Genomic DNA, 72,089 nt, shown 5'->3' with positions numbered 1-72,089 from the left:
AATCAACTTGAATATAATGGTTCATGGATTCTCTTGCCCGCATACTTTAATATGTGTAGCGGATGAACATATGAACGAAGCCCTAATATATAGGTGTTCCTTGGATGAGAACCTACAAAGCAATCCAAGATTGGGATGCCAAAATTATGGAACTTACACTTAAAGGAGGACAACTAAAGATACCATTTGCATACAACAACTAAGATATGTAAAATGCATGATTTATTTGGAATGAAATAGAAGAGCATAAACAATTAGTAAGATTTACCGATTTTCACCATGTCCATCAAACGGAATGTTTTTTTTTACTATTCTACTAAAACATATACATTTTCATAATGAAAAGGAATTAATCTCAATTAGCAAAAAAGAAAAATCTTACTTTTTAGAATGTCAAATACGACAAATAATAAAGAATGAAGAAGACATGGAGAATCTAGTTGGAAATTATTCTCAATTACATCTATTATTTGATGAATGTCGACAAGAAATTACGAATCAAATACTTCAAATACATCCCATACATACTTTAGATTTTCAATACATATATATATTAAGAACGTGTTTTTGACTTGAAAGAAATCAACTTTGCCACAACCATCCATTGCATGCTGCATCAATACTTGAAGAATGCATGGGCATCATACTTTTTAAAGCAGATATGATCCCATTATACTTATCATAATTTACAACTATCACCACAAGCAAGGGAGATGTAAGGCCAAGCATCTCCAACATACTGCTTGCTGCCTACTAAAATCTTTCTCTGGTCTACGTTAGGCTTGCTCAAAGAGCCATAGCCAGTGCCACTTTTGGTTTATCTGGTCTTTAATGTCCATAGAACTACTATCATGAAATTGTTGGAAATAGGGTTGTAGGGACCACAACAAACGTCTATAGTATAGCTATCTAGCACTGACATACACTATATGTCAATACTCAAGAAATGACCTGGATGGGACACACATACATATTGAGTTTGTAAGGCTCAACAAAGTGAATGCACGTAGGAAGATTAAAAAGAGCAACCACGTATCGTCAATCAACAATCAATCTTGTTAGAAAAGTAGTCAATCCTCATGCCAATGCCAAACAATCACTTGATGGTTTCTCAATGAAGCGAGCTTGAAATCCTGCAAAACTCTAGGAGACCATAGAGAAGGGCTAATAGATAGAACACATCAGATACTAAAACTTGAAAAACCAGGTCTGAAAAAGTGAACAAAAGTGGTATAAGAGCATATTCTAAGGTTAGGTTTAGCCTCCTATCAAAATATTAGCATTTAACCTTCAATATATCACCAAAACAGCAAACAAAGGCTCACAAAGTGTAGCCACAAATCTTCACAAATTTGGCATTGGATACACTCAAATGAAAGAGCAAGAGAAGAGAAACACAATAAACTTAATGAAACTTGAATTCCGTTATTGGATTGCAAGATATGCCGATTACAAAGTAGCGTTGCTCTCTTTTCTACTCACACGTACAAGAGTTCTTCTAATCTTCAAAAACCATGTTTCTCACTTATATTTTGACCTTTATACCTAGGGATCCTTAATTTGGAGTGGCCAAAGCCAATTTTTTTATCGGTAGAATCTTTGAAGCAAAACATGGTATCAACTAGAATTTATTCTTTCTTCCCATGTTGTGCAACCACATGGCTCACTTCAGGGAAGAGTTTTAGGATAGACTTAGATTAGCAAGCATGCCTCTCCTCTCTCGAGATATTGAATGGAAGTGGCTTGTGGGGGCGTATGTGTATAAATTATCATCTACCCAAAGATTGACTTGAGTGTCTTCAGCAGTGCGACCTCACTATGGTGATCTTTTCTCACCCACACCTGTGGCTTTTGGTGCAAAATCCATGGACAATCAAATGTGCAAGCTAGTGGTGTGAGGAGTACACGATGGAGGGATAAGTTTTGTGATGTCTTTGAGCACCACGACACTTGATCCTATGGAAGAAAAGGAGAAAAGCAATGGAGAAAGAAAGAGGGAGGGGGAGGGGATATTGGAATATTATTTTGGGAGAAAAAAAACATCAAAACCATAGAGTTCTAGTAAGTGTAAGTCAGAAAATACTTTTTTAAAAATATGCATATAGGTTGCAAGAAAATATGCGTATAGGTTGCAAGAAAATTTTAAGCAAAAATAGGTAAAATAAATTTTTTTGAAGAAAATTTCATTTTTTGGCATGGGAAAGTGAAAGGGGAGACTTAGTTAATACCACACGGTCTTTTTCCCCTTCACTGCCAAAAGTTAGTTAGAGAAAAGGATTTCCTAGGTCCACGTAGCTTCATGAATGCGCTTGTCCCCTTAGCCCTGCACAAGATTAATTTTAATTCCTTAAAATTAGAGATTCTGATATGGCCCATGCAAAGCCCACACTTTTTCTAATTCCTCAACAAAAAATTGTATAAGTTGACTATGCTTCAAGGGGAAGAAGACATTGCCAACCTAGTGCATTGACTTAAAAGTTTCCTTAACTCACATACATCTAATGTGAGGTAGCTAAGGATGAAAAAGTTGCAATTCTCTTGAGTGCTTTTTTTAGTGTAATGGGAGTGTAACCATGGCGAAGGAGGTCAAAGGGAAGAATTGAAATGTAGAGAGAGAGAGAGAGAGAGAGAGAGAGAGAGAGAGAGAGAGAGAGAGAGAGAGTTGCATGTACTGCAATAATCAACCCAATTCAAGAGAGATTTAATTAACTCAAAAAGGTTACATATCTAAAAATAACATCATATTAGAGAGTTTGAAACTTTAGGGCCAATCTGGACCAATGTCTTAAAGATTTGGTCACATGGACAAATCTCAAACTATTTTTTAAGGTTTAATTATTCCTTAGGGAGTACTTGAAAAGCTCTTTCAAGCCATGATCTCAAAACTTTGGCTAAGATTTGTCCATGTGGTCAAATCTTAAGATCATAAACCCAAAGTGGTGCATGTAGCCGCACAAAAGTAGCTCACCATGCTCACATACAACCGTTGTCGAGCAGATTGATGATGTATCAAGCAGTGGTAATGCTTTAAATATGAATATAAACAAATATATATATATCATGCTTATAAAATATTTACAAGAGATCTTTGTGGCACTGTCGGGGTTGAGGATGATGCATATTCTGCTATCGTGGATAGGCAACAAATATTCACAAGGTGTGAGTACTCTTGTATTGGTGACATTCAATGTGTACAGTGATGATGATGAGGAGGAATGTATCAATGCTTTCCATAATCAACAATACATATATATACTACATAGATAATAGGCCAATCTTTGACATTGTTTGTAAAATAACCTACATAGGTTGATTGAATCTATGATTGTCCACCACACACCCACAACAAAGTTGCTTGGGCCGATGATGAATAATGGAGTAGTGGTGCTACCAAATCATCTGAGTGGACTTAGACTCTCTCCTACAACTTGGCAATATCTTGGCATGTTTGGCCTTGAGACACACAAGAGTTTTTTGTACCAATATAGTGCAAATCCCATGTTCTGACCTAGCGCTCGTTATTTAGGCTATTGCACAGAGGGTCACATGGTTGTTGTTGATGACCAATTTCCCCTTCCAAACAAGTGGAATCTTGCTAATGGTGCATAATACCGTCTCCACCATACAAGTACAAAATGTTTGGACACTATTGTCCAATTTTTGATTCCTTAATCACACTCATGGACTGGCATCCAATGTGAGGATTGTGTGGAGTCTCTTGATGGTACAAACTCTCTTCTCCCAACCAGTTGACACTTACATTCATGGGTTTCTATCCATGCTTAAGTGGTGAGGAGATTGAATTTTTGATGCAAACTAAACTAAGCCATAGAAGAAAAGTGAGAGGCTAAGAGAAGATTACACTGAATGAATTTATCATGAAGCTAGAGACAAAGATGAATCATGTCATAACTTTTCAAGGTGTCCTAAGTCATTGATATGCCATTTTTTAAGAGAACACACACTTCAATAATGTGGCATGCTTAAAGGAATCACAGGATAGAGGAGCCGCTTCAAAGACGCCAAGATCTCAACGCATCTAGCAAGAGATTCGGTTAGCCATTTTGAGCGGGGTGCAAAGGATGCATCATGAGCGCACGCATCTACAGCAAAAATCAGCAACTCGAATGGTGTTCGCCACCTCAAACGCGATGCGAAATACGATTTCATGTGTAACAAAAGTGGAGGTGAGTTGCAAACCCATCAAGGGGGTAATTAGGTACAAAACTACCAACAAGGCTTGAAAACATGATCCAACGGCCAAGATTCCACAAAAACATTCAAGCTTTCTTGTCTCTAATCTAGCGCATTTTGGTGATATTTTTTGGGGGTAGGACGGGTCCTAAAGAGGGGCTCGTACTTTTACTGGCACCTCTACCCTAGGTTTAGTTTTAATTGTCATGCAGTTGAAGATATGTCTTATGTACTCTTTATACGGTTTGGAGAGCTCTGTGCAACATAACTTCCATAGTACAAGCTATGAATGGAAATATGGGCTCATATGCAAGCTAAATACTCGCTTTATGAGTAGACCATACTCTCAAAGCACCCCATTCCATGAGAAGACGTGGCACTCTCTCAATTTAACTCCCATACTTGCACTGCTTATGGGAGTTAAAACGCGAGAGTTATTCCATACTTGGGGCACTCGTCCTTTGGCAATTAGCATACCATGCAAGGGAGTTATGGCATCAAGCAGATATGATACAAAGGAGAGAGTATGGACATACGATTCTTGCGTTGGGGGGGGAGAGAGTGAGAGGAGAGGAGAAGAAAAAGGACAAGTGGGATGCGGAGGAATTCACAACATCGTAGGGATAATCCACACACACACACACACACACACACACACACACACACACACACACACACACACACACACACACACACACACACACATAGATGAAATGATATATTAAGAGGCCAAAATGACCTATGAGACCAATCCGTTACAAACTAGTAAATATGATACCATGTCTGGGTACAACAAAAGAGGTACATAAAAGAGATACTACGATGAATCTCAAAGTGCTAGAGATACTAAGATGAATCTCAAACTACTAGCTGGACCCGTGTGGGGTATATGTGCGTGCCCAAAATAAGAGGGTGATATAATGGGTGGTGAATCCATCCTCATATGCACTTTGGATGCTGAGCCAATATGGCTTGAATCCTCTGTTGTACTCTCCGTCGATACTGTGAAGCTCCTCTCCTTAGTCGTGAGTGTCTCGATGTCCCTAGCTCCAATGCTCGGTCAATGAGAGTACCCCGGGTGTGAGTATGAGATGAGCTTTGCAGTGGTGGATGCTCCTCTATATGTCCGGTGTCTGGTGTGAAGAAATTAGTAATCTATCTCTGGGATTGTCTCTCTCAAGATCTCCTCAGTAAACTTTCTTTGTGTCTATGTAACTCAAGTAGATATATAGTCCAAGACATCTCTAGTCCTGATAGCTCATGACTCGGAAGAAGCCTTCTCTAAACAGACATTGAAGCGACCCTGTATCTTGTAATACACTGTGAACTGACATATATAATGCATCTCTATTTTCGGATGTGTATGGCATAGGTGGCATATCCTGCTGGTTGTTGGTATTCCTCTGAACCTACCACTCTCAATCTCAAGTTGGTGTGAGAATGTTTGTATCTGACCAACGGCACACCGTAACGTGTAAGAGACAGTGATGGTGCATCAAGGGAGTACTGGAAGGGAGGTAATTTGTCCATGTTGAAGCCATGTATCTGGAACAATGATGACATCTATGCATATGAGCATGATGTGTCCCCTCGTATAGCTAACTGTCTGGAGGACTCAAGGGCCAATCTGGCATATCTCTCTCTGGTAGTATCCCATAAGTTGTGCATAAAGAAAATTGATCTAATAAACGCCTCTTGTTGGGAATGTGATCCATCCTCACACCATGGACAAAGCCTAGCCCCACACATGGTAACACCCTCTACACTTGTCCCTAGCCTACACACATGATCAAATGGGCTCCCTCGATGACATCACTGATTATGTAATTACAAAGTTGCTCTCTCCACTCCTATATAAGAGCACACTTGTAGTTTCTTTGCTCTAAAGTAATGCAATAGAGTTATCTTTTCTATCCACCCAAACCTTTCATGTGGTATCAGAGCTTGATTAGGTTAATGTCGTTTTTAACCTAGCATTAGATCCTAATAGGGCATTGGATTATCTCATTTAGCCTTGCATTCATTTAGAGCTTTATCATCAAGATCATAATGAGCATGTGGAGATCAAGCTAATACTGGAAGTCATCTTGATAAAAATTCAATCAAGGAGGAGGTTTGAGTTTGGAAGAGTCGGCCACTTGAAGGCATACCAACATCTGTCAAGGGAAGCATCACTCGGCCAAGATTGGAGGAGTAACAGGGCTTTCGCAAGGTGACTTTGTTAACTCATCAAAAAATTTGAATAGCGCTTTCTCACACAGCCTATAAGTAGGTAGGGATACTTAAGTTTCTAATTTAAACTCTAGAAATGCCTATACTTTCCAAACTTTTGCAAAAATTTGTGGAACGCTCTCCTCCTTTATTCTCTCCTTACACGTTTTTATGGAGAGTGTGGGTTATGAAACCCACCGTGTGGAGACCCTCTAAGGTTTTTTTGGTCAAAGTGACATGGCCAACTCCTAAGATGTAGGAGATGTTCTCTCTACCAGCATCTTCTACAAACCCTTCTCCTCAGCAATGAGCATCATGTACCTTTCGCGCTACCCTCTACTTCAGCCTCCACTTGCTTTGCCCAGCTCATCATCAGCAAATCACCATATTACCCGGGAACTCCTGCAAAAGCTCCCCCCGCCATCTTCTGGAGTGCACAACTATCTTCACAGCTCGTCATTGAGCCCGCACCACTATCGTCTCCAGTCCTCGCCGCCAGGGTGTCTTCTCACGTCAAGCTCCTAAAATCACACCCTTTTGTAAGGAGCTTTCACCCCTGCAGTGAGCCGAAGCTCAAACAAGGGAGGCTTCTCACCGTAATGCCCTCATAGCCTACATCGGTGGCCATTGCTGCACATATTCCCTTTGCCAACAAAGGATTCTAAGCCAACCCCATCAAAGGTACAATTCCAAGAGCAATAGGATACAAAGAAGAGATTGTCCTCACAGCTTCTACAGAGCGTGCACATCAACCTCTCAATCTATTCGTTTGGCTACACCTTGCATTAGTTATTTTAGCACTGCATTTCTTGCATTTGCAACCTTTCGTATCATTGGGATAGACATTGCCGTCTTGGTAAGACCCCCCCCCCCCCCCCCCCCCCCCCCCCCCCCCCCCGAATTGGATCAAGCATTTATTTGAGCTTTTGCACTGTATCTACTACACCAAAAAGAGAAGAAGAACACTCCATAATTTTGAACGAAGCACCACAAAACTTTGACGAAGAAGTGCGGAAGAATGATTTGGATGAGGCAATCATGGCCTACCATTGCCAAAATATGCAGTGGGCGCCCTTGGAACAACTTTCCCAGCTTCAGATAGAAGACCTAGCAACAGCAATGTTATCTTTTGACACTCCAACATGGAAGACACATATGTGAAAGCACCATTTTTTTTATTTTGACCTAACCCCTAGTTGACCACTATTCTCTAGGGGAGGTGTTTTGTCCTACATTCTTGTTACATATGACTCTCAAGGGGAGGAGCCTGTCTATACCCTAGTTGACAATCTCTAGGGGAGGACATACTTTTGTAGCCATAATTCATTCCTGTGGGAGACACGGACCCTAAGGAAATGGCATCACACTTATGGTGCTCATCTGTCTCACATAGGGGAGGATTGTTGGGAATGTGAGCCATCCTCACACCATGGACAAAGCATAGCCCCACACATGGGAACACCCTCTACACTTGCCCCTAGACTACACATATGAATTAATCCCATTAAATTTGCAACTCAAAGTACTGAAGTCTGACCTTTTGTTCTATTTTATATTTCACAAAATCATGGTCAAAAGATACGAAATTTTTGCTTGAAGGCTCTAAAAAAAAGTTCATTAATGACAAATCATCTACTTTTTGCAAATGTCTACTTTTTTCACCTTCCTTCCATTTTGTGAGAGCTTTACTTCTTTTTGTCACTATGTTTTCATTTTTCTTCTCTGAGTTTCCATGGCGTCTTCTACACGTTGCCCGTCTCATAACATAACTTCTTATGACTTCATAACGTTAGACAGGATGATCTTTGTCAACCCATGCCTTTTCATGTGAATGACTAGGTAACAATGTTTTTTCTATTTCATGCAAAGGTGTACACAAGGTGAAGAGAACCAAGCAAGATAAAATAAAAAACCATTGGAAAGATTGTGTTCTTGTCTTCAAAGGGATCGATAATGGCTAGCTAGCTAAAGTTCAACATGTGTACATGGCCAAGGATATGGTGTTAAACTTGGATGAACATCCCACACTCCATTCTTACTGTAAGGAATACAAAATCGTATCTATATGATACAATAAATTTAACATTCTCCCATTGTTCTTTCTCATTTTTTTATTCCATTTCAGATATCTTTCCTGTTTCAGATATCTTTCCTTCACAACCTTCACAATACTTGTGGAGTGGCAGCCCATGGAGAGCCTAAGTGGGACATTCAAAGCAATGCATAAGGGGATTGCAGATGTTATATATGCTTACAAGCCACCTCTATTTACAAAACAATGGATTTGTTTATCTAATTTTCAAAATGCAGGGTTCCATCAAGAGAAGGTGTATATGGAGAACTACATCAGTTGCATGTTCCCACCATAAGATCACTTGATTGGGAAGCTCTAAATGCATGTACTATATCAAGCTTCAAATCCAAGATAAAACAGACATCCTTAAAACTATGTCTCCGGGTAGGATTTCAAGAAGGACTAAAGTTCAATGGTCCTTGCCTATACATGTCTTTGTGGCATGTTTCAAAACAATGGATTTGCAGAGGACCAAAGACGATGTGGCTTAATAGAAGACTTTCTATGACTAAACTGGATATTGTACATGGAGAAGGATAGGGTACCAAAGAAACTTTCCATATTGGCGATAATATCACTTGTAGAGTAAGCCGAAACTCTATGTCTATCTCATACCAACTAGGTCATCAGTCATTAGTTTTGGGCTATGCCTAAAGGAGACGGAGAAGCAAGTTAGGTAGTTGGGTTCCTCTTGACTCTAAGAAAATTTGTCCAGAGTTTGAACTAAAGGTCATAGTCCATCCATACACTACTAAGCATAGAAGCCTTATAGTAACAACAAATTGGAGACTACAAGATGTCAGAGAATCTCTTGAGTTTCTTGATGAAACATCTCCCTCGGTGACATCAATGATTATGTATCACAAAGATTCTCTCTCCACTCCTATATAAGAGCACACTTATAGTTTCTTTGCTCTGAAGGAATGTAATAGAGCTCTCTTTTCTCATATGGATTATTTTCATTTCTATCCACCGTAAACCTTTCACCTCTATCTCCAAAAGGGACTGCCAACTCCACTCTAATTATCTTGTGTGTACGGAGGCCTTGGCTCCAATCAACCGAGAGATCATAGATACCAAGGGCCTCTCCATCCCTCTCCATCCATCCTGACCTACAGAGGGTTCCCAAACCTGAATCCCATAGAGCATAGCTAAAGCTACCAATGTATCAAAGAGCCAGAGCTTTGTTCGGGGTTCCTGGAACTAAACCTACAAAGACACCCTCTCCAATCCTCCCAAGGCCGCATATGCTCTGGTCAGTCTCGTCTCTGCCGCTCCCATCAAAGAAGACTTTGGCCCAGTGAAGACTACCCCAAGATAAGTATATGCATATGTGTACTCCACAATCTCCTGACCATAAGTGAAACATATGTTGATCTCCTAACCCACTGTAGTGTGGTGTTAAACACCATAACCTTAATTTTACCCAGGTTTACAGACAATCCACTATCCTCCGCAAAGCTATGTAATGCATCCAAATGTCACCACATGCCCTCCATTGAATCAGAGATCAACACAATATCATCAGCATATAGCAACAATGGAATCCATGTCCCTGCTAGGTGGGCACCTTTGTCACCCTCTCTTTCAATGTAATCAAAAACCTTATCTATATACATAACAAATAGAGTAGGGGCCAATGGACAACCTTGTTTCACTCCAATAGCGAAGTGAACTAAATCATATATCCCCTCTGGGGTGCGCACATATCCCATCACTGATCTGTAGAGAGCCATGATCCCCCAAATCAACTACTTGGGCACTCTCATCTCCTGTAGTATGTGCATCAATCTAGTTGTGGGCACCATGTCAAGTGCTTTGCGAAAATCCACAAAGCTACAGTAAATCCATCTCCCATGTGCTCTACCCTCCTCAATGATGGCTCTGAGTGTCAAAATATAGTGGAGAAGCCTCTCCTAAAACCAGCTTGCCCCATTGCCCATATGCCCTCATTCTTTGCCCATCCGCTCGACTGCTACTCAAGGATAGATACATACAACTGTGCTAGTGTGTGTCCATCATAATAGTATGTAGTTTCCAAGCTTCAAAAGATAGGCACAATAGTAGACAGCCTCTAAGTCTCAAGTAGGACCCTCACACAAGAGATGATTGAGTAGACCTACAAAAAGCTACATCATGCAACGTCCCAGTCAGTAAAATGGTGATCTCTGTTGAGAGTCCTGGCTGGCTATTGCACATGGGCAACCATAGATCTCCTCTATATAGCCAGAGTCAGTCTCTCGTGTAAATGTAATGTATAGAGGGTATGTGTCCTCCGTCTTGACACCTGAGTTGTATTGTACTGGAAGGAGACTGAACGTGTCAAGAGAGCATGATCCACTACTACACCCACTTGTCTGGGTACTCCTGTGCAATACTGAATGCAGGAAATGAAGCTCAGTTGTGCCACGACATAGTCCACTCCTCCTGACCCTCTGTCCCTATGTTTTGATCTCGTCTATGCTCGACAAGTTGTCTCCCACCTATATCCAGTCACACGTGGCACAGGTTGTCCTCGTGCTTGGTGTGTCTCTGAGTGAAAGAAGATGTCTCTCTACGTAAATCTATCATCAAATGCCCCTACTTTAAGTTGAAGTGACCCATTACAATTCCATGTTGCCATCTTTTAGTGTGGTCCCATAGGTCTCGCACCGTGATGTGGAACGTCGCTAATATTACCACCCTTCCATCTTGGTAAAAAGCAATCTTAACTTTTTCCCTTGCCGCTCTAATATCCGGCATTACCTCCTACATATGACCAATATGCGAGACACATGAGGTCATCTCCAAGAAAGATGCACATCTTCTTAAGAGTTAGTCTCTACTTCGAAAAGACTTTTCTTCACTTTCATGGAAGGGAAACAAAGGATAAGTTCCCTTTCCTTTGAGGTTCCCCCTTGCTTCCACTTTTCTTATTGCCCACTCTTCAAGCCCTCTTATGCATCGGCTCATTAACCCACACCATAGTCATGAGTTCTTTTACCTCTTCATCAACATTATATCGGTCTTTGAGGCCACAAATCGTCACGAGCAAGGCACGCACACGCTTGCTTGCCCACTTTTTGTCGGGTCTTTGTAATAACATGCACCCACGACGTCATCATTTCTTTGTGCTGCTCCTCGCCTTCTTTGATGGCCCGTACTTGTTCTTTAATCGAGTTGAGTTCTTCAACTATTGAGGGTTGAAGCTCTCCCTCTCCAAGTGTGTTACGCGATTGCAACTCTGCAAGCTCCTTCTTAAGTAATACGATCTCCTCCTCTCAGACCGCCACGTGATCCTCAAACGTGTTTAGGCCAACTCACGTTCATTGAGTATCCATATTTGTGTCCTGCGGTTAATCTTGTTCATGTTCTTGCACATTTCTTCTTTGCATTTTTGAATTGCTTCCTCCAAAGGATTGTCCTTGCCATTTTACTTCTTCATGTTGGAGAACCGCAAAAGGAGAGGGAGAGGGAGAAAGTTAGAGAGAGAGAGAGAGACTATGAAAATTGGTGTTTCCACATTATGCATACATGTTTCTTGCGCATAGGTGTTCCCACATCAAGCATACATGTCTATTCCACCTAAAGCACAATCTCTGCAATTCTCAGTATTTCAGAATTGCTTCCCGCAATTCTGAAATGCTTCTGCACTCTAAAATGTTACTGCAATTTTGGATTTCCCATAAATTTTCCACTGTAGTCCCTCCTGCAATTCTAAATTTCCTAAAAAATTTCCTCCTGCAGTGGGATGCCAGCATGAGGGCTGGGAGCTGAGGTATGCTGTACATGGCAAGGGGGGGGGGGGGGGGGGGGGGGGGGGGGAGAGAGAGAGAGAGAGAGAGAGAGAGAGAGAGAGATTGCACTTGTCTGTATGTTTTTTGACACGCCAATATTGCTAACCGTTGTGCATACTGTAATTACAGAAGGCAACTGATGAAGATAGTGACTGAAATTTGAGATTCATAGAGTTGGATCCCATCATACTATGAGATGAGGTATGTCTTCATCATTAGAAGTATGCCCTACTTACCCTCTGAATGCAACATTCAATAACAGCCCAAAGCAGTATTTCTTATCTGTGTGATCTACTTAGCATTCAACAAAGTTACTCTCTGAATGCAGCTTTAGCAAACCACCCAAAACACCCTTCTTAAATCTGTGTAGCTGTTGTTTTTCTTGCACAAAAGGACATTGCAGAAAGCTCGGTTCTACTGAGGCACTCCACTTTAACACTTGGTTGTAAGCAAGCCCGGTTGAAGCGAGAGCGTAACCAATATTTTATCTCCAAAGCATCCTCGCTCAACTTCATATCAAACCACGGCCCTCAATGAGGCTCAAGCTGTTTTTACTCCATAAATGACAGTCTTTTAAGGAAGACATTATTCACCCAGAATAAGCATCGTGAATGTTGCAGCATAAGCATCGTATACAAAACCATGAATGTTTGTGGTGGATATGGTACAAGTAGAATTTTATTGAAGGCGTGTGACCACATGCCAACCATATATTGTGTACATAAACCCGAAACACAGCATCTTCACGTATACAAGTGATAAATTTCATGGGTATAGACAGAAAAACAAGCACACTTGTTTGATGATATTTTATATAGAAGTGAATAGGAGAGAGAGATGAGGCTTTGTGGTATTTCCCAACGATGACTGGGAGGGTCATTGAATTGTTTTTTGTTAGCACTTTGTTGCATGTGTTTTGATTATGGTTAGTATGGCTACAATGATTGCACTGCAAAAAGGTATCTGAAACTGAAATCATATGGCATCACCTCCGTTACCTCTGAGACGTGTCTACCAGCAAGACAGTTTTGGAGAGACTTGCCTATTGCACTTGGGAGCTGCTCAGAAACCCAATCAATCAACGATTCTGCATCCTTGGCGAAGTCCCTCATGTACCATTCTAACATCTTTGGTATGACGATTTTGGATGGTGTCACCCAAACAGCTGCCTGCAGGTACTCATTTTTTGCAATCTCCAGCTCATTTTCCACCTCTTGAGGTGTATAAACTCGAAGCTACAACCACATTTACACTTTAAAATGTGATTCAATAACCTTTAAATTAAAACGTAGTCGTGTGCAAGAGGCTTTACACCATGTCTGTCCAGTTGAAAAAATCATGAGCACTTGCTTCTAAAACCATGCATAACACCACCAAAAACGAGTCTGCAACTTACAGCAGGTGATGACCAGCTGCCACAGCAAAGAGCAAAGCTCACTAAAGGCTCTGGCCAATCCAACCCATATGTGCTCCGCATTAATCCCTCCATTGTTCTCTCTTTGCTCTTCACTTGGGCCTGGGAAGATTTGACACAACACATCAGACCAATGGCTGAGCGAAGTTAACCCAAGTGAAGATGAAGAAACTTACATTTCCAAAGTCACAAGGTAGCCTTAATATAAAGTGTTCTATAGCCAGAGCACTTAGATGGTGGCCTCCAACATTGATGACTGCCTACATGCACTCAGGACAACAAAGCAATTTTGAGAACAATTAAAAACTGCTCCAACCTTCAGGCTTTGCATGGAAGGTGGAGATTGCTGACCTTGCCCATCAGAGCAACAACCTTGTGAGGGCTATCTGGAATCCCATGCTCCAAGAATGCCTGCATGGAGACTAGTGATCAGGGAGCATGCTAGATACAATGACATTGAGCACCAAAAAGACACACCACGCTCTCGTCATACATGCATCATGCAAACATTGTAAATATTGATCCAAAATGACAGCTTCTGCTGGTGTGCAAGACCCCTCAGATCCACAGTTCTCAGCCTCTCCAACAGATTCCTGCCACCAGATATGCATAACATTCGCAACTATTAGACATTTAAGTATACAAAAAGAAGGTCAAGGGGAAAAAATTCTCTCCAATATTTCAGAGAAACTGAAATAACCTTATGTCAACTTTTTCAATAAAGCTTACATCAACTTTTTCAATAAAGCTGCAGCTCTTGGTATCTTGCTGTAGTCAAATGAGCTGTTTATAACTTCTTGATAATACTGATAAGGCCCTACATTTCTCCTTTCAGATTCCCCACTGATTTTGTATGGGTCTATAAGTTCAATCTCTCCAGTTACATCCCTGGAAGGATTACAGCTGACGCTATTTTTTGATGTAAAACTCCACATGCTTGATATTGTTGAGTGAGAAACGTTAGACGATGTCTCCCAATCTAAAGCTGCTGACTGTTTTGTGAGTCTTAGAAATATGCTGGACATGCACAACACCATTTCCTCTGAGAGCAGGTTTGGTTCAATTACGTCTCCACTTTCAATGTGTGAGCTGAACACCTTTGGTAAAGTTTCCAGGGCTTTCTTTGTAGTCTCAACCTGTTGCACAGACAATTGAGAATTAATTTTGCCTCACGTCATGTTTGGACCCACAATAATTTAGAAATTTAAAGGATTGTACCAAGAACTCTCCACTCTTTGGCTCTATTTTTCTGGTTATTCCAGCTTTCAGTTCGTTCTCCTTTTCTATGCCAGCCTTTTCATTTCCAGAGTTGGAATCAGAAAATAGCAATATGCTCCTCGGTGTGGCCACTGGTTCCATCGAAGTTGGCTGGGTAGTGCAGCTTTGTTGTGAAGCACAGCTATTGCATTGCCCATTACAAGGTTTCTCCTGAACATTTAAGTCAGCATCTGCTGAAACCTGTTGTTCTACCGGGCCTTCTTCCCTTTTATTTTCAAGGACAGGAGGAAGGAGTTTTGCAATAACACAGTTTCTTTTTGCCTTACAGCCATTTGGAATCTGCTGTAATTGTGGCAAGGGCTTTGAATAAAAAGGTCCCTCCTTGGCAATCATAGGCTCTACATCATGGCAAGCCCCTTTCTGCTGCTTAGAAGAAGAGAGAAAAACTGCCTCGTTGTATAATCCTTGTCGCAATGCCACAATGCACTCTTCCAAGTTTATAACCTCCTCCTCCAGTACAGCTACCTCCGCCAAAAGCTCCTGAACCTGGAGAAATATCGAGCCTATCTTGCATTAGTGCAATTTGCCAATCAGCTACCTAGCTCTAACACAGTAAGTTTATCAGAACTTTCAAAAAACAAACTGAAAAATAATCATCCGCCCAGTTTGGGGACCTTTGGAGTAAGACTGGGGGAGAATCGTGGAAGAACGCCCAGAGTCCGCCTGAAGGCTCTTTCTAAAGCTTTGTGTGTGTCGACTTCTTGCCGCAGTTTCTTTTGCAAACTTGAAATCTGGGAACATCAGAGCAATTTTATTGGACAGCAGCATTCTTGTTGAAAGCTCTTACAAGAAGATCATAGATGCACACTTTCAATCATTACTTTTGATCCACTTTTGCAAGCGCAATCAACAGTTAATGAAAAAAATAATAGCAACAACGAAATTTTTAGTGGAAGCACATCCATATAAGGCCTTTCATCTGTACAACGTGTACCTCTGCATACAAAAGTGCATTTGACTTCCATGAGAAATTTCCCATGTTTGACATGCATCGATTGTCGGCATTAGCACCAACACACCAAACACAAGTCGTGGATACTACATGCTACCAGATATGAAGACGTGAAGACCTGCATTCAGACACCTAGAATCAAAACTGCTGAGTGGAGATGCTTACATCCTTTTCCAGTGAGAGCCGATATTCTCGTCGCAGATAGCGCTGCCGTGCTCTTTCAGCTGCTGTTGATGTTGCATTTTTCTACATACATGATCCAGCAAAGACTTGGTTGAGATGCACAACAGAGATATCAAAAATGCAAGACATAAGGCATGAAACATCCCCAAGTATCAGCACCTTCTTCTCTGTTGCATGACCTTTGCAGGGCTGAGAAGGTCCACGTGCCCAGCCTTGCATTGGAATCTTTTCCACGGTGGCATGAGTTCGTGGGACCTGTTCAATGATCTCTCTCTCTCTCTCTCTCTCTCTCTCTCTCTCTCACACACACACACACACACACACACACACACACACACACACAAGAAAAAATCTTCTTATTGAAATAAACATCTCAAGGGCACGTTCTAAAGATAAATGTACAAAGCTGATCACCACAGAGGTGTGATCCCAAGATGTCCATAAAATATACAAGAATTGGCCAAGACTATTTCTTGTTTTCAAAAAAGTCGCTCAAATCTTCTAGCATGTACATTATTCTGTGATTCAAGAGGCAGCAAGCACTCCTCGTACTGTGTCATGAGCACGGTAAGGGGAACATCATCTTTGTCTGAACTGCATGAAAGAACAAAAGAATCCCCCGAAACCCCATCGGGCTCCGGACTTGGAAGAAGCACGTGGTATCTCTGTCAAAGGATAGCCTAAAGAGGTGAAGCACGTGGTATCTCTGTCGAAGAATAGCCTAAAGAGGTGGACCCCATGGAGGATCCCTACTTTGTAAACCTACGTAATTAAAGGAGCCTCTATCTACTTCTGACGCATTCTCCTCCTCTTCTTTGCTTCTTCTCTCCTCCAAGCTCTCTCAACCACAACCTAGTACTTTATGATACCTCTTTGTCTCTCCATAGACATTGTCTGCTGATTCTGCTCTAGACACTCTATCCTAGTGCACCCAATTACAATATGACCTGCTCTACCACAAAAAAAACAATGTCCTCGCAAAATACTCTCTGTGGCATAGTGAGTAGATAAAGATTTGTAAACAATAGGATTGACCGAAGAGGTTGATAGCATAGGATCTACAAACCACACTCTTCAACCTCGTAACATAAAATCTCATTTTTGTGCACCTACAACCCAAAAATCGCGCTTTTTGGGGTTCATTAACGGTGATTGCAAAGTAGATTTGATGTGTCCAAAAGTGATTTGGAGCGTGTCAGGTGCAACGAAATTGAAATAGTGAACATCTAGACTTTACACTTCCACAAGTCTTTACTTCTTTCCTTGCTTGAATGTATACTACTTAGCACAAATGATGGTTCCTTTTATTTTTTTGTAGAGAGAGAATGAGAGAGAAAGAGAAGGAGAATGACACCTGATGGGGTCTCAACGAACCCTCTCAAGGACCCCCCATACCATTGCTAATGTGGTATTTGCTTTTGATTGCGTAAATGGAATGTACGCACATACAATACCTCAATGCAAACTCTACTGACTCGAATGGGGAATGTCGCATTGTTAACTCTTCAAAATAAAGCACCTCCGGGGCTGATTTGATGCACCTTTAGATCCATCTGGATGAGGGGTTGTTGATGGCCACCAAGAAGAAGATCTCGGGCTGATTTGTGCTCCCAAGGTGAGAGGAATGAAGAGCTGAAAACGGAGATGATGATGGAGCCGATAATGGACAGCAACGGGAGCACTCGTTACGATGAGGGAATGGCCGAGAAGAGGTTCAATGGGCTGCAGCAGGGGGATTAGCATTAGCAATTTCATCGCACTTCCGGCGAGGGAATGGGCTGAAAAATGGAAACGCTGGCTGCTAGGGCTGATCCCGCACGGATGGCTCGCGATGATGAGCAAAAACGCCAATGGGTTGATGATGCAAAACACTGAGGCTGATTTGCAAAAACGCTAGGGCTGATTGTCACAAAGTGATGATGTGGCATGACCTAAAGGATAGACTCCAAACAGAGAGGGGTCAGGGCCCTATGGAAAGATGTAGAAGTGCTACCAACTTGCAAAGCTTAGTCGAGAGACTTGAAAATAAAGACCAAGGATTTTGAAGTTATGGGCTCTTGTCCAACAGGGCCTAAAGGGACACTAGAAGTTTAAAATAAAGCAGGAACCCCCAAATCGCATGGAGGTGCTGACGTGGTAGTGTTGTACAGACGTTACGTAAATCGCACTGGCTGCTGACGTGGCGCCTGTACGGATTTCTGCGATTTGCATTGGCTGCTCGAGCGCTAGCTTTTGGGACCCAGATGCTTTTAGACTTGAAGCTTTTGATGTACACTTCTTTGGAAGGCCCAAGGGCCTATAAATAAAGTGTTGGCCAAGGCCTCAGTCTTAGGCAAATACGCTTGGGAGCATTGCTGAGACGAGGACCCTCGGACATTGTACTTTGTGAAGCATTAATAATAAAGAAATACCGAAAGGGGCGCCAATATTTGAGGGCAATCTCTTTGGGCGCGGAACTACGCCGTGCCGTGTCGTCTCACTTTCAGTTTTGTTCAAATTTTTCAGTTTGCTCACGTGTGTTGTGGTAGATTCCCGATTTAGAGTGTCCAAGTCTATCACAGTGGTATCATAGCTCAGTTGATTCTTCTTCTACAACATTGCAAGTACTGATCCTCCTAGAATTCTAGACAGTCCTATCTAGAAATAGGTACAGAATTGGCTCTAGAAGTCGATGAAGCATGTCCATGTGGCACACAAACCATGTGGCACACAAAGCCATGTGCACATGACATCCCCTCCTGTTTAAGGTGAGATGCGGGTACCTATTGGGATAGGTATGTCCTTCTGTAACCATGGGAAACACCTCTACACTTGTATAGTATACTATATGGCATCTAGCCTATGTGTTGTAAGGTTTTCTAGTATGGCTATGTGTAAGCCAAAAAGATGAGGAGCTCCAGTCGGATATCTATTTCAAGCTTATAAATAAAGCCTTCTGTACATATTTTATGCTATGGTGTGTAGTTTAATATAATACCTTTTGAGTCAAAATCACGAGTATACTCTCTCTCTCTCTCTCTCTCTCTCTCTCTCTCTCTCTCTCTCTCTCTCTCTCTCTCTGTGTGTGTGTAAGCTATGTCTGCACACACACACAAACCTCCTTGAGCATGCACATACACACACACACACCAACCATCCCCAACAACTGGTATCAAAGCTAATTGGCACCACCATGAGCTTAGCAATCTTAGTACAATTACAGAGAACTCCAATCTTTTGATCTCTTATGTAATTAATCACTGATTAGAAGGCGATAAAGAAGCCTAAATCAGCCCCTTAATCGACGAGAATCGAGAGCATAGCTTCAAATTGCTTCAATCCGAGCTCACGGATGCTCTTCCCTCACTAGGGTGCTCTCTCCTACAACCTTCGATCGTGCAAAGCTGAGATTTTCACTCTATTGCCTTCAATCAACGGCTCCGGCTCCCCGCCTTTGGAATTTTGCCAATCGGCTCTTGAGGATGCAGTCACAACAATGCAGCTGCACACTTTAGCTCAGCAAGCCAACGGACGACTATTGCTCCTCTACAAGTTTCGCTGTAATGGAATTGGCCTATTTAACTTGAGAGTAGCGGAAATTAATGAGAGAACTTTTGAGAAATAACTTTGTGAGCATAACGGGTGAACATAATTGAAGATAGCAACATAATCATAGCAATTAGTTAACTTGGCATGAACAATACTTTTGCAAGAGAGAGAATTTAGAGAACATGACAACAGTTGAGGACCAGATTTATGTGGAGCCGGTCCCCCCTCCAATAGGGATTATTATTATGATTTCTCCCATTAAGAGAGACTTGTTACAATACAGTCTTTATGTTCCTTGTGACCTAGGTGATGCAATGAAGATGGAAAGCTTCATGCATCACAAACATAACATAAACTTGAAGAAAGCTTTAGCTATCCCAAGCCTCAGTCCCAAGACCTCAAACACCTTCGAAGGTGGAGAGCAGTGTTGCCAAGAAACGCGTTTCTTCACTCATGAAACGTACGAAACGTTTCTGTATGAGTTTGGACGTTTCAAAGGTAAAGTTAAGGCTCATGTTACATGTAAACCTTGAAGCCTCTTGTTCTTTGTTTCGGTCATGAAATCCTCAATGTCATGAATGTAGCTTCTGTCTTGCTTCTAATGATGAAAGTTAGTCCTATTCTCCCTCTTTTTCATGTCTAATTGTAAGGTCATACATGACGTACATTTCTTTAGTTTGCACGAAACTTCTGTTTTGGCGTTTCTTTCTCAGACGAAACCGTTTCGAAACTTCTGAAACTCGTTTCAAAAGAAACGTTTCGAAACTCTGTGGCAACTATGGTGGAGAGAGCTAGCAGGGAATGAGGGTAAGGAAGAGGAAGAAGAAACATTTCGTAGGAGAAAGAATTAGTTCCTCACTTATCATAACTCTTGTTGCTAGCATACATAATAGCATAGTAATGAAGAAGAAGGAGATGGCAAGCTTAAGCATTGAAGCATGGCTATTGGTTGGATTTGCACTCCATAGCCAAGAGTGTTGCTGTAGGCTCTCAACCTCTACTTGCTTGGAGAGGGAGCTCTTGCACTTTGCATAGCACACAATGAGAGTGTTTGTGAGTGTGTGTGGGTGAGTATACCCCCTAAGCAACCCCCTAGCTTGCTTGGGTCGACCCCCCCTTGTAGCTCATGCTTGAAGCTCATTGGACCCCTCCAGGCCTAGCCAATCATAAGCAAGAGGCATTACAAGCAGTAGGGGTAGCCTTGAGACAAGTGTCCCCCTTTCCCCTTTGAGAGAGAGGGCTAGATAAATGCTAAATCGATTAATTAAATCTCCTAAATTACTATTGGACCCCTTGGGTGGCCAACCAATAGGCTTCAGGCATCTCATGAAGGTAACATAGTTAGGGGCCTGACATGTGTCCCTGCTGCCTCTTCAAGCTTGGCCTTCCTTGTGTGTGTGAGTGTGTGTTCTCTCTCTATCCCCTAGGAAAAGGGCTCGCCCCCCCTCTTGTAGGGATACTTTTGACTTTTGGTGTTCAAGCACCTTAGTCATCAAGCATGACAATGCACTTGAACTAGGGGTGTTCCCACATGCATCTCAGGCAAGCATGTCAAAGCACCTGGAGCACCTTAATCAAGTAGCAAGTCAAGCACCTCAAGCATGTAGCAGGTCAAGCACCTCAAGCACCTTAATCAAGCACCTCAAGCATGACAAGCACGACAAGCACCTCAAGCACGACAAGCACCTCGAGCTTGGGCCGGGTTCCCGCCTCAAGCTCAGCCCTAGCTTACCTAAGGTCAAAGGACTTTTACACACATTATTGGAGGTCTTCAATGAAGCTAACCCTAAGGTCTTATGCTCCATTGGTTAGCCTTGCTCTTTGATAGACCATCTCTCATTTGGGCCCCTTTACCATTGGCCCCGTGTTGAGATAGATCTATAAGCACATATCTATATCTTAACACTTGTTCCCGTTTATTCTCCCACATTAAGTGATCAATTTAATATGAGAAAATCATTTGGGTTGATTAGATATTAGATTTTATGACATTACCTTTCTCTTGAAATCATAGTCGTCCTCGACTATGAGGTAGAAGAGATAAAGCCTTAGTCATTAGTCAATCTTACTTAGCGGGTAGAGGATCCCTTTTTACCCTACGACATCTTTCCAAGATGGATGACTAATCCATTTGGTGCTTGGGAGACATAGCTGCCGCAAGCATGTCTGCTCTTTAGGCCATTTCATTCTCCCTAAGTAGAGTGACAAATTCTACTTGGTGTTTGAGAGACGTCGTCATCACAAACATGATTCTAAGTATGCATACTAGTTAAATTTGTGCACAATTAAAAAGAGGACTAGTCTTATAAGACAAAAACATAAGTCATTTAAAAGAAATTTGTACATTTTCTTACTCTAATGTAGCATTGTAAGCATTGACAAGGTTCATACTGTCCTTAAGCTGTACTCCTTGCATCCATCTAGCATCTTCAAAAGGATAATTTTTGAAGATTAATAAGATACCGTCAGATAATCTTACCATGTCGTACTACCTTGTCTTCATGCCGAAGGACAGCTTCGGGTTGTAGCACCTCTTCTTGGTCTTCAACTTCGGGAGGGTCTTCAATGATTGGTTCAGTTGGTGGCTCTCCTTTGTAGGGCTTAAGTAGGCTTACATGAAAGGCATTGTGTATGAGCCAATGGTTGGGCAACTTGAGTTGATAAGACGTCTCATTGATGGGCTTCAAGATTTGGAAAGGACCATAGTATCTTTTTGCTAGTTTAGCTTAATACTTTTGATGGCCCGTCGGATTTTTGTCCGTCATTTGCCTTAATCGAGCCTTAGGAAACTTGAGTAAGACCCAATCATTTTCTTTGAACATTAAGGCTCTTTTGTGCTTATCAGCAGCAGCTTTTTGCCTTTGTTGAGAGATGCATATAGCCTCCCTAATCTTTTGAAAAGATTCTTGTAAGTCACGGCTATACTCATCGGCGGCGAAGATCTTCCCATGTACTTTGAGTAGCAAGGGACTTTTAGGTCTTCCCTCAATGATCTCAAAAGGTGCTTTTCCCGTTGAAGTATGTACAGTATTATTGTAGACATACTTTACAAGAGGTAAGTACTTTTCTCATTGTGAGCGTTGATCTACTTCGGTAACATAAGTCTTGAGTAGATCAAGTATCGTAAAATTGGCTATCTCACTTTGGCCATGTACTTTGAGCAGCAAGGGACTTTTAGGTCTTCCCTCAATGATCTCAAAAGGTGCTTTTCCCGTTGAAGTATGTACAGTATTATTGTAGACATACTTTACAAGAGGTAAGTACTTTTCTCATTGTGAGCGTTGATCTACTTCGGTAACATAAGTCTTGAGTAGATCAAGTATCGTAAGATTGGCTATCTCACTTTGGCCATCCGTTTGTGGGTGGTGGGCCGAAGAGAAATTCAATCTTGTTCCTAAATTTTCAAAGAGACCTTTCGAGAAATTACTGGTCATTCTAGGATCTCTATCTGACACGATGGATGTGGGTAATCCATGGAGCTTGAAAATCTGAGATATGAAGAGAGTTGCCATTTGATGTGCCTTAATAGTCTTTTTGACAGGAATAAAATGTGCTTGCTTGCTAAACCTGTCGACTATTGTCCATATTCCTGTATTCCCATGGATAGACTTGGGTAATCCAAAGATGAAATCCATGGATATACTCTTCCATGGTGAATTTGGAATAGGCAATGGCTGGAGTAATCCAAGTGGCTTCCCTCTATCATACTTGGTCTTTTGGCATACTACACATTTTAATACATACTCTTGTATGTCCACTTTCATGGTAGGCCAATAGAAGTACGTCTCTACTCCTCGGAGAGTAGGTTGAATACCTCTATGTCCCGCATATGGAGAAGCATGGGATTCATACATAACTTTCTCACGAAGGGAATGGGTAACACATAGCCTATTGCCATGGAGAAGATAACCATCCTGCAAGGTGAATGGTTCCTCTTTCTTCCCCAAAGCAAGGGCTGACATTATGTCTCTAAAGTCAGGGTCAGTAGCATACTCATCTATCATAGAGGATAGATCATTGTGAGTAGCTATAGACACCGCATTAACTTTTGGTCGTCGTGAAAGTGCATCGGCAACTTGATTGTGCTTACCAGCTATGTGAGCAATATGGAAATTAAATTGCGAAAGAAAATTTGCCCACCTCATTTGTTTGTCGGAAAGCTTGGTTTGCGTCATGAAATACTTGAGACTTTGGTGGTCGGTTCGTAGGATAAATGGAGTCCCCAATAGGTAGTGCTTCCATGTGTCTAGGGCATGTAGAACAGCTAAAAGCTCTTTCTCATAAATGCCCAAGACTCGTTCATCAACATTGAACCTTCGGCTCTCATATGCTATGGCATGTCCTTCTTGAAGCAAAATTGCTCCAAGGCAATCACCACAAGCATCACATTGGACCTTAAATGGCTTTGAGAGATCCGGAAGCACGAGGACTGGTTGGGAAGTAAGTTTCTCTTTTAGATTTTCAAAAGCATTTTGCTCCTTAGCAGTCCGTACAAACTTAACGTTCTTCTTAGTTAAGTCGTGTAGTGGTCCTGCTACTTGAGAGAATTTTGCTTGAAGCGTCTATAGTATGCGCACATACCAACAAAGCTTCTTAGCTCATGTAGATTTCTTGGGTTAGGCCATGCTTTTATTACCTCTAACTTTGATGGATCCATTTGGATACCATCTTTAGAGATAATATGACCTAGGTATTGAATCTCTTGAAGAAATTCGCTTTTCTTTTGGTCGAGATAAAGCTTGTTCTTCCTCAATGCTTGAAAAATCACTTGGAGATGTTGCTTATGTTCCTCCAAAGACTTGGAGTAGATGATGATATCATCAAAGAACACTCCGGTGAATTTACGATATGGTCTAAAAATTTTCTCCATCAAACGATTGAACGTAGCCGGTGCATTAATCAAGCCAAAAGGCATGACTAGATATTCATAAAGACCAAACGTTGTGCGAAACGCGGTCTTTAAGATATCTTCATCCACTATCCTTATTTGATGATAGCCACTCTTAAGGTCAATCCTACTAAAGTAGGTAGAGCCTTGTAGCTTATCAAACAGATCTTCTACCCGAGGTACGGGAAATCTGTTTTTGATAGTGATATGGTTTAGTGCTCGATAGTCAACACACATACGATATGTACCATCTTTCTTTTGCACTAAAAGGACTAGAGAACAAAAGGGAGAGGAACTAGGCCTCACCATCCCTTTGTCTACCAGTTCTTGTACTTGCCTCATGATCTCCTCTTGTTGAGCTTGTGAGACTCGATAAGGAGGCTTGTTAGGTGGTGAGCTTCCAGGAAGTAGCTCAATGCGATGGTCATCATCCCCTCGTTTTGGAGGTAAGTCCATAGGGATATCATCGATAAACACATCTTGGAATCCTTTTAGAAAATTAGACAAGTCTAACTCTTCTTGATTCCCATTATTTACATTTGATGAAACATTAGTATCTTTTAGAGACTCTTTGACAAAAATCATGTACGCAGAAACTGAGCTCTTCATTGACTTATCAAAAGCAAGAGGATTTACAAGTGAAATAGTGCGACCACGCTCACTAGCATCTATATACATGTTCTTTTCCTTGTAGGTGAAGTAGATTTTCCTTTCAGGGAACTTCATGTTGGCAGCCATGCGATCAAACCATGGTGCCCCTAGGATAACATCCTCATGTTGGAGAGGAGAGATGAAGAAGTCTTCTTTGTCGACATAGCTTTGGACATGAAGCCTCAACTTCCCAATCAAGGGAGTAACGGAGGCTTGTTGTCCCTTGAAAGCTGCATCAGCCACTACTATATCTCCCATCTCAAATGCTTGAATGCCCAACTTGGTGGCCAACTCTATTGATATGAAGTTGAGAGTAGAGCCAGGATCAAACAAGATAAAGGCATCATGCTCTCTTACCTTTCCCCAAGCATAGGAAAGTGATGATCCTTTGCAATGAGCATCCCCTTTTGGAGCTTCGATGGTAGAAGCCCTAGGAGCCTCATTGCGAGCATTCTTCTTGGGGCAAGAACGATAGCCATGTCCTTGCTCCCCACACTTAAAACACTTATGGTCCTTGCGAAAAGCTTCAAGCTCTTCAGGAGAGTTTGTTTTTACCTTTATAAACTCCCTTCTCCTTGGACCGATTGTTATTGTTGTTGGAATTGGCTTGGGAAGTATTTTGAACATTGGTTTTTCCCTTTGCATCATTTTTATCTTTATTTTCCATGGGCTTGACATTACGTCTAGCCCCTTGATGGAAATTGATGCGTGAAGCAACCATGGTGTGATGGATTACTTCGCTAATAGTACCAGGCCGTTGAGAGTTGATGTATTCGGCCATCTCTTCAGATAATCCCGCACAGAATTGCTGCCTTTGCTCGGCAAAGTCTATCTTTTGAAAGACGGTAGCCTTGAGATGTAAATCCCAAAACTTGTCTACATATTTGTGGATAGACTCATGGGAGAGGAGCTTCAAGCTACGCCATTCGGTAAGCACTTTGTCCTTTGCATCGCTTACAAGGAATTGCTTCATGATGGAAACTCGTAGAGTTTTCCATGTCTTTGGGGCTTCACCATTTCCACGAAGGCGACTGACGAGCTGATTTTTGGAAGTGCATAGCTACATGGCGTAGCTTGGAGGACGCCGCATCAAATTGCTGGATGAAGGCTAACACTTTATCGGTAGCACCGAACGTGCCACCCTCTTTCCTCCCTCCTTGAACTTCTTTAGCTTTTGTGACCTTCGCCATGCAGGAAATGATTTGCGATGTCCTCCTCTCTTGTATTCTCTAGGAGAATAGCCATAACTTTCATCGGAAGAGGAGGAAGGTGAAGAAGAAGGAGAAGAGGGTGACCTCTTCCTAACCCTTTTCTTCCTTTGTTTCCTCTCTTGCCTTTCAGAGTGATGAGGAGAAGGACTATGTGTTGATCTTTTCCTCTTGGGAGGAGTAGGCGATCGTCTAGACCGCCGTCTTCGTGGAGCCACATCTTCAGAGGAACTTAAACTTTCCTTGCTTTCTTGCTCTTTGGATTCCTCCTCTCGGATGGGAGAGAGTCTTCTTTTGGGGGTCTCTTCAAGAGGCCTCCTAAGCTCTCTCTCCTCTTGGAGAGGAAGGGAAATTCCATAAGCACGAAGTTGTTCAGTAACTTCGGCTTGCAAAGCAGGGTTGCCCATAGCTTGCTGCAACCTAGTGACGAGATAATTCACAAACATGGGAGCATCATCATTAGCACCTTCATGTGCAAAATCAAAGCTATCAATGTTCATTCTACTCTCTTGATTATTGTCAGCCATGTTAACAAAATTTATGTATGTACTTAGTATATGCTTTGGCAATTCAAAACCTTAGTTGCCACTCCTCTTAGCCTTTGAAAATCGGCTCTTAAGTATCTACACCCACGGCTCGAAGTGGTTAATTATAGAGAGTAGAGGAGTAGGTCTAACATAGCAGAGTTGCCAAGGGCTAGCTCCTTTCGGACTTCTTATGGCTCAATAATGGTAAAGCCGTAGGCAAGTCTAAAAAGACTCCATTATTAAGTCCAAAGCTCCCGAGGTGTGCACCATCCCCCACATAGTAGGCTCAACAAAACCGATAATAGATCCGAGTTCCACTTACCCTATTATAATTAACAACATCAACCATTTATAGCCTACTTAAGGACCTCTCTTCTTAAGCAAGAAAAGAGAAACCAAATGCTCTGATACCAATGTCATGGAATTGGCCTATTTAACTTGAGAGTAGCGGAAATTAATGAGAGTACTTTTGAGAAATAACTTTGTGAGCATAACGGGTGAACATAATTGAAGATAGCAACATAATCATACCAATTAGTTAACTTGGCATGAACAATACTTTTGCAAGAGAGAGAATTTAGAGAACATGACAAGAGTTGAGGACCGGATTTATGTGGAGCCGGTCCCCCCTCCAATAGGCATTTGTATTATGATTTCTCCCATTAAGAGAGACTTGTAACAATACAGTATTTATGTTCCTTGTGACCTAGGTGATGCAATGAAGATGGAAAGCTTCATGCATCACAAACATAACATAAACTTAAAAAAGCTTTAGCTATCCCAAGCCTCAGTCCCAAGACCTCAAACACCTTCGAAGGTGGAGAGAGCTAGCAGGGAATGAGGGTAAGGAAGAGGAAGAAGAAACATTTCGTAGGAGAAAGAATTAGTTCCTCACTTATCATAACTCTTGTTGCTAGCATACATAATAGCATAGTAATGAAGAAGAAGGAGATGGAAAGCTTAAGCATTGAAGCATGGCTCTTGGTTGGATTTGCACTCCATAGCCAAGAGTGTTGGTGTAAGATCTCAACCTCTACTTGCTTGGAGAGGAACCTCTTGCACTTTGCATAGCACACAATGAAAGTGTTTGTGAGTGTGTGTGGGTGAGTATACCCCCTAAGCAACCCCCTAGGCTTGCTTGGGTCGACCCCCCCTTGTAGCTCATGCTTGAAGCTCATTGGACCCCTCCAGGCCTAGCCAATCATAAGCAGGAGGCATTACAAGCAGTAGGGGTAGCCTTGAGACAAGTGTCCCCCTTTCCCCTTTGAGAGAGGGCTAGATAAATGCTAAATCGATTAATTAAATCTCCTAAATTACTATTGGACCCCTTGGGTGGCCAACCAATAGGCTTCAGGCATCTCATGAAGGTAACATAGTTAGGGGCCTGACATGTGTCCCTGCTGCCTCTTCAAGCTTGGGCCTTCCTTGTGTGTGTGAGTGTGTGTTCTCTCTCTATCCCCTAGGAAAAGGGCTCGCCCCCCCTCTTGTAGGGATACTTTTGACTTTTGGTGTTCAAGCACCTTAGTCATCAAGCATGACAATGCACTTGAACTAGGGGTGTTCCCACATGCATCTCAGGCAAGCATGTCAAAGCACCTCGAGCACCTTAATCAAGTAGCAAGTCAAGCACCTCAAGCATGTAGCAGGTCAAGCACCTCAAGCACCTTAATCAAGCACCTCAAGCATGACAAGCACGACAAGCACCTCAAGCACGACAAGCACCTCGAGCTTGGGCCGGGTTCCCGCCTCAAGCTCAGCCCTAGCTTACCTAAGGTCAAAGGACTTTTACACACATTATTGGAGGTCTTCAATGAAGCTAACCCTAAGGTCTTATGCTCCATTGGTTAGCCTTGCTCTTTGATAGACCATCTCTCATTTGGGCCCCTTTACCATTGGCCCCGTGTTGAGATAGATCTATAAGCACATATCTATATCTTAACACTTGTTCTCGTTTATTCTCCCACATTAAGTGATCAATTTAATATGAGAAAATCATTTGGGTTGGTTAGATATTAGATTTTCTGACATTCGCCATCTCTCAGCTTGGCTCGTTTTTTTGTTCTTCGTTTTCACTCACCTTTTGAGCTCACAAGGTGGCCATTCACACAAGTGAAGACGGCCTCATTATCAAAGTGAGAGAATTCAAATTCAATCCCTTCAAGGCTCACAGGGCACCCGTCCACACCAAGCAAACCGGCCCTTCAAAATTTTACACACACGGTAGCTCTTCATGCGAAGCAAGACGGAGCAAATCAAATCTACACACGAAGGCGAAGAAATTCGAATCTTCACACGAAGCAATGCAAAGCAACCGTAGTTTTTTTTTTTATTCTCTCAAGGTAGAATAATTATCAAAATTCTGTGAAGAGTGACTTCATGATCAGGGCATTGTTTTAATTTTGCACTCACGCCATCTATTGTAAAGAGGCATACACTGACCTTGACAAAGCGTCAAGCGTTAAGACCCCTCTATTGGCACTATGGGAGAAAAGGGAATTGAGAAATTTAATGGCGAAGGCTTCCACACCTGGCAAACCAAGCTGCAAGGATACCTTATGAAAAAACAACTATGGTCTGTTGTAAAACCGAGAGTAAGCGAACCATCCACTTCTGTTGAAGGCACTCTCACTAGGGCCCAAATCCCACAAGCACAAGCTAAAGATGAACAAGCTCTTAGCATAATTATCACATCACTCCACGATAATTATGTGCACTTTACAGATAGCTACACCACTGTAATCCACGCATGGGATATTCTGGAACATAATTTTGGTGCTAAACAAAAGTAAAGTAAGATTAGCTTAAAGAAAAAACTTTACAAACTTACTATGCTTCAAGGGGAGGATGTTTTAAGCCTCGTTAACAGACTAATGAGCATAATCACGTAGCTCACTTACATTTAGTGCTAAGTCCCAAAAGAAGATCAAGTCGCTGTGCTCCTAAGTGCTCTACCTGAAAGTTTTGACAACATAGTCACAGTCTTAGAGCAAAAGGAACCCATACCTTCTCTACAATATGTCACAGGGGCAATCAATGAAGAAGAAAAGAAAAATAAGAAGAAATCTGACAAATTTGAATCAGTGGGAGGAGCTTATGTTGCATCATCATCACTGTCATCTAGGGCATCATCATCATCACCTAGATTAAATAACAAGAAGTGTTATGAGTGGCAAGCCTGGACACTTCTCCAAGGAACTGCTACAAGAACAAGTATTGTAGCAACTGTGGCATCAAAGGTCATCCACCATCAAAATGCCAAGGAAGCAACAACAAAGACAAAGCTACAGTCAATCTTGCAGAGGAAGAGGATGAAGATTCAACTCAAGAATTGTCTCCATGTGTGTATCGCCCCCAACTACTTTTACGAGTATACTGATGTACTGTAGATATGGATGGTCTTCCACCTTCTTTGTTTAAGGGGAGGATTCTTTAGTCTGTGTGACACCATATGACGAGACCACTCAGTCTGCGTGACTACCTTGGTCTGTGTGACTATTAGCCTGTGTGGCTTTAGGTCTCGATCCAGCTTGATTCAGTATAGTCCATGCCTAAGGGGAGGATTGTTGGGATAGGCATGTCCTTCTGTAACCATGTGAAACACCTCTACACTTGTATAGCTTACTATATGGCATCTGACCTATGTGTTGTAAGGTTCTCTAGTATGGCTATGTGTAAGCCAAAAAGATGAGGAGCTCCAGCCGGATATCTACTCTATGCTTATAAATAAAGCCCTCTATGTACATATTTTATGTTATGGTGTGTACTTTAACATAATACCTTTTGAGTCAAAATCACGAGTACTCTCTCTCTCTCTCTCTCTCTCTCTCTCTCTCTCTCTCTCTCTCTCTCTCTCTCTCTCTAATTGTGTAAGCTATGTCTCCACACACACACAAACATCCTTGAGCACACATACACACGCACACACACCAACCATCCCAAACACTACCTAACTCCATGCAGGCCATAAGATGATCTCGAATGAATAGCCTTCTAGATGATGTCCTCCACGACTACTTTTGAGAGAGAGGCTTCCCCGGGTGATGTGGAAATGTCCCAAAGACAGGGATGGTGATGATACATTTACTGGCAAACATTGAACTACCTCCTTGATCAAGATTCCCTTGTTGGTTACCGGCCAACCTTTGCTGTCCCAACCCGGATGGTGTCAACCAAAATGCAAATCGGACGGATGCCCGTAGAGCAAATGGCTGAATATGCAAACATTGATGTCCACGAAGGTTACCGGCCAGCCTATGCTACGCCTTCGTGGGAAGATTGGCAAGAGCAACCCCGAATGGAAGATGAAGATCGATATGTCTTTTGGAATGCCCAAGAACCATGGCAAGTCCTCTGTATGATGTCCCATGAAAGCACCAAACAACTCCTCAAACATAGAGGCTCTTGTTGGGGCTTCGACTAGATTGCTGCACGATGAAAGCTCTAAATGAATCCTCATCTTTGCAACAGATGTGGCTACGAATGTAGGCTCACGAGGCCTATGAACTCTGCAGTGGTTGCCTCATATTGGAACCTTTTGGCTCCGGATTGATGGGCTACCGATTGCTTAGAAGATGCAGATGGTGTGACCTGATGTGCTGCCAAAGATGTGTACAAGTCGATGACGATGCAATGCCTCTCTTGGAATGATGGAATTCTCCAAGCACATGGGAGAGATAGTTGTGCAAACAATGCCAAGACTACAAAGCTAATAGGCTGATTTGGATGGCGCCTTCCTTTGTCATCATAGGCCGCTAACAAATTTTGATACTCGCAATCAACATCTTCATGTTTCCAATGCATGTCTTCAATGGTGTGATATGTCATGTAAAAGAATTTATGACTACAAATATCCATGATAGGATTTCTTTAAGTTGAGGTGGTCGAGCGCGCATACCAAGTCCACTACCCTCTCGCAGGTGCACCACAATTGTTACCTGTAACCCCCAAAATACAATGTTTGCATTTTCTACACTCAAAAGTCAAGGTGCACAATCCTACGTGCAATGGTAGATCGTGTAGTTCCCTGAACGAGAGAAGGGCACAACACTACAACACACACTTAAACACTAGAGAGAAAAGAATAGCGGATTAGTGCAAAATCACAAAGCTTTGATACCAATGTCAAGTGCAGCGGAATTGAAATGGTGAAGATCTAAACTTTACACTTCCACAAATCTTTACTTCTTTCCTTGTTGAATGTGTGAAAGATTCTCTAGAGGAATCTAGAGTATACACTTACCCATCTTATCATCGAGGTAGAAGCCAAGTACAAATACAAGGCTTTTGGGGCTAATAGGGTCCAGGCAGAGACCATGTAGCTTCTTTTGGACACTTTAGTTGCTATGTTGCTTGTTTTTGCTTATGGTATCAACTACTATGGGGCAATGACGATAGCAACGATTTGAAGAGTTCTTAAAATCCAAATTCATTTGTACCACCATTGATGTATCACTTTAATAAATTAGACTTTGTTTTGTACTGAAAAAGTAGACTGTCCAGTAGTGCAAACTCTAACCATAGCTTGCCAAACTGGCTTACAATCAAAGGCACATACCATATGAACCATAAAAATTGAACATAAGGGCACGCATGTACAGAGTTTGTTTTGTCTTGGTTGTGTTCCCTTTACCTTGTAACAACAATCGACAATTGTGAAGCTGAAAAATCGAGAATACGCAAGTGTCCCAAGGTCTATACTACCACAAATGCTTGGACTTCAGCTCAAAAAACATCAATAAACTATCTAAAAACTCAATTCTGAGCAAAACTTTACAATAGAAAATTGAGTATTCCATAAAATATGGACAACTTCACATCCATTGAGACAACAAATTTTTCCCGAGTGCATTCATCTCATGTGATTTAACCTCATGCCAACCTCAAAGACCTAAACTGAAAATTGCCAGATTTTGGGGGTACACAAAAAAGACGGTGCTAAATAACAACTTTGACTTATAAAATACATTAAGTATTGAGCACGATTAATATTTATCATGTATGTGTGTATCTTTGTGTAACAAACTGCTGACATGTCAAAGCCCTGGAAAATGGAGCCAACTTGCAGATGTTAGCCGAGGGGCCTAAACCCTAAGAAGAACAAGTAACAGAAGAAGAAGTCCAACCAACTTATGGGGACCCCGTCCGATGGAGCCCCAAGTGACATAAAGGATTAAAATAAAGCAAGACCCACACACACAAGAAAAGCTGGCAAATTTTCGAAAATTACGCATGTTGATGACGTGGCAACTGTACGGATTTCCGCGTTTTGCGCTGGTTGATGACATGGCAAGCTGTACGGATTTCTGTGATTTACGCTGGCACCTTTTGGCATTGCTTCTGGGACCTGAAGCTTTTGAGTTTTGAAGGCTTTTCACTGTAACTGCTTTTCAAGCCAAGGGCCTTTAAATATGAGGCTAGGGCTCATTCTCTGGCATGCTCCCTGGAGAAGATGCAGGTCTGGAGTACCGGCTTGTACTGTGTTGATACAATATAAAGAAATACCAAAAGGGACGCCAAGGTTTGGGGCCAATACTCTCCGGGATGAAATTCCGCCACTCCGCGTCGTGTCGTCTCTCTCTCTCTCTCAGTTTAGTTGCTATTGGAGTGCTAAAAGTCTATTCAATCGGTTGTTTTCTATTGGCACGTGGTGTCCGTCTTGTGACAATGGTATCAGAGCATCAAGCGTGTGCTTTTCTGAAAGCATACCGGTCCTACCAAAGAGCAGACAGAGCAAGATCGCACTGTTCATTGGAAATTTTGGCCACTCCCACCCTTACCACATCGCGCATCGGGCATGCTCCCGTCTTCACCGCTTATGTCTTACAGGGCATAAGCCATTAAGATCACTTGCAAGAGAAGGATCCAAGATTTGTTTCAAGTCACTATTTTTCTCAAAAGCAGTGTCATGCAGATGTTGATGTCTACAGCTACCAAGCAGCACACTCCAAGGACTTGGCAAGCTTTCAAGAAAAATTTTGCCCGAAGTTATATGGTTTCTGGCATCTTCCTTCGGAGTGCAACTTCTGGCAGAGTGGGGTATCCTGAAATGCTTGCCATGGAAACCCTAGCAGATTATAACTTGAAATTTCTCGACATCTCTCAGTAGATGTCTCTTCACGAGCAGATGACCTTGGAGGTCCAGTGCGATTGCTATCTTGGGACTACCATCGCCGCCAAAGAAACGCCGTCTGTCCAAGAGCTGATGGACCATGCTGTCGTCGGCTATGACCGTATGGAAGGAACCTAACCGCAATTTTTTTGGTGCAAGTTTCAAGATGGAAAGTCAATCGACTTTTCGCGCTCGGCTGATGTCGAGATTGCTTTGTAAGTTTTTCTGTTTGAGAACTTGTTTGGTGATCCTGTTTGGAATTTGTTTGAAATAGATGGTATCTGTTTTGAACCTGTCTTGGTGCCGACTTGAATTGTTTGACTCTGGTTTGATACTAGTTTCAATCATTGGTGATTTTACTCCCGGGTGGAGAAGTGAGAAATACGGTTTTGGTATTGTTTGAACCTCGGAACGACGCAGGCCGTTGCCTGGGGAGCGTTTCGTTCTATGTTTGAAAACCTCCGAACGATGCAGGCCGATGCCTGGGGAGCGTTTGGTTGTGTGCTTGTAAAATAGTTGTTGTTGTGACTCCCGGCCCGGACTTGGATGGTTATGCGGGAAAAATATTAAGAAGTCTGAGCAGTGGTTACTCTCAGCACCTCCAAACGACGCAGGCTGCGGTCTAATAGGCCTCTATATCTCCCGGCCCGGACCTTTTTAGGTTATGCGGGAGGAGTGATGAGGGAGTTGTTGAATATCTCCCGGCGCGGACCTTGTTAGGTTATGCGGGAGGAGTGTTCATCGACGGCTTTATGTTTCTATGTCTTGTAACATGCATATGTAAGCATTTGTGTTGCATTGTGATGTGCCAATTACTGAATATTCCTAATTGGATGAGATTGCGTGGGTATGTAATTTTAGTGCATCAAGACACCCGTGGAAGATCAGTACGGTCTAGGTGTGATGGCTAATTTTACTACGCTAGATATCAAGAGTTCCGATCTGGACGAAAGGAGAAGCTAACTCCTTGATCAAAAGAGCCGAAAGGAGAAGCTAACTCCTTAACAAAAAGAGCAAATTGATTGTCCCTCAGATTGACCCTCGGAAATTTTTGAACTAACTTGAGTTGTTTTGCAGATATGCTGTAATCCCGGGCAATTACTCTCTTTCAAGAAGGGGAGATGTAACAAACTGCTAACATGTCAAAGCCCTAAAAGAATGGAGCCAACTTGCAGATGTCGGCCGAGGGGCCTAAACCCTAAGAAGAACAAGTAACAGAAGAAGAAGTCCTACCAACTTATGGGGACCCTGTCCGATGGGGCCCCAAGTGACATAAAGGATTAAAATAAAGCAGGACCCACACACATAGGAAAGCTGGCAGATTTCCGAAAATTACATTGGCTGATGACGTGGCAGGCTGTACGGATTTCCGCGTTTTGCGTTGGTTGATGGCGTGGCAGGCTGTACCGATTTCCGTGATTTACGTTGGCAACTTTTGGCATTAGAAGCTTTTGAGTTTTGAAGGCTTTTCATTGTAACTGCTTTTTAGGCCAAGGACTCTTAAAATGTGAGGCTAGGGCTCATTCTCTGGCATGCTTCCTGGAGAAGGTGCAAAGTCTGGAGTACCGGCTTGTACTGTGTTGATGCAATATAAAGAAATACCGAAAGGGACGCCAAGGTTTGGGGCCAATACTCTCTGGGGTGGAATTCCGCCACTCCGCGTCGCGTGTCGTCTCTCACTCTCTCTCTCAGTTCAGTTGTTATTGAAGTGCTAAAAGTCTGTTCAGTCTATTCTTTTCTATTGGCACGTGGTGCCCATCTTGTGACACTTTGTGACTTTGTATGTGTGTGTAATGCACGTTTGCTAATCATAAATTCTTATAAACATAATACAATTGTCACACTTTTACAACAGACAAACTTTAAATTTAAAAGTCACAATTTTCTTGCAACATTTAGACGCCAAGCTGCAAGCAATTGAAGTAAAGACAACAAGCACATTAGTATTGGATGACCAATGAGATACAAATCGAATTTAACGTCTTGATCGATAAATTCACAGAATTTATGCAACCTTGACTATGTAAATTGACAAGTCACTTGATTTGGGGTTTTACGATAGAAACAATTTGCAGAGACCCATCCCAAGAGCTTAATAAAGGTAGGGACAACCTATTGGTGAGAGAAATTATGCCACTATGAAGCACCCCAAAAATTGTGATTCTTAGGCTACTCCATAGTGATGTGTTTTAGTTGTGCAACTTGAAAACCTTGAAACGATGCTTTTTGTATACTTGGTAAGATAAGATACTCACAAGAGAAATAGCTATTGAGTTGATAAAGTCTCAAAAGACGCAAAGGTCCAAAACACATATGTAAAATGGCTGATAGCTCATTGGATGTATCATTTCAAGGCTCCATGGTATAGAAAAAGTCAAAAAGTATACCCACGGCTAGAGGCTTGTGGAATCAAAGGACAATGGTACGTAGCACCCCAGAAATCGCAATTTGGGATCCCTCTTAGCATATAATTGTAATTTGTGAATACCCACAGAGCTAGCCCTAGATAAAATAAAGAGAGTGTATATAATTGATAGACCAAAATAGTAAATGGAATTGAGAGAAAACCTAAGTTTGTGCATAAACCATTTTCGATGCCTATTTGATTGGAAAACTATAGTAGCGATTAGACACTTGTCAAAGCTTAGTGAGCAAAAGATTAAGTGATCCTCTTCTAAGTAACACTCTTAAGAGAGCGAAGACTGCTTAAGTTGACCTTTCGAAAGTGTTGAGAGATAGAATTGAAAAGGCAAACAAGAAGTTTGGATCCTACCAAGATAAAAGATTTGAGTTTTAGTGCTTTTTCAATTGTTAATGTGTGTTGCAAACCCGGCCATAGCAGCATACATATCAAATCCCAATACTACAAAAAAGAACTTACGAGACCAAAAGAGCTCTAATCTGATCACGAATGTAAGACCTTCATCGAGGTGCTACAGAAATACATAGTTCTCCACTCCAATGCATTGAACCAACTGCATGCTCCCAACAAGTGAACGATGCACCTAGAAGGATCTTCTCACACCAACTACTATGGGCCATGCAAAGTTTGTGCTCCTACACCAATAGAACATTCACATTCGCCCACTACATGGTTGCGCTAATCAAAAGCTTCTTGGGCGAGCATCTGGTCTCCAAGCCTAATCAAATCTAGCCCACTACTTAGTTGGGTCTAGCAGAATCGTTTCCTGTAGGCACTCGGCTAATGTTGCACCTACTACCACGTGCCTTGCTGTGAGGACAAAGGTCCTATGGGATAGCCCTCGGTCAGGACTTACGAGGCAAAGCCAAACCTAAAACAAGGTCGGCTTGGAAAGGGGTCCTAAAGAGAGTGGCCAAGGGCTCTCCTATTATAAGAGGAGTGGTTGGGTGGAAATTCAATCGGCCATTGCTCTGCTAGGTCCTCGTCATTAAAGAGAGAGACGTGTCAATCATGTCCTACGAGCTTCTACTTCACAAGACAGTCAGTCAGCCTTGAGGTGGTTATGCATCATGCATGGAGTGGTCAACGCGTTCAATCTACTATAGAGGGTGATGCTCTTCGATAGCACTAGGTGCTAATTTATGGCATCGTCATATGTCCGAGAAGCCATCCTTGTAAGGGTAGCAGGACGACTTCAATCAGCACCAAACAAAGCAGGGATGGATCATAAACAAATCGCCCAAGGGAGCTGAACAAAATTCATTTCTACGGACTGGCACAAAAAGGCCCCTACCAACCACAGCGATCTCGCATTGTCTGTGGCAAACCATCATCGCGAAGTTTGTATTTTTCATAGTTTTAGAGGGCTTTTAAATTTGAAAACCCCTACCCCCACCCCAGCCCCCCCCCCGGGGCAAAAAAAAAAGAAAAAAGAGGGCTTTCTCATGGCCAAATTTTCTTTTTGAATGTTTCTTTTAGTGATTTTTTGAGCTACTCATGTCCTTTAAGAAGGGTACTCAACTTTTTGCACAACAGACAAGAGATTGGTAGTTTGTAAGTTTGCCTGAAGTGAGTTTCAAACCATCAAAGTTGACGATGCGGAAGCGTAGAGACCAAGGGCAAAAAGCACGAGAGAGAGAGAGAGAGAGAGAGAGAGAGAGAGAGAGAGAGAGAGAGATGAAATGAAATAAAATGTAATATTAACGTCTTCAAAAGGCCAAAATGACCTATGAGACCAAAAGGTTACATGTGGTGAATCTAATACCAGGTCTGGGTACAAAAAGTACAAAGAGACTGAAAAGAGAATAGTGGGTAGGGGTGGGGTGAAAGCTGATACAAGGGGAATACAAAGGGTGAGCTGATACAATGGAGCTCTCTGACAGTCGAGGCATGATATACACATATACATCAGTATTCAAAAGGCTATATAGATTCAATGTCCTCCAAGGTAGGCACTCTGTCAGGACGACTCCTATGTCGTGCCAATTTGGTATCGATCCTCTGTCGCAGTCTACGTCAATGTCGAGAGGGCCCGCTCATCCGTGAGCGATGGGATCGCCCCAACTCTATCGCCCGATCAAGCAGTATGCCTTTGGTGTTGTTATGTTGTTCGGGTTGCTCGGACTCCTCTGTCTATGGCTGAAAGAAATCTGTAATCTTCCGCTGTTGCTGGATCTCTCTCATTGTGCCCCTCTTCAAGAGGTCCTCTCTGTGTTTGCGAATCTCTAGTAAGAATAATCCCAGGCATGTCTAATCCTGGTATCTCATGACTCTAGAAAGTGGCCCAAAACCCTCTCTGAATAGACAGTGAAAGCGGCCTCGTATCTCATAGTATACTGGGTAGTGACATATGTAATGTAGCTCTGCCTCTGGCTCTATCTGGCACACCTGACAAATCCTGGACTCAACGGGTACTCCTCTAAATCTGTCTGTCTCGATCTCTAGCTAATGTGAGGATGTGCGTATCTGACCAATAGCACATCGTATCCGTTGCGATAGATGAGAGAGAGAGAGAGTCTCTTGAACCAACCAACCTTGGCAATGAATAAACTGATGGGCACTTCACTTGAGATGCCATAAATTTAACACCCTCTTTGCAACTCATAGTGGACATAAACGGTGAGACCAAGTCAATGAAGAAGCTACCACAGACACCCCACCAGAGGATCCTTTCCACTGGATACACCTCGGATTTGCTACCCTTAACTTCATACCTTAAAAGAAATGCCATCATGAGCATCGGTTGCCTGTTAGAAAATTGAATTGTAGAATACACTACCTCCAAGAATCCCTATTCGTGAACTGTGAACACATCACGTCCAAAATACTCCAAGATAATGAACTTTGGAACACATCTTGTCCATAATCCGACCAACAACAATGGATTGGTGCACTCATCTATAGTGTTTTAGATACGTTTGATTGGTTCCCTACCAAATGCATGTGCCTTAAACTCCGACTCACGGGTTCAAACACCGATAACTTGAATTCCAACACAAGGGTCCAAATTAAATATAGGGAGCACTGTTTGCCCCTCTCTGCCACTCACAAGCCTCTCTCTGGCTGAAGCATGACTAGAAATCTGGTGTCGTGGCCACTAGTGTGCCATGCCAATCTCCTTTGTCAAATCTTTATCATCGTTATCTCTGTCAAGCTTGCCTTTGCAAAGTCTCTTTGTGAGTTCTACTTTTGTCTTTGGCTTCAAACTCCTGAGCCAACCAAAGCATCAAGTAACATTTATATTAGCGGTTGTCGAACCTCGTGGATACCGAAGCAGCTAAATGAGTATTGGTATTGTCGTCCTTGTCAAGCATGCCTTTGCCTTTGTCCTCTAGCAAGCTCATAAATTTGCTTCAATCAGCAATTGCTATGTCAAGTTGTGGTCATTACACTTGATAACTTTGGCTGATGTAGATAGCAACAAGCCAAGTCTCCGCAAATGGCTACCCTGACCTAGCAATGCAATTGTCGACAGTTAGATAAAGCAACGAACCAAACCTCTACCAATGGAGAATCATATAGCAAAGCCAAGATTTCAACCACCAAGCATGTAACAAAGTCAAACAGTTCCTCCACAGAATCCTTCCGACCACAAATGGTAGGAGCTCCCCTTACACCACCATTATCTCTAGACCCATCTCCATCGATTCCACTGCCACCTTCATCAATCTCCAAAGAATCAATATTGGTAACTCTCTTGGCATGGATAATATGGAGCTTGTCCATAATATCCATATTTTCCATATCCACCATCACCTCCTCAACCATAGAATTTATACTGAAGAAACTAGAATAACCCGAGAAACTCAATATTTAAAGATAATGCTATGCAATTTAAGAGTGCTTTATCAACAAATATAAAACCTAGGATAAGCTCAGATTCACCTCTACAATAAACTGCAAGGTGTAGAATCAAGGTAATCACCCAAAAGATGAACCATCAACTCTATCATGCATAGAAACAATCAATAAAGCCTTGGCTTCAAAGACTTGGAAAAATTTAAAACACTCTATGCTTGCTAATATCTTACTCCGACCTTTGAAGTGCAACTAATATATTAGAATAGGGTAATTCGAAGATGGTTTCCATTGACAGTAACGGGGGACTATAATCCAAACTTTTGAGGCACTTACCTACATATCTCCTTTCCAAGATTTTTTCCTTGGAAGATCAATGTGAGAGACACACCATTGGGAGCCCATTAGGAGTATTTCCTTTCGACATCAAGTTAATGTGCAGCGGAAGTGATTGATGGATCAATGTGAGAGACACACCATTGGGAGCCCATTAGGAGTATTTCCTTTCTACATCAAGTTAATGTGCAGCGGAAGTGATTGATGGATGGTGAACGCTCAAGATGAGTGCTCAATGCGTACTCAAGGTTCCTTTTACTAAATGAGATAGTTTCTTTTACTTCATGAGAGGTGTGCAAAGAGAAGAGAGAGTGATACTATGAATGAAGGTTTTGTGAGTGATATATATATATATATATATATATATATATATATATATATATATAGAGAGAGAGAGAGAGAGAGAGAGAGAGAACTAACACCAGATGGGGTCCCAAACCCCCCCCCCAAGGGCCCCCCTCTCTATCGCTAGAGAGGTATTCTGCTTTAGATTGCACAAATTTTGAGACAATGGTCCTAGATGTTGAGAGCTGATGGGATCTTGCGGTAGATGCTTGGATCTACAAGGTTAAGGGCTAAAAAAGCAACACGCTAGAAATTCTAGCTAGGATTTGCAACTGCGACGAGGCTATGGGTTGATCTCCTATTGCCGATTGTCGGCGATGGGCTGAATTCTGAAAATGCTAGCTGATCTAATGCGAAAATCTGAAAGCGCTGGCTGATCTGGTACAATGGGCTGAATTCTGAAAACGCTTGCCGGTTTGGTGCAAAAACGCCAGAGAGATACTGACGTACTGCGAGTTGGTATTGGTACTGAGGGTACTGACTTATGCTTGAGAAGTGACCCTACATAAGAACTTAAAGCTTGGTAGGGCAATGCCAGTTAAAAATCCCACGATTTCTAAACTGATGCAACAATGTCACTTATTAATAAGTTGATGAACTACTAATAAGAGGTGATTCCTCTGCAGATAAATACCTAGGCTGAGTACTAATGCAATTGTATGGAAACACTCCCCAATGCCTACACGTAGCAGACACTGGCTATGCTCATGTGCAATCAAAGGGTATGCAACTGAACTAAAGTGCACAGACATGCATGTCCTGCATACAGGCTCACAAGGGCCTTGAACACTTCCTAGGCTGTCCTAAATCCTAGAGGTAGGAGTTAGCTTGTCCACATGTACATAGGTTAGATGTGCATGTGACAGTAAGTGTCCACTATTAATGAGCTTATGGAACATGCGGCAGCTTGTTATCCACTAATAAAAGGGAGTCTTACCTTTGAGCCAGAAAAAACAAAAGGTTCAAAGAACCAATATACAAGTTCCATGTACCATCATCACTGCATAGCAATCCTCGGATACTCCAAAGGAAATGAAAAACATGAGACAAGGACTCCAAAAGATCCTACATCCATGACATTGTAGACCTTCACATGCAACATACGAAAGGGTGCACTCCTCGAGAGTGCGAAGGGGGGCTCCTTCGCATCCCCCGTCACAAAAAGGAAACTGAGAAAACCAGGCTCCCCAATGAAGAATCGAATTGTTGAGAAAGTGATCACTATGGACTTCAAGTCCAAGCAACCTGACAACCTCCATCATAGTCTGCTGGTAAAGAAAGCAAGAACTAAGTATGCTAATTTTCGAAGTCACTTTATGAGCAGGCAGCACTTCAATTTACACAAAGAATAAATGCAATTGTTACACAAGCGAGCATGCCTTACAGCTAATGAGCAGGTAACAAAGATGTGCATCAAAAGCCAATTGTTTTTCAAACCAGGCATCTAACACGTTGCATGTTCAAGGAAAGCATGTGCATACCTTACCCAATTCCAAGCGCCTCAAGCAAAGAGTATCAGGGCAATACACCAACAATGCTAACTGACATAAGCCACGGTATTGCAAAATAGCTTCCAACTAAGTGCGATGACAATAAATGCCTTCCTTGACAAGTAATAGCTATCGCTCTTCTTAAAAAACTTTAACAATTGGCCCTTCTACTTGTGCTTCCACTTAGAAAACGGGTCAATAAACATATCCTTGATATTGCAAAAATTCTGCAGCTTCCACCATGTTTCCACTCCTGGTGTTAAGAGACTCCTGAGGAATCAGGATGCCAATCTCAAGACTTGTAACTAGATAATCAAAAGTTAATCAAAACAGGCACACTTGCTTGGCTCAACTAATTCTTTTGAATTTTTCAACAAAATAGGCCAAATCAAGAGATAAATCGAGCAGTCTTAACACAAAGTTATGAGGGCTGCTGGGGTGGGTTGGATGCCCGGAAAAACATGGAGTGCGGCAAACAAGGATAGGGGGCGCTCCGTCACCCTTGCAGTTTCCACATTTAAACTAAGCTAATGTCATCAATGTAAGAAAGGTCTGAGGGAAACCCCTTCAAAGATGACAAGTAATACCTTGGTATTCGCTTCAAAACTGCTAGAGGGCACCCGTCAAAAAAGTTCCAGCTTCTTAGCTTCTCACCAGCATTCTCTACAGAAGCAAACAAATAAGCACATACGAGCTTGTGCGTCAAACAGAAGAAGAGTACTTGAGACCATAGAAAGTTGTTACTTACCGAGAAGATGGAGCTTACGCTTCTACTTAGCGGCTGCACGAATCGGATGGGCAATTGTGTGTTCATGGACAGCTTAAAGCTTGAACCGTTTGAGTTCTCAGATAGAGGAGATATGGCAAATTTATACATGCACGACACACAAGCACGCAGGGTAGGAGGGTCCTCTTCGACAATGTATGCTGCTCGTGGAACAAGAGCTGGGCCTACTGCGGTGAATCAAAAGGGATGCAACACTGTAGAGGTATGTAAAGTGATGAAAGCATTGAAAAAGCTCTTGACCTACGTGTGAGACTGTGAGTGGAGAAGTGGAAGGGAGTTGCTTCAACGAGCAGGAAAGAAGTAGGCCTAGAGGGGATGGAGAGAGCTGGAGGGGAATCTATCTCTTCTCTCCTGGTGCGCGCGTGTGTATCTGGAGAGAGAGAGAGAGAGAGAGAGCGAGAGAGAGAGAGAGAGAGTGTGTGTGTGTGTGTTTTTTGCGTGTGTGATGATGAAGTTGAAAGGAAAGCGGCTGGAGAAAGAAGGCGATCCGTTTGGAGTGTGTGAGCAGAAAGACAATGACGGGATTGCCAAATCCAAGAGAAAAGAAATTACCTCTGAAGTCTGAAGGGCTGAGGTCTGACGTGGCAAAATTGCTCCCTAGGCGTGCACGCCACGCTGGCAAGACAACCCAATCATCATCTTACTCTCAAAATGGGGTTCATCATGATCAATTGTGGGCGCCTTTTCTTGCCAGCATGGCATCCCAGCTCAGCTTCCATTCAAGTACGCTTTTAAAAGGCCCACTTTTGCTCATTTTATTTTCGAGCCGTTGTGAACCCTGAGCCCAAAACCACAAAAAATAAAACGGGAAAATTACCAAAATACCCTCTTAATTTGTGGAAATCTATATCTATATCTATACTAAGGATAAAGGGGAAAGGAATTCCGGTTCCCCCTCCCTGCCACCCGTCAGAACCTCCTTCAAGCGGTGGGTGTGGCTTGCAGCTCCAAGAGCACAGTGACGCACAAAGAGAGAGGCGAGCGAAGCCCGCTGCCGGCTGCACAAGTTCTCATAATACGCCTCATATTTCAAAAATTCCCAATACACCCTTTTATCTATTTTGGTTGGATTGTTCAATCTTTATTTCTTATTGACAATTGAGATCCCTTTTTGAGTGCTTAGCATGTAATTTGTCACATATTATCTCGAAATAAAAAGGCAATTATGTCTAAAATAATGAAGTAATTCATCTCCAAAGCTTACAAAACCAACTCAAATTCTAGTTTTAGCATCTTGTATTGGCTGTATCAGCCTTCTTATGAAAAGCTACAAAAAAATTTATCTTTCGAGAAATTTAATCTCACAACCAAGGGTATTTTGGGATTTTTGGAAAATTTGAAGGGCATTTTGGGAATTTATGACAGAATACAGGGGATATTTGTGGAATTTTTTAAATTTGAGGGGTATTGTGGGAATTTCCACAAATTAGAGGGGTATTTTGGTAATTTTCCCTAAAAAAGACCCAGATTGTGTGCACACAACATTTGCAGACAATCCTAAGGGTAGCTTCACAAACGTCCACGGATATTTGTTGTCCAGTTACAAAAGGGACTTTTTAAAGGGCTGGCCATTGGAAAGGCACACAATACCCTATTGGCTGGAATTGAGCGGGTGATGTCCACGATTCCCTCCCTCGATTGAAGGGGCATCACCCGCTCCACTTTAGTAATCCCACTTTGTTCATTTAGAGTGGCCATAGGTATTGCACTTTGCTCTGTAATAACCACAAGAGGTATAGCCGTCTCTTTGCAACGATCAGCTTTTCCACCAAGTTCACGCTTCATTTTTGAAGGGTGATTTGCAGATATATTGTACAACAAAGGCATTGAAATTGGCAACAACATGTTCACCGGTTGCAAGTGATAACCTCACTTTTTGATAGCTCCTAATAGATCCCAATCCATAAAATAATCATCGCTCCCAAAATACATAGTCGATTACAAAGTTGTCTCCATAGGAGTTTTTTTGTTAATGCCAAACAAAATTCCTAATGTCCAATTTCATAATACTATTTTTTTTAAAATCAAAGCTATTCATGAAAAAGAGTATGCGTAAGAACAATCCATTGGGGGGGGGGGGAGAGAAAATTTTAAATATAGGTGATCCACAGAAGAAGACAAGCTTTTCATACGAGTGAGACTCCTATCGCCTTCGACGGCGACGGTGCTACCTATGGCAGCAAAAAAGAAAAGAGGAATATGCAACCAAAGCAATCAATGCATTCCACCATATCACATCTTGGCCAAGAAACTCAACCACAAATGATTTGTGCATTAGTTACAAAATGTGAACTTATTGCATGTTGTCCCATGTCTTCCAGATGCAAGCTTAAGCATAAGCAACCACATTTAGACAATTACCCTCACCTTGGATCCCACAAAAACAACATAGAGCCTTCTTTGGCATCCCCATGTTAGGCATACCCCACAACATATGGAGTTGAAGAAGGGAGTATATGTGGGCTAGGCAGCTCATCAAAAGAAAAACCACCACTCTGCATTTGAAAATAGCTCAATGATTCCTGGCCCCTTGTCTCTATTGCACATATCCTGTTATTAATTTGTTCTTGGTCAAGGGCCTTGTCTTCATTGTACATATCCTGCTATTAATGAGCTCCAAGAAACCTCTTTAGGAGAAAAGCCCTAACTATGCATTTTCCAAAAGGCAACTCAATGATTCTTTACCTTCCAGGCTTGCTCCTATGGGGCTCCTATTGAGCATAACCTTGTATCGATGTTTCAAAAGCGGACCATATACAGATAGTCTACATCTCAAATTAAAACCCCATATAGAAAGACCCTTACTTACATTCATTGAAAGCAACTCATTGCTTCCTAGATTATGCCTTTGTTAGACATGTCTTGCAAACAATTACCAACATATTGAAAGGTTGTGTGCATTCTTTGAAAGTGTAGAGAGAGAGAGAGAATAAGAAGGGATTTGTGAATCTCAACCTTGAGAAGTTGCAAAATCTGTGTGGTGCCCCCACAAACATAGCTCTCTCTCTCTCTCTCTCTCTCTCTCTCTCTCTCTCTCTCTCTCTCTCTCTCTCTCTCTCTCTCTCTCTCTCTCTCTCTCTCTCTCTCTCTCTCTCTCTCTCTCTCTCTCTCTAAACTTGTCTACATATTTGTGGATAAAATGGTTGGAGAGTAGCTTCAAACTCTGCCATTCGGTGAGCACTTTATCTTTGGCGTCGCTAGCAAGGAATTGCTTCATGATGGAAACTTGTAGAGTTTTCCATGTTTTTGGAGCTTTGTCGTTGCCATGAAGGCTAGCGGCCAATACTTTGTCCGTAGCACCAAAGGTGCCATCATATGTGATAAAAGAGATACTTTTTCCTTCCTCTTTGAACTTCTTAATCTTGTGAGACCTTTTCCAAGCAGGGTAGGATTTGCGATGTCCTCTCCTCTTGTATTCTCTAGGAGAATAACTGCTGCTTTCATCATCGTAAGAGGAGGAAGGTGAAGAAGAAGGAGAAGAGGGTGACCTTTGAAGGACTATAGGATGATCTTTTCCTCTTAGGAGGAGTTGGGGATCGTCGAGACTGCCATCTTCGTGGAGCCACATCTTCAGATGAATTCGAAGATTCACTTATTTCTCGTTCATTGGATTCCTTCTCTTCTCTTATCGGAGAGAGTCTTCTTTTGGAAGTCTCAACAAGAGGCTTCCTAAGCTCTCTCTCTCTCTCTCTCTCTCTCTCTCTCTCTCTCTCTCTCTCTCTCTCTCTTCTTGGAGAGGTAGGGAAATCCCATAAGCACGAAGTTGTTGGGTAACTTCGACTTGCAAGGCAGGGTTGCCCATAGCTTGTTGCAACCTAGTAACAAGATAGCTCACAAATATTGGAGCATCATCGGTAGCACCTTCATGTGCAAAATCAAAATTGTAAATATTCATTCTACTCTCTTTATTATTGTCATCCATGCTAGCTAAAATTATGTATATGCTACTTTGTGCTTTGGTATCCTCAAAAACCTCAGTTGTTACTCTTCTTTACCTTTGAAAATTAGCTCTCAAGGAGCCAACTCGTGGTTTAGAGACTGCTGATTGCAAAGAGTAGTGGAGAGGGTCTAACATTGCTCGGTTGATTATGGTTCCTGTTCAGTTTGCTAGTAGAAAAATAATGGATAAGCCGAAGGCAAGCCTCGAAAGACTCCATTATTAATTCTATAGTTCCCAACGGTGTACCTCGAACTAGGTCCTTTTCAACCAAGATAATAGATCCCTATCCCACTTACCCTCTTGCAATAAACATGTCCAACCTTTCATGGACAACTTAAGGACCTCTCTTCTTAAGCAAGAAAAGAGAAACCAATAGCTCTGATACCAATGTAACGGAAATGGAATATGAACATTGAGAATAGCGGAATCAAGAAAACTGTAGTGAGCATTTTTATGAGAATACTTTGAGAAAATAGAGGGAGAACTTGATTAGAGGTAGAAACATAACCATTATACCTAATTAACTTGGCATGAACAATACTTTGCAAGAGAGAGAATTAGAGAATTTGACAACAGTTGAGGACCGGATTTATGTGGAGCCGTTCCCCCCTCCAAAAGGCTTTTGTATTCTACCTTCTCCCATAAAGAGAGACTTGGTACAATACCATGGTAACATTTGGACAAGTGTCCTCCTTTCCCCTTTGAGAGAGAGGGCTTGAAAAATGCTTAAAAAATTAATTAAATAAACTAAATTCTCATTGTAACCCGATCGAACAATAGGCTTTAGACACTACATGAGGGCAACATGTGTAGGTGCTTGACACGTGTACTTGTTGCCTCTTAAGCCTTGGGCTTGCCTTGAGTGAGTGAGTGTGTGTTCTCTCTCGTGCCCCCAGCTTTAGGGCTCGGCCCCCTTCTTGTAGGGATCATGGTTGACTTGCACACCTGAAGCACCTTGGCCTTTAGGCATGACAAAGTACCTTAGTCAGCAAGCACGACAAGCATCTCAAGCACATGCCTAGCTTGTCTAAGGTCTAAAGTACCTAAAGGTCCTAGGTCTAAGGACTTTTAACACTAACCTTTGGATGCCTTTAATGAAGCTAGCCCTAAGGTCTTTTAATGCTCCATTAGCTGGCATTACTCTTTGCTAGACCATCTCCCATTTGGACCCATTGCATTTGGTCCCCTACAGAGTTAGATCCATAAGCACATGTCTATATTCTAACTCTTGTTCCCGTTTATTCTCCCACATTAAATGATCAGTTTAATATGAGAAAACCATTTGGGTTAATTAAATATTAGATTTTATGACAAATTATTCTAATTAATGTGTAAATTTTTCTACACTTTATTACCTAATCTCGGACATGGATATCAAAGCGTATCTAGGTTCTCTCTTTCTTTTTGAAGAAAGGACGGTTCTAGGATCGAGCATGAAGGGTTAAACCTTTTAATTAACCATTGTGAGTATTGGGATCTATTAACCCGTGCATTGTGCAACTTAAACACCCTGAGAGTTGTCGTATTAATAGTGGACCCTTACACGGGTTACCTTTGGCTTTACCACTATTGAGCATATAGAAAGCCTGGAAGGATCTCGTTCTCTCATGACAGACAATGTTATGACCCTGCTTTCTACTTTGATTAACTAAGAGAGTTTAAACCATGTGTATGTAAGATCCAAAGACCCTTCTCTTTATTCTTAAAGGGGAATAACCATGATTGCTCACATGAAAGGTCACCAAATTTCATTTTTGGTCTACTTAAATGAATTTTATCTCGCTAGAATTTGCCATTCTAGCGAGAGAAAATAAAAATAGTAGAAGGGCCAACTATGTACAATGGGTAGAGGATTGTGTTTGTGAACTAGAGAGCTCCAAATTTGAATGCATTCTTCACAAGTGCCAGCGCAATTCGATAAGGATTCAATTGGGATCTTATGGGGCAAAGACTACATATTATAGCGAGTCCAAAAGAGTCCCGAACGGATCCCAAAAGCCTCCGAAAGTGAGAAGGATAACCAAAAGGTTAGAATGGGAGCCAAGGGGTTATTATTTACACTTGCCAACCTAAAGCTATGTGGAGATAAGGGATGTGGTCCACAAGACTCCCATGAAAAAGAGAAGGCGAGAGAGGAGTAACTCTTAAAATAAAAAACTGCTTCTACGGGACTTAGGGTGAGTATTTTTGGAATAACTAAAAAAAGGAATTTTTGTAAAAAGGGTTCGTGCAGCTTATTGGAAACAACAAGATGAAGAACTTTGCAGTTCATAGTTTTTTCATTTGAGGACAGCAAAAGGGATATTTTTTTGTTTTTCTACAGGGTGGTGCTGGAGAGAGCAAGGAGATTTATGTCTTCCTGTCTCACGAAGCTCCATGCAATCCTCGGCAAAAAGGAAGCTCTCTATGCTCTTCTCAAAGCTAATAATCGTCTTCTCTCTCTCTCTCTCTCTCTCTCTCTCTCTCTCTCTCACACACACACACACACACACACACACACACACACACACACACACACACACTTCTAACTTAGAAAATAGTTTACTATTTATTGTTGGATGACATTTTAATATGATCCGTTTGACCATTAAACAAAGAATCTATCATGGTTGATAATTAAACCCTGTTTAACCTTAGAAAACAAGTTGTGCACATACATGGTAGATTTTCCTACTCATGGTAAGGTTTGATTGGTTTTACAAATCCATATAATGACGTATAATTAATATGTGAGGTAACTCAAAAATGCCAAAAGATTCAATATTTGGAGGTGCTTACCTCATAATTACTCCCATCTAGTTGCGTAACATCTTAACTAAATAGTGTACCTCATAGTCATTCTTTAATTCTTGCTCCGCATTCACCTCATGCAAATTGGATGTGTACTACCTACCGGATTGAGAAGCCTTTTTTTGTATAGACTTGTCACATACTCACCTTGTATACCCTTATAGATCCCATTATATGGACCTAGTTGTGTAATAGACCCAATGACCCAATGAAATACATTGCCTCACAACTATCACCATCTAGCTATCTCCTTCTGGGAGTTGTAGTGTCCTTGGATTCATGCTACTTTCCTAATTCATACACCTGCTTACAAAACCCCTTGGAAATAGAATAGTTGCAGACCAGTACCTTATTTCACATTCCCTTTCCTTACGTTCGGAGACCTTAACAATAGCCCTCCTATACATACCCTATCCAGGTTTTGAGCTCAAAGCTTATACGGTTATTATTTTAATCCATGGGGGGTGGTTGACACTATATCAGGAGCCCTATTAGCCTTGCACATCAATGATTTTCCAAATAAACATTGGATAACCCACACTGGGATTGGGATCTATGCCTGGATAGTTTTAACTTTAGAATGATCCACTCTTTTTTACAACACAAAAATCTTTTTCGGTTAGCTGTATGTACGTACCTACTCACCTGCTAATTTTTGGTAGCGTAAGTTATGGATGCAAGTGTTTTTCCTAAAGATAGCACGTAGCTTTAACTGTTGATCTCCCTCCCCCGGATAACCAGCTGTGAACCCTCTGGGCTGCACGCTCCGCTTTCTTTTATAATTGCTCCCCTTATCCCCCCCTTCTGCTCTCGAGCTTTGGCCAGTAACTTTCCTATGTTCTATGATCCTCCCCCATTGTGTGAACAACAGGTGCTCCTTGCCAACATCATGTAAGCCTAGCATTTCTCTTAAGTCAGCAATGGCCCCCTCGTGAAGAGTAGATTTGCAGCCCCTCATGATGCCATTACTGCTTGCCCAGGTGATGTTGTTACTGCTTGTCCCCTCGTGATGTCGTTACTGCTTGTCGAGGACGTCAAAATGCACCACTGATTGTGCCGCCCTAGGCATGGTCTTGCCTTCCTCTTCAAGATCAGCTATGCACATTCATGAACGCGTGCACAAGACGGATGTTGTTCACTCTCAACAGATATCGACAGATTTCAGTCCGGTCTGAGTCTTGTGCATTTTCGACAAATTTTCAAGATTGTCCAAGGTTGCCTCAGAGAGTTCCAGAGGGATGTTGAACAATCTGTCCCTGATGAGGATCCACACTCGGGGGCCCATCATGATATGTTATAGGTACATACATACACAATCTAACACTTGGCATAGTGCTACTTGATCTAGATCTCATACTCTTGTACCCCGTTTCTCACAACAACATCGAGAAGAATGTTTGCAGCAATACACACCCTTTTGCTCACAACTAAACACACACACTCACACATACACACGAGCTCATGGACACACACACACACACACACACACACACACACATGTAGAGTTAATATGATGGTTTAGTGTACATACAAAAATCTTTCAAAGCGACATGGATGCATCTAGAATTGAATGGCGGCATGGCACATTCTGAAACCCTCTAGTCGCAGCTCGGATCTAAAATTCTATAGCAAATAGTCTTGATGATCACATTGGGATACATATCAGGTAGGTGCATTTACACCTACTTAGGATTGGATACAAGAAGTCGTAATAATTTGATTTTCTTTATGTCTGTCATCTGGCTAGGTGCATTTGGTAGACTTTAAACTTTGAGTCATAGTCTGAGATATTATAAGAACTTGAAATTTTAAATAAATATCCAAATACTCATGCAATGAAGCCCGTGTTTGATTGTCACAATAAGGTTTGATGCTTACTTTATGTATGACCAAAAAGCAAGGGTATTCTTGTCTTGGATGGGAAATCGTCAACTGTAGCTAAAAAATTAAGCAACTTGTTTAATTGTCTATTTAAACGACCAACGTTTTTGAATGCCTTGAAACCTCTGGTAGAGGGTCTCCTCGAAGATGGAAAGTATTGAAATTTTTGAAAAATTGCTAGGGATACAAACAAAATATTGTTCGGTTTTTGATTGAATTGCATGTATTGTTAATAACTTGTTGGACAAATACTGAAAGTAAGCTTCTTGAAACTCCGAGACTGACAAGGACTTGAGACAGAATCTGGGTTTTTATGCAATTCATAAAGTTTCTAGTAAAGCTTGGATTTTTTTTTGTAACCATGAGTATAACATATCACTTAATCTAAGATACACGACATCTACTTGCTAGTCTTCTCTTGGATGGCGATCACATTGAATATCCCACATTTGCCAACCCGTAAACGAGTTTGTAAACGATAACCCTTTTTGTGGCATACATAGACAGGTACATACTTAGAGTCTGGTCAATGTTTGCTACTTAATCATTAATTACTTGAATTAGTTGGGAAGTACTTTTCTGATTGATGTATGCTTGCACTAAAGTGACAAGATGGTTAAGTTGTATAGATGGTGGCAAAGATCAGTTGTAGACAGAATCTTTGGTAAATCTGATACTCCTTATGATTTTTGTATTAAACCTAATCCTCTTGTTGAGTGCCTCAAGAGAGGTCAAGTTCATAGAGCTTTTAAGAAATCTATTTCAAACTGCAGCAAACTGATGCCCTAAATTGGTTGGATTTGCATACATAAAAACTAATGTTTTGGAACAACAAATACACACTTAGTTTTTATTGAGATAATTGGTAGAAAGGGTATAGACATTGCATTCATATTTTGGCAGGTAATTGACATTACATAAACTAAAAAGTCACTGATATTGGTGGGTTCGTGAGAACTATTGATTCTCATGCATGATTGGACATATATGATATGACGGAATGTTGAAAATGAATTACTTGCAAAGTATATTAGTCTCTAATCTGTTCTGAGGATGCTACCATATTGCTGAGCTAGTAACATGTGACATACTACTAGTTTTTGATACATGAGATGTACTTTAGTTAATGAAGCCGTAAAACCTCCTATGGAGGATCTTGTGGGGAGATGGCATAAACTTAGTTTTTTGAAATACTACTCAAATTACAAAGGAGGTGTTGTCCTGTTATAAAATCTAATATCTAACCAACCCAAATGATTTTCTCATATTAAACTGATTATTTAATGTGGGAGAATAAATGGGAACAAGGGTTAGAATAAAGACGTGTTTATGGATCTGTCTCAACATGGGGCCAAGGTTAAAAGGGGTCCAAATGAGAGATGGCATGTTGAAGAGCAATGCTACCTAATGGAGCTCAAATACCGTAGAGTTAGCTTCATTAAAGACCTCCAAAAGTTAGTGTTCAAAAGTCCTTTGATCTTAGACAAGTAGAGCTAACCTTGAGGTGGGAATCCTACCCAAGCATGAGGTGCTTGTTGTCTTGCTAAGTGCTAGTGGGAACCTTATCCAAAATCTTTGTTTCTCACATGCTTAAATGATTAAAGTTCTTGAAGTATTCACTTCAAAGATAACTCTCAAGATCCATGAACGTTCCCATGCTTGATTTATTAAATCCTTGAAGTATTCAATTCAAAGATAGCTCTCAAGAGCCATGAACGTTCCCATGCGCTTGATTTATTAAATCCTTGAAGTATTCCATTCAACCAAATAACTTAATAAGCACAAAAGACACATGTTCAAATGATTCTCCACATGTGGCCCTCATGATGTGCTTGAATGCTATTGGATAGATTTTAAAGGGGTCCAATGAAAATTTAGATACATAAAAATAAATAATTAAGTTCTTTCTCTCAAAGAGGAAAAAGAGGACACTTCTCCAAATGAAATAATAAAAGAATACAAGACAGGGAACGAGAGAGAGGGAGAGGTGTGGACCAAGCATGAGAGGGGGGGTATACTCTCCCCCCCCCCCCTCCCCTCTCTCTCTCTCTCTCTCTCTCTCTCTCTCTCTCTCTCTCCCTCTCTCTCTCTCTCTTGGAATGAAGGATAGGCTACCAAGGGAGGGGCCATAATCCTTCCCCTTTTTATAGATGAAGATATTAATTTTTCCTTTGGAACGGAGTGTTCAACAAGAAAATTTTGTTTCTTTTTTAAAGGCTTGTACAAAACTTGGTGATTGAGGGTGGGTTCAGACTAGGCGGTAGAAGAAAAATGCAAAGGGGCGTCGCGTCGATCTTCCATGGCGAAATTTGATTGGTTGGAGTTGAGGCACTCTTCCGCTGGGCCCTCCATTTTTCTTCCAACCCCCCCACCCATCCCCCCCCCTGGAAGAGTGCCTCTCTCAACTCCCTTCACTATTTCACTTTTCCTCCTCCACACCGTTCACACTAGGCGGCGGCAAATTTATGAAGGCTTGTTTCTTCCGCTGGTTCAGTTTGAACCCAGCCTGAGAAGTTGAGTGACGAGTCCTTCGGCTGTAGAGTGTGTTAAGCGATGGGTTCTAAGTGATAGGAAGCAAGCGATGGTAGGGATCCTTCATTAGCTTCTGAAGGATATTAGCAAGCAACGTCATCATGCATTTGCCGAGGAGGGCTCGGGGCAGCAGGCGAAGTATTGGCCGCTAAGAGCGGTGTGGGCTGGTCTATAACTCAAGTACTCATGCCTTATTAGGGCGCGGCTGCAACGTTTATTTTCCAGCGATCATTATTCTTGAGCTCTGGAGCAAAGGGTGGGGTCTGTAGGTAGCCGTGAACTCGTGGGTTGCAGCACGAGCTCCGAGCTGAACCCTGGAAAAAAAAACAAAGAGATGAGGGGGCGATTGGACTGCGATTGTCATAATAATCAATATCTAATTCTCCTAAATGATTTTCTCATGTTAAACTGATCATTTAATATGGGGAAGTGCCAAGGGAGAAAAAGCTAGAATATTGGTTAAGCTAGCAGAACGGCCACAGTAGGGATCCAAAGGAGGGAAAATAGGGATCCAAAGGGGGGGTCATCTGCAAAAGAGCCATGTGAAACAATGGGCTAAAAAGACCCTAAGGTTCAGCCCATTAAGACTTCCAAAATGCTAAGGTTCCAAAATTCAAAGGTTATGTCCTAAGGTCAACCTTAAGGAATTGGATGCTTTGTGTGTGACCAAAAAGTCTTTTCAAATCCCTACATAGGAGGGGGCGAGCCTTGGGAGTAGGGGATGAGAGAGAAAGTCACACACACACACATGCTCCCTTTACACAAAGGGAATTAGGGACACATGTCAGCTCCCTAGCCCAGATGCCCACAAGGTGTGCCCAATTCCTATTGGATGGCCTTGGAGGTGGACCAATGAGAATTAGGCTAGAGTAAATCTAGTTTAATTAATTTAAAAACACTTAATAAAAGAACCAATGAGAATTAAGTCTCCTAGAAGACTATTGGACAGTCTCCCAAGGGGTCCAATGAGCATTCAATAGCCCAATGGTTTGCCTGATTCCTATTGGCCAGGAGGCAAAGGGGTCCAATGAGAGTTTAGTTTAATTATTAAATTACCTAAAGCTCTCACAAAAGGGGAAAGGGGGACACATGTCAGAAGGCTATCACTTATGCTGCTTAATAGCCATTGGCTTGACTTGGGGAGGTCCAATGGGGGAAAAGCAAGAGCAAATGGCAAGAGGGCTCGCCCAAGAGAGAGAGGGGGCTGATTTTTGCAATGCATTATCACACACACACACACACACTCACACACAGTCTATGTGTGAAGAAAAGAAGACTATCTCTTCCCAAGCTTTAATGGAGAGCTCATCACCTACTCCAAGTTTGTGGGATAGAAGCCTACATCGACACACTCTTGGCATGTGGATGCAAATCCAACCAAGAGCCAAGCTTCAATGCATGCTCATCTCCTCTACCAAGCTAATTACTAAGCTAAGCTATGATAATATGAGTGATTATGTGAGGAGATGTACATCTTTCCTGTAAGATACTCCTTCTTCCTCTCAATCCACTCTCATACCCTGCTAGCTCTCACCATCTTCGAAGGTGTGTGAGGTCTTGGGTCTGAGAACGGGGATAATTAAAGTTGTGTTTACTAAGTGTTTTGCTTAGTGCATGAAGCTTTCATCTTCATTGCACTAGCTAGTCTTGAAGGAACACAAAGAATTGTATTGTACAATGTCTCTCTTGATGGGAGAAACCATAATACAAAGCCTTTTGGAGGGGGGACCGGCTCCATGCAAATCTGGTCCTCAACTGTTGTCAATAGCTTAATTTCTCTCTCTTTTGAAAGTATTGTTGATGCTATCTAACTAGGTGTTATGCTTTTTGTTGCTCTCTCCACCCAAGCACTCTTGTAATTCTCATTAGGAATCTATTCTAATGAAATGCCCACTATGTTCATGCTCATTTCTGCTACACATAAGTTTTTAGACCATTAAATGTTACATTGGTATCAGAGCACAAGGTTTCTCTTTTCTTGCTCAAGAAGGGAGGTCCTCAAGCTAGCTATAAATGGTTGGTATTATTAATTGCCTGTGAGTAAGTAGAATAGGGATTTTTCAGCCTTGCAGTACGCCTGCCTTCGTGCAGTTAACGGGGCATCACCGTCGAGAGCTATGGTCTTAATAGTGGAGTCCTACGGGGCTTGCCTACGGCTTAAACACTATTGAGCTATTAGAAGCTTGACAGGAGCCGGTGCTGTTTTGTTGTTGAAAGACCCTCTCTTCTATTCCTTGCAATTAATGGTATTCGAGCCGCGGGTACAGTAGCTTGAGTGCTTTTTCTAAAGGGGTAAAGAGGAGTAGCAACTAGGGCTTGAAGTGCCAAAGTACACCTAAAAAGTTTACACCTAAAAGTTGTTAGAATGGCTGACAATAGTAAAGAGAGTGAAATTAATGTTGATAACTTTGATTTTGCTAATGAGCAAGCTACTAATGATGCTCCGATGCTTGTTAACTATCTTGTTTCTAAGCTTCAACAAGCCATGGGCAATCCATCCCTCCAAAGTGAAGTGCAACGGCAGCTCCGTGCTCACGGGATTCTCCAAGCTCATCACCATGACGAGAGAACACCTAGGAAGCCTCCTTGTGAGACTCCCAAAAGAGGTCTCTCTCCGATTCGGGAAGAAGAAGAGAATCCGTACGAAGGGCTCAAGAATTTACTTCTTGATGATGCATCTCCTTCCCAAAGGAGAACTCAAGAGCCTCCACCGAAGGAACGAGAAAGAAACGAGTCTCCCACCACCTCGGCGGAGATGGCTCCACGAAGACGGCGGGCTAAACGCTCTCCATCACCACCAAAGCGGAGAAGATCATCGCACCCTTCTCCACGCCATAATTCAAAGAGGGATGATTAAAAGCAAGAGAAGAAAAAGGCGAGAAAGAGGACACCCTCTTCTCCATCTTCTTCATCCTCTTCGTCTTATGAAAGTGATGGTAAAGACGACGAAGATCAAGACAAGAAAAAGGCGAGAAAGAGGTCACCCTCTTCTCCACCTTCTTCAAATTCTTCACCTTCTGAAGAAAGTGATGGTGCAACCTTTGAACCATCAAAAAGAAGAGGCCATAGGAAATCCTATGCCGCATGGAAGAGGTCGTCCAAGTTGAAGAAATTCAAAGAGGGAGAGAAGAGCATCTCTTTCCTTACCTATGATGGTACCTTTGGTGCTACGGACAAATTCTTGGCCTTTATCCAGCAATTTGATGCGGCGTCTGGAGATGAGGGCTTCACGGAGTTCTCTAAGCTATGCCATGTAGCTATGCACTTTCAAAAGTCCGCCAGGCAATGGTGGTCTAGCCTACGAGCCAACGGTGAAGCTCCACGAACATGGAAAGCTTTAAGAGCTTCCATTATGAAGCAGTTTTTTGCCACCGATGCCAAAGACAAAGTACTCACCGAATGGCGAAGCTTAAAGCTCTCTCCCGATGAATCCATTCACAAATATGTAGACAAGTTTTGGGACCTACAACTCAAAGCCACTGTCTTTAAAAAGTTGGATTTTGGAGAGCAAAAGCAACAATTTTGTGCGGGCTTAACCGAAGAAATGGCGGAGTATGTCAACTCCCAAAGGCCATGTACCATATCGGCGGTAATACACCATACTATGGTGGCCTCACGAATCAATTTCCAAACGGGGGCTAAAAGAAATAATAAGCCCCTGGAAAACAAGGGTTCCAATGAGCCTAAGGGGAAGGACAATGTCCAAAAGTTTCCTAAGGGCAACTCCAACAAAGCTAAAGAGAAGGGAGTTTACAAAGGTAAGAACAAACTCTCTCCTGAAGAGCTTGAGCGTTATCGCAAGGATAACCGGTGTTTCAAGTGCGGCGAACAAGGGCATGCGTACCGTGCTTGTCCCCAAAAGAACAACCGCCAAGATCCTCCTAGAGCTTCCTTGGTTGAAATCCAAGAGGAGGAGACTCACCAAACTCATCACAAAGGATCTCCTCTATGCCATGCTTGGGGAAAGGTAAGAGAACATGATGCTTTTATTCTCTTTGACCCTGGCTCTACTCACAATTTTATATCTATAGAGTTGGCCACCAAGCTAGGCATACAATCCTACGAGATGGGAGATGTCCTACCCGCAGACAGTGCCTTCAAGGGGCAAGAAGCTTCAATCACTCCCTTAATCGGGAAATTGAGGCTTCATGTCCAAGGCTATGTGGACAAAGAGGACTTCTTTATCTCTCCTCTCAAGCATGAGGATGTAATCCTAGGGGCACCATGGTTTGACCGCCTGGCTGCCGATGTTAAATTTTCTGAAAGGAGAATCTCCTTTAAGTTCAGGGAAAAAGACATGTATATAGATGCTAAGGAAATGGGTAACACTATCCCCATTGTACATACACCAGCTTTCAACAAGTCAATAAAGAGCTCTATTTCCGTGTATATGATTTTTGTTAAAGATTCTCAAAATGAACCTAATGCTTTAACAAAAGAAAATAAAAGCAACCAAAAGGAATTAGAGTTATCCAATTTTCTCAAGGGGTTTCAAGATGTTTTTATTGACGACATCCCTTGTGAGCTACCTCCTAAACGAGGTAATGATGACCATGCAATTGAACTTCTTCCAGGAAGTTCACCGCCTAACAAACCTCCTTATAGAGTTTCTCAAGCTCAACAAGAGGAGATTCTGCGGCAAGTGCATGAGTTAATTGAGAAGGGCATGGTTAGGCCTAGCTCATCTCCATTTTGCTCACCTGTGCTATTAGTGCAAAAGAAAGATGGCACATATCGTATGTGTGTCGACTATAGAGCACTAAATAGGATTACTATCAAGAATAGGTCTCCCGTTCCACGGGTAGAAGACCTATTGGATAAGCTACAAGGATCGACCTACTTCAGTAGGATTGACCTAAAAAGTGGCTATCATCAAATAAGGATAGTCGATCAAGACATTGTAAAGACCACATTTCGCACGACATTTGGTCTTTACGAATACATTGTCATGCCTTTTGGCTTGACCAATGCACCAGCCACATTCAACCGCTTGATGGAGAAGCTATTCAGGCCACATTCAACCGCTTGATTGAGGTAGTGGGAGTGTCACTCAGAGGGTTGCCTAGCTTGCTCTTACCATGAGAGACATGGTATTCACGAAGTGTGAAAAACCTTTTTAAATTAAGTTGTGCTTGTATGACCTTAATTAGTTGTTTTCATAGTTAACACAAATGACAAAGGGCTTCTTGCAGTAGTTGCCCATCTCTCTCTCTCTCTCTCTCTCTCTCTCTCTCTCTCTCTCTCTCTCTCTCTCTCTCTCTCTCTCTCTCTCTCTCTCCCCCCCCCCCCCCCCCCCCCCCCCCCAATGCCAAGGGCATATTCTGGCAACACAAAGCATGGTAGTATGAAGAAGGCATGGTGTAGAATCTAATGTAGGAGTGTTGAACCATGATGGCATGAAACTAGACCTCCACATTGAAGATGAAGTGAGAGAAGCTAACATCTCACAACATGTCGGCTAAGAGAGGCACTACAACAAAAACAAATGTCTTTGGGAGCTGACACCTCATAGATGACACACTTGTTCAAAAAGTTTCTTTGTGTGTGTGTGTGTGTGTGTGAGAGAGAGAGAGAGAGAGAGAGAGAGAGAGAGAGAAAGAGAAACAGGGTTATGTCAACCAAGAGAAAGAGAGATTTAAAAGCCTCCTGCAATGCCTCCATTGAAGCGGGAGGAGAGCGCACTTGCTGGCACTTGGAAATGCACTCCTTGAGACAACATTGCATCTGGAAAGACAACTTTGCTTCATAGCAACTGAAAACAACCGAGAGCATATGTGATCGCATATGGAGAGACGCCCTCGCTTTGCATTGGTTGAAAACAGCCCACAGCTTCAAGTTGCAAGCGTAAGTGATTGCATCTGGAGAGACACCCTTGCTTCGCATCCGCCGAAACAGCCCAGAGCTTCGGGCCTTGACCCTGTCGGGCATATCATGCAATCAATGCACTCCATGAGACAACATGCATTTGGAGAGACACCCTCGCTTCACATCAATTGAAAACATGACAAATTGTATGTGATTTCATTTGGAGAGACACCCAAAGCTCCTTGGCCGTAACCAAGTTGGGCATATCTTGCAATCAATGCATTCCAAGAGATGACATCCTAAACACAAAGCTCCTCAAGCACTTTTTGTGATTTATGAATTCTTTTGCCCATATTAACATCTTGTGCAATGCCACTTACCTTCAAGGTGCAAGTATACATCATCAAATTTGGAGAGATGTCTTCTCTTTACATCTGCCAAAAACAACTCTCTCTTTTTGATATAACCTTGTTGGATTATCCAACAACCAATGTACTCCTTGAGACAACATTGTATCTGAAGAGACACCCTTGCTTCACATCCATCAAAAACATCCCAAAGCATATGTGATTGCATTTGGAGAGACACCCTCACTTTGCATTTACCAAACACAGCCCAAAGCTTCTTGGCCAAGCGTATGGAGAGACACCCTCTCTTTGCATCCCCGCCGAGCACAACCCAAAGCTTCAAGATGCAAGCATATGTGGTCGCATCTAGAGAGACACCCTTGCTTTGTGTCTACCCAAAATAGCCAGCTTCAAGATGCAAGTGTATGTGATTGCATTTGGAGAGACACCCTCACTTTGCATCTACCAAAAACAGCCCAGACCTTCTTGACCCTGACATTGCTTGGCATATCCCGCAATCAATGCACTCCATGAGACAACATGCATCTGGAGAGACACCCTCGCTTGAGCATCAGCTGAAAACAACCCACATTATATGTGATTGCATATGGAGAGACACCCTCGCAACGCATCCAGTGGAAAACACCAAGAGCTCCTTTGCCCTAACCAAGTTGGGCATATCTCAGACACGAAGCTCCTCAAACATTTTTTGTGCTTTATGAATTATTTTGCCCATATTTTCATCTCTTGTAATTCCGCATGCTTTCAATGTGCAAGTGTACATCATTGCATTTGGAGAGATGCCCTCTCTCTGCATCTGCTAAAAACAGCTCAATCTCTTCCCGACCCGACCTTGTTGGACATATCCTGCAACCAATGCACTCCTTGAGACAACATTGCATCTCAAGGGAGACACTCACTTTGCATCCACCATAAACAGCCCAAAGCATATGTGATTGCATTTGGAGAGACACCCTCACTTTGCATCTGCCGAAAACAGCCCAGACCTTCTTGGCCAAGCATATGGAGAGACACCCTTGATTTGAATCCATTGAACACAACCCATAGCTTCAAGATGCAAGCATATGTGATTCTAGAGAAACACCCTCGCTTTGCATCGGCCCAAAATAGCCAGGCCTTCAAGATGCAAGCATATGTGATTGCATCTGGAGAGACACCCTCGCTTCACATCCACCAAAAACAACCCAGATCTTCTTGGCCCTGAACCTGTTGGGCATATCCAACAATCAGTGCACTCCATGAGACAACATGCATTTGAGGAGACACTCTCGCTTTGCATCAGTTGAAAACAACCCAGATTGAATGTGATTGCATCTAGAGAGACACCCTCCCTTTGCATCCATTGAAAAATGACTTGGCCCTGCTCTTTTAGAGTCCATCTTGCGAATAATGCAATCGTAGGAGACAACATTCAAAAATTGAACCTTGTTCTTAGCTTTAAACATTGAAAGACCTTGCCTAGTTTGGTTGCACAAACAAAACCTACACTATATAGTAGCACCAACAAAAAGAAAGAAGATAACCAACTAAATGTGTGTACCAGCTTATAGCCTACCTGGGATATGCCTTGCACTATGTACACCATCCTACAATTGCCTTGCCTATGGACTTAAAAACATTGGTGATAATCCTCTCTCACTCTCTTTCTCCCATATCTTGGATGGGAACATGAGGGAAAACAACACCACCAAGAAAAACTGGTAGTATGAGTAGCACCAAAATTGAGAAAAAAAGGTAGACTATTGCATGTATATCTTGATCGACTACCATGTTTGAACTTCATACCAAGCAAAGATTGGTGTAGGCTCAAGACATGGGCTCATTATGAGCAACATGCATAGAGTGTCAAACTCATAACCCTCTTTCTCCTCTCTCTCTCTCTCTCTCTCTCTCTCTCTCTCTCTCTCTCTCTCTCTCTCTCTCTCTCTCTCTCTCATATGGTCATGTAAAACCTCAGAGCCCGAATCAGGCTTGTTCTTAAAGAATGCATATAGGGGGAGGAGTCATGTGCATAGTCAATTCCTTCACCTAACCCTGCTGGCTGGATTTGATTAAATATTGGTCTGCATGCCTTCGTGGCGAGGTAGCTCGAGCCAGTTGCTAGTCAGCTGCAACCGGCTAGCAAGGGTTGACCAAGAAGACCTACACGAGCTGGCGCAATGGGATTGAATGCAGCACCTTGCCTCCTAGGTCCAATGCTCTACCACTCCACATACGTGTGTGCGTTGAACGGGACATGCATGCAGCTCGTGCTAGCTGAGTATTTATTGCAAGCCCACCCAAATAGTGGGTAACCGGCCTTGCTAGTCATGCTCACCTATATCTAGCAGGCCGATATATAACATTATCCTTGGCTCACCTATAGCTAGCAGGCCTTGCTGACTTGCAAGTTGAAGGAATAGATCCTGTGTGTGTGTGTGTGTGCGTGCATCGCACACTGCCTATTTGCCATCCAGATTGAAGATGGAGAGTGGAGACTATTGACCTAGTGTAAGAAAAATTACTTGCCTTTGCACTGATGTTGCTCCCCACCTGTGAGAGAGCCTCTCTCTCTCTCTCTCTCTCTCACACACACACACACACACACACACAAATTGCAAGAAACATGAATAATAAATGGCAAAGAAGTTTGCAACCAGAGTAGGGAGACTCATGTAGAGAGAGTGTTGCACCTAGTGTGTGGGAAAATGTGTCGTTTTAGATTTCAAAAATGCCGGTTGAGGGCAAGCACAAGCGGAGACGACTTCCTCTTTCTCTCCTGTGATGCAACGGCAACAACAACCTCTGTAGCGGCCATGGGATGAGAAGACCATGTGCAATCAGTTGTTGGCTTCCCATTGATCAGTTGATCGAAGAACGTAATGTAGTGTTGCAACGGTGGTGACGACCTCCTCTTTCTCTCTTGTGCTGCAACGAAAACAATTACAACCTCTGCAGCGACCATGGGATGACGAAGACCATGCGCAACTGCTGGAGCTTCAATGGAGATAACCACAAACAGGTTGCAGCGACAATGACAACCTCATCCTGAATGTTGTAAGGTTAATCAAGTAGGGTATTCAAGCACCCTCTGCTGCCCTATATTAGACTGACATGGTGGTTGTACCTAGCTATTGTAGCGCCACCGACACATGTATCCTTTAGTCCATCCACCTCACAACTCTGGCACGCGCGTGCACGTGTGTGTGTGTGTGTGTGTGTGTGTGAGAGAGAGAGAGAGAGAGAGAGAGAGAGAGAGAGAGAGAGAGAGAGAGAGAGAGAGAGAGAGAGAGAGAGAGAGAGAGAGAGAGAGGCCTCATATGATGGCAAGAGGTGTGAGATGAGATGCGGAGCCATTGCAGGGCTGCAGACATGCACCAGGAGGCCACCAAGAGAGAAAAGGGAAGAGCCGACCTTGAAGTTACAGGAGCCTTATATCGACACTGCACGATGGGCACCAGGCTCCAAACACACACACACACACACACACGCCCTGATGAGCTGCACTTTTGCCAGTTTTGCCTTGGATTTTAGCCTTCAACTCGTAGATGTCGACATGTGGAAGGCCTCCCACTTCCGCCATATTATGTTAGTAGATACAAGGTTCCATGAGAAAGCCCTCAAACTAACCCCTTTTGGCAAGCGCACTTTAATGGAAGAGCTTCTCCATGGGGTGAACATCTTCAGTCAAGGTGAGGGTGCCAATGAAACTAAGATACAAGTCAAATTTGATCCCGTCGTTGCTTTACAAAGCTTGAAGGCTTGTTGCTCTTATTCGGTTGTACTGTATTTCAAGGGCAAGCGGATGACAACCCAAGTATAGGTGAGTCCACACCCTCTAGTAATGACCCCCATGGGTACCCACACCCTTGAGTGCCTTTTCCACATGCTAACACATGGTTCTATGTCACCTATGCATCCCAATAGGATAGAAAAGATACACACCAACATAAGACAAAGCCCACATTCGTCAACATAGTGCCCTTCCAAACAAAGGAGAGGGAGAGAGATGTGCCATCGTTGAATGCGACGCCTTCGTACTAGTGTCCATAATGGGTCTCTCTCTCTCTCTCTCTCTCTCTCTCTCTCTCTCTCTCTCTCTCTCTCTCTCTCTCTCTCTCTCTCTCTCTCTCTCTCTCTCTCTCTCTCTCTCTCTACCTGAACGAAGGATAGGCTACCAAGGGAGGGGCCAGAATCCTTCCCCTTTTTATAGATGAAGATATTATTTTTTCCTTTGGAACAGAGTGTTCAACAAGAAAAGTCATTTTCTTTTTTAAAGGCTTGTACAAAACTTGGTGATTGAGGGTGGGTTCAGACTAGTAGGTGGCAGAAGAAAAATGCAAAGGGGCATCGCGTAGATCTTCCATGGCGAAATTTGATTGATTGGAGTTGAGGCACTCTTCCGCCGGGCCCTCCATTTTTCTTCCGACCCCCCCCCCCCCCCCCCCCCCCCCCCCCCCCCCCCTCCGAAAGAGTTGATGGCCTCTCTCAACTCCCTTCACTTTTTCACTTTTCCTCCTCCACACTGTTCACACTAGGTGGCGGCAGATTTACAAAGGCTTGTTTCTTCCGCCAGTTCAGTCTGAACCCAGCATGAGAAGTTGAGTGACTACTCCTTTGACTGTAGAGTGTGTTAAGCGATGGGTTCTGAGTGATAGGAAGTAAGAGATGGTAGGGATCCTTCATTAGCTTCTCAAGGATATTAGCAAGCAACACCATCATGCATTTGCCGAGGAGGGCTCGGGGTAGCAGGCGAAGTATTGGCCGCTAAGAGCGGTGTGGGCTGGTCTATAACTCAAGTACTCATGCCTTATTAGGGCGCGGCTGCAACGTTTATTTCCCAACGATCATTATTCTTGAGCTCTGGAGCGAAGGGTGGGGGCTGTAGGTAACCGTGAACTCGTGGGTTGCAGCCCGAGGTCCGAGCTGAACCCTGAAAAAAAAAACAAACAGATGAGGGGGCGATTGGACTGCGATTATAATCTCTTTTAGCCTAGGATTTCCTACCCTTTGGTTGCAACATATCGTGTCTCATGTTGCTTGGAGTTGGACTTGCTTAGGGATCATGATCCAGTCACGGTGGATTCGGATTTGTTTTTGTGTCAATAGGCAGAAAACGTGACTCCGCCGACCATTTCTCTTACTAGCTCACGCGACCTACCTACCGGTGGGTCTCGTTCGCTCTTACTACCGATACATGTGTGTGTGTGTTAACCCGAGCTATTTTTAGCCACTATCATATCTCATGGCTTGATTGCTTGAGGAAAGTGTAATGTGAGAGGAAGTGGTGGTCATAGTTTTTAGTTGATTGTGCATGGGAGTGCAGTTGGAGGAGATTGAGGTGGTGGGAGTGTCACTCAGAGGGTTGCCTAGCTTGCTCTTACCATGAGAGACATGGTATTCACGAAGTGTGAAAAACCTTTCTAAATTAAGCTGTGCTTGTATGACCTTAATTAGTTGTTTTCATAGTTAGCACAAATGACAAAGGGCTTCTTGCAGTAGTTGCCCATCTCTCTCTCTCTCTCTCTCTCTCTCTCTCTCTCTCTCTCTCTCTCTCTCCAATGCCAAGGGCATATTCTGGCAACACAAAGCATGGTAGTATGAAGAAGGCATGGTGTAGAATCTAATGTAGGAGTGTTGAACCATGATGGCATGAAATTAGACCTCCACATTGAAGATGAAGTGAGAGAAGCTAAGGGGTCTCATCTCACAACATGTCGGTAAGAGAGGCACTGCAGCAAAAACAAATGTCTTTGGGAGCCGACACCTCGTAGATGACACACTTGTTCAAAAAGTTTCTCTCTCTGTGTGTGTGTGTGTGTGTGTGTGTGTGTGAGAGAGAGAGAGAGAGAGAGAGAGAGAGAGAGAGAGAGAGAGAGAGAGAGAGAGAGAGAGAGAGAGAGAGAGAGAGAGAGAGAGAGAGAGAGAGAGAGAAATAGGGTTATGTCAACCAAGAGAAAGAGAGATTTAAAAGCCTCCTGCAATGCCTCCATTGAAGCGGGAGGAGAGCGCACTTGCTGGCACTTGGAAATGCACTCCTGGAGACAACATTGCATCTGGAGAGACAACTTCGCTTCGTAGCAACTGAAAACAACCGAGAGCATATGTGATCGCATATGGAGAGACGCCCTCGCTTTGCATTGGCTAAAAACAGCCCACAACTTCAAGTTGTAAGCGTATGTGATTGCATCTGGAGAGACACCCTTGCTTTGCATCCGCCGAAACAGCCCAGAGCTTTGGGCCTTGACCCTGTCGGGCATATCCTGCAATCAATGCACTCCATGAGACAACATGCATCTGGAGAGACACCCTCACTTCACATCAATTGAAAACAAGCCAAATTGTATGTGATTGCATTTGGAGAGACACCCAAAGCTCCTTGGCCGTAACCAAGTTGGGCATATCCCGCGCAACCGCTAGCAAGGGTTAACCAAGAAGACCTACACGAAGCTGGTGAAATGGGATTGAATGCAACACCTTGCCTCCTAGGTCCAATGCTCTACCACTCCACATACGTGTGTGCATTAAACGGGACGTGCATGCAGCTCGTGCTAGCTGAGTATTTATTGCAAGCCCACCCAAATTGTGGGTAATCGGCCTTGCTAGTCATGCTCACCTATATCTAGCAGGCCGATATATAACATTATCCCTGGCTCACCTATATCTAGCATGCCAATATATCACATTAGCCTTGCTGACTTGCAAGATGAAGGAATAGATCTTGTGTGTGTGTGTGTGTGTGTGTGTGTGTGTGTGTGTGTGTGTGTGTGTGTGTGTGCATCGCACAGTGCCTATTTTCCATCCAGATTGAAGATGGAGAGTGAGACTATTGACCTGGTGTAAGAGAAATTACTTGCCTTTGCGCTGATGTTGCTCCCCACCCGTGAAAGCCTCTCTCTCTCTCTCTCTCTCTCTCTCTCTCTCTCACACACACACACACACACACACACACACACACACACACACACACACAAATTGCAAGAAACATGAATAATAAATGGCAAAGGAGTTTGCAACCAGAGTAGGGAGACTCATGTAGAGAGAGTGTTGCACCTAGTGTTTGGGAAAATGTGTCGTTTTAGATTTCAAAAATGCCGGTTGAGGGAAAGCACAAGCGGAGACGACTTCCTCTTTCTCTCCTGTGATGCAACGGCAACAACAACCTTTGTAGCAGCCATGGGATGAGAAGACCATGTGCCATCAGTTGTTGGCTTCCCATTGATCAATTGATCGAAGAACGTCATGTAGTGTTGCAACGACGGTGACGACCTCCTCTTTCTCTCTTGTGCTGCAACGGAAACAATTACAACCTCTGCAGCGACCATGGGATGACAAAGACCATGCGCAACTGCTGGAGCTTCAATGGAGATAACCACAAATATGTTGCAACGACAATGACAACCTCATCCTGAAGTTGTAAGGTTAATCAAGTAGGGTATTCAAGCACCCTTTGTTGCCCTATATTAGACTGACATGGTGGTCGTACCTAGCTGTTGTAGCTCCACCGACACATGTATCCTTTTGTCCATCCACCTCACAGCTCTGGCACGCGCACGTGCGTGTAAGTGTGTGTGTGTGTGTGTGTGTGTGTGTGTGAGAGAGAGAGAGAGAGAGAGAGAGAGAGAGAGAGAGAGAGAGAGAGAGAGAGAGAGAGAGAGAGAGAGAGAGAGAGAGAGAGAGAGAGAGAGAGAGAGAGAGAGAGAGAGAGAGAGAGAGAGAGAGAGAGAGAGGCCTCATACGATGGCAATAGGTGTGAGATGAGATGGGGAGCCATTGCAGGGCTACAGACATGCACCAGGAGGCCACCAAGAGAGAAAAGGGAAGAGTCAACCTTGAAGTTGCAGGAGCCTTATATCGACATTGCACGATGGGCGCCAGGCTCCAAACACACACACACACACACACACACACACACATACACACGCACAGTTGCCCTGATGAGCTGCACTTTTGCCATTTTTGCCTTGGATTTTAGCCTTCAGCTTGCAGATGTCGACACGTGGAAGGCCTCCCACTTCCGCCATATTATGTTAGTAGATACAAGGTTCCATGAGAAAGCCCTCAAATTGACCCCTTTTGGCAAGCGCACTTTAATGGAAGAGCTTCTCCATGGGGTGAACATCTTCAGTCAAGGTGAGGGTGCCAATGAAACTAAGATACAAGTCAAATTTGATCCCGTCGTTGCTCTACAAAGCTTGAAGGCTTGTTGCTCTTATTCGGTTGTACTGTATTTCAAGGGCAAGCGGATGACAACCCAAGTATTATTGGATAGGAAGTTGCAGTGTTCAACAATAAGAATGAAGTGTAACACTTTCTAATTGTGGGCAAAGGGTTTTATGTAGTTGTGTTGTAGAGCAACGGGCGGAGTACTTCAAGGAGGGTAAATGTTACGGTTGTGGTAAACACGGGCATGTGTTAGCCAGGTGTTCGAACAGGGCACCAAAAGAACAGCCAGAGGAAAAGCCTGAGAGTTTTAGAGTAGTGGAGGAGCGAGCAAAGAAGGGAAAGACAAAAGTTGAATTGGTAGCAAATTTTGTGGGGACTGACCTTGAGCAAATGGATGAAGGTACGGAGCTTTGCAGAGCATGGGGAAAAGTACAAGATCAAGAAGTCCTCATCTTCTTTGACGGAGGAGCCAAGGCCAATTTTATTTCAACTGAATTGGCGGCTCGACTTGGAATTACGCCAGTTGAAATGGGACCACCGTGCTGAGTTAGTTCTAGCGGCACATGGAGGGGATGTTGCCATTACACCTGTCATAGGCAAACTTCGGTTGCATTGTCTGGGTATTTAGGGTACGAGGACTTCTATATCATGCCTTTGGAGGGGTGCGATGTCCTTTTGGGAATCCCTTGATTCCACAAGAATGATGTGGTGGTCGACTACAGGGCGAGAAAAGCAATTTTGAAGAATAAAAAGGGTAGAGTGATAGTACTTGATGTAAAATTGAAGGGCGAGTCACTTCCACTTGTATCGGCTTCAACCATTTCCAGATTAATGAAATCCAGTTTATTTGTTTACTCGATCTTCTAAATGATATAGATGACAAGAAAATGTCAAATTTGTCCGACCTTGAGAAGGAATGACAAGAATTTTTGCAAGCTCAACCTAATTGTTTCTTCGAAGACTTACTAGGAGAGTTACTTCTCAATGTCCTGAAGATCGCATGATTGATTTGATTCCGGGCAGTACGCCACCGAACCGGCTACCTTATAGAGTAAGCAGAGCCCAAAATGAAGAGATTATGAACCAAGTGAAAGAATTGTTGGAAAAAGGATTGATTCAATCCAGTACATCACCATTTTGTTCGCCAGTGTTTGTAGTTCTAAAGAAATATGGATTGAATGTGCACTGACTCCATGGCTCTCAATAAAATTACCATCAAGAATAGGTTTCCAATACCCAAGATCGATTGTATATTGGACATGTTACAATGTTTTACTTGTTTAAATAGAATCAACCTGAAAAGTGGCTATCATTAGATCATGATTGCTCCTGATTGCTCTTGGAGGTGTATACAAGACCGCGTTCAGGACATCATTTGGATTGTATGAGTATTTGGTGATGCCTTTTGGTCTCACCAATGCTCCTGCAACATTAACGATGATGGACAGGATTTTTTGAGAGTATAGGTCATTTGTGGGCACCTTTTTTTATAAGATCATCGTATTCTCTAAGAATGAGGCAGAGCATCAACACCACTTGTTATAGGTTTTTCAAGCACTGAAGCAACATCGGTTAGTGGTGAATGGGAAGAAGAGTGATTTTTTCTTACCAAAGATCCACTTTTTGGGGCACATTGTCTCTGTGGAGTGTGTCAAAAATGGATCCGACCAAGGTTGAGACCATCAAAGACTGGCCAGATTTGAAGAATGCTCACGAGGTTCGCAACTTTCTAGGTTTGTGTTCTTACTATTGGCGGTTCATTCAAAAATTTGCGGAGATTGCTTCTCCTCTACATGCTTTGACATAGAAAGTGGTTCCTTTTGCTTGGGGACCGTCTAAGATTGCAACCTTTAAGACTCTCAAAGGGAAGTTGACGACTGGCCCATTGCTGGTTTTGCCAGACTTGCAAAAGCCATTTCAGGTATACTGTGATGCCCATGACCACAATCTGGGAGCGATCTTGATGCACGAAGGCCATGTGTAGCCTATGAGAGCAGAATGCTTTCTAGACCAGGACGGTTGCACAAATTTACGAGAAGAGTTGTTGGCAGTTATCCATGCTCTTACTCGGGGGTGACACTTTCTACTCAGAGCCAATTTTACAATGTTCAACGATCATCAAAGTTTACGCTATTTCTTCTCTCAAAAATAGCTTTCGGACAAGCAGATGCGGTGGGCAAACATTTTGCCACAAATTCACCTTCAGGTACTAAAGAATGTGGTGGCGGATGCACTGTTTTGTAAGCCTTTGGTTTTGGCTATTTTGGCAGTTCATTATCACAGCTTCAAGGATTTGGTAGATCAGTATGCCACACATCCAGATTTTGAAGACATCTTTGACTAGCTAGAGAGTGGGGAAGTAGTTGCAGGCTATTTGCTCAAGAAAGGCTATTTGATGCGAAAGAACTTGTTGTGTGTTACACAAGCACTGAGAAATAAGTTTTGGACAGATTGCCACTGTCCACTTTTTTCGGGCCACCGCGGCATAGACACCAACCACCTCAAAAGGTGTGGAATGATTTTTCTACTAGTCGAGGCACAAAAAGGATGTGGATGAGTTTGTTCGCAGTTGTTTGATATGCCAGAAGGTCAAGTTCGACAGGCGTAAGGCACCTTTACTTAAAACCTAGCCAACCTTGGAAAAGTATAGCAATGGATTTTATTTTTTATCTTCCCAAGACTCAGAGTGGGCACGATGGCGTCTGGACAGTCATCGACATATTTAGCAAGCACGCTATAGTTCCAATAGAGATCCCCATTTTACTAGTTTGTTTTGGAGGGAAAGCTAGGAGAATATTGATACTCAGTTACAATTCTCGTCCTCTTTCCACCCACAGATAGATGGACAGTCGGAGATTGCAAATTCAGTGGTTCTGGACTTGTTGAAGTCTTACATCTTTGATAAAAAATCTTAGTGGGAGAAGTATTTGCCCTTGGTGGAGTTTTCCTACAACAACATTGTGCATACATCTACAGGGAAGGCACCATTTGAGATCATTGAGGGTGCTAAGAAGGTTCCACCTATTTTAAGCACAAAGGATAAGATTTTTGAAGCAGATCAATATGTTAAAAATCTAGAGACTGCTTTTGCAAAGGTGCACGAGGCTTTTGAGAAGTCTCAAGCAAGGCATACGAAGGCAGCGAACAAGCATTGACATGACTTGCAACTGAAGGAACATGTTTGGGTGCTTCTACGATTTGAGAAGGCATGCCTACAAAAACGAAAGGGTAAGGAGCGACTTTTTCCAAAGTTGAGTATGAGATACTATGGCCCTTTTCAGATTTAGGAAAAGATAAATGATGTATCCTTCGAACTGAATCTACCAGATACTTGGAAGATTCACAATGCATTTCATGTGAGTCTATTGAAACCTTTCAAAAGGTAAGTGGTCAGTGGACACGGAGCCTGAGGAGCAACCTGAAGTGGAAGAGACAAAGGAGATTCTCGTTTCGAAACA

General features: G+C 42.6%; 1 protein-coding gene across 5 annotated transcripts; it reads right to left on the bottom strand.

The window, feature by feature from the left end:
- Positions 1-12,840: 12,840 nt before the first annotated feature.
- On the bottom strand, positions 12,841-43,555 carry LOC147445267 (uncharacterized). 5 transcript variants are annotated; one of them, XM_086524823.1, is made up of 13 exons: positions 43,132-43,555; positions 42,971-43,046; positions 42,375-42,653; positions 16,242-16,337; positions 16,065-16,145; positions 15,562-15,678; positions 14,888-15,433; positions 14,399-14,805; positions 14,163-14,262; positions 14,021-14,080; positions 13,846-13,929; positions 13,652-13,771; positions 12,841-13,490 (listed from the first exon to the last, which is right to left on the bottom strand). In XM_086524823.1, exons 4-13 carry the CDS (start codon positions 16,299-16,301, stop codon positions 13,191-13,193), a joined length of 1,875 nt encoding a protein of 624 aa, XP_086380949.1. In that variant the 5' UTR covers positions 16,302-16,337; positions 42,375-42,653; positions 42,971-43,046; positions 43,132-43,555; the 3' UTR covers positions 12,841-13,190. The 5 variants fall into 5 exon arrangements, with proteins under 5 accessions (XP_086380949.1, XP_086380950.1, XP_086380951.1 ...); XM_086524824.1 differs by having other exon boundaries at positions 42,380-42,653; XM_086524825.1 differs by having other exon boundaries at positions 42,375-42,636.
- Between the last annotated feature and the right edge of the window lie 28,534 nt (positions 43,556-72,089).

The sequence above is a fragment of the Adiantum capillus-veneris genome, chromosome 12, assembly GCF_014529385.1.
Source record: "Adiantum capillus-veneris isolate H3 chromosome 12, ASM1452938v2, whole genome shotgun sequence".
NCBI classification, from domain to species: domain Eukaryota; kingdom Viridiplantae; phylum Streptophyta; class Polypodiopsida; order Polypodiales; family Pteridaceae; genus Adiantum; species Adiantum capillus-veneris.
Note: the sequence above shows the minus strand (reverse complement) of the source record. Positions and strands in the feature narration are given on the sequence as shown.

Excerpts from the sequence above, each read along its gene's own strand:
- LOC147445267 (XM_086524823.1), bottom strand. The coding sequence starts at position 16,301 with ATGCAAGGCTGGGCACGTGGACCTTCTCAGCCCTGCAAAGGTCATGCA. Across the intron at positions 14,263-14,398 it reads GCTTTATTGAAAAAGTTGAT|GAATCTGTTGGAGAGGCTGA; the intron begins GTAAGCTTTATT and ends ATCTGGTGGCAG. Across the intron at positions 13,930-14,020 it reads TTGTTGCTCTGATGGGCAAG|GCAGTCATCAATGTTGGAGG; the intron begins GTCAGCAATCTC and ends GAGTGCATGTAG.